The sequence below is a fragment of the Ixodes scapularis genome, unplaced genomic scaffold, assembly GCF_016920785.2.
Source record: "Ixodes scapularis isolate PalLabHiFi unplaced genomic scaffold, ASM1692078v2 PGA_scaffold12__126_contigs__length_90152505, whole genome shotgun sequence".
Taxonomy (NCBI): Eukaryota; Metazoa; Arthropoda; class Arachnida; order Ixodida; family Ixodidae; genus Ixodes; species Ixodes scapularis.
Genome location: NW_024609838.1, coordinates 37,699,262 through 37,771,350, shown reverse-complemented (window position 1 = coordinate 37,771,350; position 72,089 = coordinate 37,699,262). Strand labels below are relative to the sequence as shown.

At 44.7% G+C, this 72,089-nt stretch overlaps 1 protein-coding gene across 1 annotated transcript; it reads right to left on the bottom strand.

The window, feature by feature from the left end:
* Positions 1-14,409: 14,409 nt before the first annotated feature.
* Positions 14,410-53,303, bottom strand: LOC8032287 (inaD-like protein). The gene is made up of 9 exons (XM_029976165.2): positions 53,174-53,303; positions 47,846-47,949; positions 41,056-41,139; positions 38,166-38,292; positions 36,483-36,561; positions 35,128-35,158; positions 32,984-33,103; positions 22,186-22,352; positions 14,410-14,686 (listed from the first exon to the last, which is right to left on the bottom strand). The coding sequence occupies exons 1-9, from the start codon at positions 53,301-53,303 to the stop codon at positions 14,410-14,412; spliced, it is 1,119 nt and encodes a 372-aa protein (XP_029832025.2).
* Positions 53,304-72,089: the final 18,786 nt, after the last annotated feature.

The following is a 72,089-nucleotide window of genomic DNA, read 5'->3' as shown; positions in this document are numbered from 1 at the left end:
CATGTCCATGTTCCATTCGTTCACAGGGGGAATGACCAGCCGTACCGGAGGGACAGCCGATAACACGTCCAAGGTAATCAGCAACAGCACCTGTAGAAACATGACGGGTGAGCGAGGCATCGAAACTGCGGTGCCGGGGCCCGAAGCATCGGTGAAAAGGGCGTGCTATTGTGCGGTTGAATCAGCTGACGTGGACCCTTGTTGCTGGACGACGACCGGCGAAGGGTCCAAACGTGGCGGTGAACTCGGAAGATGTGGCGAACACAAAGGCAAACTGAGTTCCGCAGGCGCACGATCCGTGCGGCCAGACATGTCCATGTTCCATTCGTTCACAGGGGGAATGACCAGCCGTACCGGAGGGACAGCCGATAACACGTCCAAGGTAATCAGCAACAGCACCTGTAGAAACATGACGGGTGAGCGAGGCATCGAAACTGCGGTGCCGGGGCCCGAAGCATCGGTGAAAAGGGCGTGCTTTTGTGTGGTTGAATCAGCTGACGTGGACCCTTGTTGCAGGACGACGAACGGCGAAGGGACCAAACGTGGCAGTGAACTCGGAAGATGTGGCGAACACAAAGGCAAACTGAGTTCCGCAGGCGCACGATCCGTGCGGCCAGACACGTCCACATTCCATTCGTTCACAGGGGGGATGACCAGCCGTACCGGAGGGACAGCCGATAACACGTCCAAGGTAATCAGCAACAGCACCTGTAGAAACATGACGGGTGAGCGAGGCATCGAAACTGCGGTGCCGGGGCCCGAAGCATTGGTGAAAAGGGCGTGCTTTTGTGTGGTTGAATCAGCTGACGTGGACCCTTGTTGCAGGACGACGAACGGCGAAGGGACCAAACGTGGCAGTGAACTCGGAAGATGTGGCGAACACAAAGGCAAACTGAGTTCCGCAGGCGCACGATCCGTGCGGCCAGACACGTCCACATTCCATTCGTTCACAGGGGGGATGACCAGCCGTACCGGAGGGACAGCCGATAACACGTCCAAGGTAATCAGCAACAGCACCTGTAGAAACATGACGGGTGAGCGAGGCATCGAAACTGCGGTGCCGGGGCCCGAAGCATCGGTGAAAAGGGCGTGCTTTTGTGCGGTTGAATCAGCTGACGTGGACCCTTGTTGCTGGACGACAAACGGCGAAGGGTTCAAACGAGGCGGTGAACTCGGAAGATGTGGCGAACACAAAGGCAAACTGAGTTCCGCAGGCGCACGATCCGTGCGGCCAGACATGTCCATGTTCCATTCGTTCACAGGGGGAATGACCAGCCGTACCGGAGGGACAGCCGATAACACGTCCAAGGTAATCAGCAACAGCACCTGTAGAAACATGACGGGTGAGCGAGGCATCGAAACTGCGGTGCCGGGGCCCGAAGCATCGGTGAAAAGGGCGTGCTATTGTGCGGTTGAATCAGCTGACATAAACCCTTGTTGCTGGACGACGAACGGCGAAGTGTCCAAACGTGGCAGTGAACTCGGAAGATGTGGCGAACACAAAGGCAAACTGAGTTCCGCAGGCGCACGATCCGTGCGGCCAGACATGTCCACGTTCCATTCGTTCACAGGGGGAATGACCAGCCGTACCGGAGGGACAGCCGATAACACGTCCAAGGTAATCAGCAACAGCACCTGTAGAAACATGACGGGTGAGCGAGGCATCGAAACTGCGGTGCCGGGGCCCGAAGCATCGGTGAAAAGGGCGTGCTTTTGTGCGGTTGAATCAGCTGACGTGGACCCTTGTTGCTGGACGACGAACGGCGAAGGGTCCAAACGTGGCGGTGAACTCGGAAGATGTGGCGAACACAAAGGCAAACTGAGTTCCGCAGGCGCACGATCCGTGCGGCCAGACATGTCCATGTTCCATTCGTTCACAGGGGGAATGACCAGCCGTACCGGAGGGACAGCCGATAACACGTCCAAGGTAATCAGCAACAGCACCTGTAGAAACATGACGGGTGAGCGAGGCATCGAAACTGCGGTGCCGGGGCCCGAAGCATCGGTGAAAAGGGCGTGCTTTTGTGCGGTTGAATCAGCTGACGTGGACCCTTGTTGCTGGACGACGACCGGCGAAGGGTCCAAACGTGGCGGTGAACTCGGAAGATGTGGCGAACACAAAGGCAAACTGAGTTCCGCAGGCGCACGATCCGTGCGGCCAGACATGTCCATGTTCCATTCGCTCACAGGGGGAATGACCAGCCGTACCGGAGGGACAGCCGATAACACGTCCAAGGTAATCAGCAACAGCAACAGTAGAAACATGACGGGTGAGCGAGGCATCGAAACTGCGGTGCCGGGGCCCGAAGCATCGGTGAAAAGGGCGTGCTTTTGTGCGGTTGAATCAGCTGACGTGGACCCTTGTTGCTGGACGACGAACGGCGAAGGGTCCAAACGTGGCGGTGAACTCGGAAGATGTGGCGAACACAAAGGCAAACTGAGTTCCGCAGGCGCACGATCCGTGCGGCCAGACACGTCCACGTTCCATTCGTTCACAGGGTGGATGACCAGCCGTACCGGAGGGACAGCCGATAACACGTCCAAGGTAATCAGCAACAGCACCTGTAGAAACATGACGGGTGAGCGAGGCATCGAAACTGCGGTGCCGGGGCCCGAAGCATCGGTGAAAAGGGCGTGCTTTTGTGCGGTTGAATCAGCTGACGTGGACCCTTGTTGCTGGACGACGAACGGCGAAGGGTCCAAACGTGGCAGTGAACTCGGAAGATGTGGCGAACACAAAGGCAAACTGAGTTCCGCAGGCGCACGATCCGTGCGGCCAGACATGTCCATGTTCCATTCGTTCACAGGGTGGATGACCAGCCGTACCGGAGGGACAGCCGATAACACGTCCAAGGTAATCAGCAACAGCACCTGTAGAAACATGACGGGTGAGCGAGGCATCGAAACTGCGGTGCCGGGGCCCGAAGCATCGGTGAAAAGGGCGTGCTATTGTGCGGTTGAATCAGCTGACATAAACCCTTGTTGCTGGACGACGAACGGCGAAGTGTCCAAACGTGGCGGTGAACTCGAAAGATGTGGCGAACACAAAGGCAAACTGAGTTCCGCAGGCGCACGATACGTGCGGCCAGACAGGTTCACGTTCCATTCGTTCACAGGGGGAATGACCAGCCGTACCGGAGGGACAGCCTATAAGTCTCTGTTCAAATTTTACTTTACTGATCGCTTCCCTACTCTCGAAAGATGCCCAACCCATATCCCCCTGTACTCCCTCATTTGGTATATTCCCATGTGCCATCAATGCCAACCTACCCCCACTCCTTTGCTGTATCTCTAAACCTGCCTGGATTTACCGCATACCGCATACAGAATACCGCATTCCCAAAATGACCCGTCCTGGCACCACGACTGCCTTCCATACACCCCTAACGACTTCATATCTACTATAGTTCCATAGTGCCCTGTGTTTAATGATAGCTGAATCTCGTCGCCCCTTCTTTATTACAATATCTTCATGGTCTTGTAGATACCGTCTTCCTTCACTTAACCATACTCTCAGATATTTGTACTTTTCTATATGTTCTATCAATGTGTTCTGTATCTCCAGGGGTTCCCCCTTCTCGTCGTTGAAAACTATTATACCCGACTTGTCCCTACTAAATTTTAATCCTAAACTGCCCCCTTCCCTGCTGCAAATACTACTCAGTTCCTGCATTGTCTCACGGCTTTCTGATACGAGTACAATGTCGTGTGTATACATTAACCCTGGCAATACTTGATTTACTTTATGTCCTTCCTCCATGTAAGTCAGGTCAAAACCTAAATTGCACTGTTCTAACCTTTTTCCTATCTCACTGAGGTATATCAGCAGGTTTTCACTTGCACATGCTTGCCCACACCACCTGAGATATGGTGGCAGCAAAAATTCTGCTTGCAATTGTGTCGTAGGTGGCATTAAATCGGCGCCATATTGGAGCACGGTCCCAGCTTGTGCTCAGACTCCCCATGTCGGGCAAGTTATGAGAATCTCGACAAAGTTCGGCTTACCTGCATCGCCCGCACCAGTTTACACTTTGTGCACACCACTTCAATTCATTCACAAACGCCACCTATATATCCAGGTAGGAAGCGTGCTTTATCTTTATTACCGAAGAAGGTGTTCTTCCAGAAGATATAATTCAGGCAGCGGCCCCAAAATTTTTCAAAAGAGCTGGTGAAGAAACCCCCTGTGACTGTAAGATCTGGTAGGCGGTGTAAGTCAGCGAAACATTTAACATTAAGTAATGCAAAATAATTGCGGAGTACACTGGTTTGCATTTCTCTGCACCGGTGTTTGAATAATTATAACCCCTTGATACTGCACAACGTCTGTTACAACTTACTAGTGTAACTACAACAGGCAGGCACAATGAAGCATATAGGCGGTAAGCGCATGTCTTCCAGGTCAAACTGTTGCTGCACGTTGCCATTTTCTTCCTAAAGTCGCAATCGCACTGCCAGTACATCATAAATAACAGTCTGTATACACTGTCTGAGCGGCGTTTCTTCTCTGTATGGCGGTCTTGTCACACTGGTCCAGGGTGTAAGATAGACAGGTGGGGAAACGGCCCATAGAAGCCTACCGCAGCGCCGTGACCGGATTGTGTACTCGTCTGCTTGCGGGTACCCCCGACTTGCGACAGATGGCGCTGCGGCTAGAGGAAAAAAATCGGAATTGGATTTGCGTGGGACTTTATGGGAGACTGCGCAAAATAAACCGAGAGCACGACAGTCTTTCATTAAAAATCCCCGAAAAATACATCTCCGTCAGTTTAGCCGGTCGCCATCGGTCGCCCACTCGGAGTGAGAGTTCGCGGTGCTCCACATAGATGGCGCCACAGAAAAAGGGAAAACCGAGGGGGACACAATGCGGTCACTCATTTGGCTCTCGTTTCCCCGCCTGTCTATCTTGCACCCTGCACTGGTCATACAAAAACTGCTTACGCGGAGAGCAAGTCGTCTGCTTGTTGTGCAGGAGTTAAGGTGACGTCAGAACGACACTGAGCTCTTATTGGCTGATTGAAGAAAATAGTGGGTACAACTCGAGGCATCTGGCATCGAGTTCTACCCACAAGTCTTTCCATCAAAGCCAAACAGAGCTCGGCGTCGTTTTGACGTCACCGCAACTCCTGCACAAGAAGGGGACGCATGCTCTCCGCGGAGATATGCACGAAGCGTACTAATGTGCAAAGCAAATGTGTTTCCAACATGCCCGAGCCGCGTCGGCAGGTCATTTTCTCATGATTTCCGCAGCGAGAACCGTGTCTTTTGCACGAAGTATAGGCAGTCTGACTGTGCCTTTAGGCTTGCATCGTTGGGCCAGCCGACGCTGCAAAGACGGTTGCTGCGTGTAAAAAACAGAAAGTCCGCCTTGCATCCTGGGACTTTATATGCCGTTGCAGCATGATCTGCAGGAGAAAATGTGCCTCCGTGTTTACTGTGTTTAGTTCCCTTCAAATCTGACGATGTCTTTTTCTGTTGTTTTTCTTCGAGGTTTATAGTTTTTTCCAGAGTCGGTATCTTCCAAAGTCAATTCTTAACGCGACAGCTTTAGGCAGCTCCTGTCGCGTAAAAGCCGGCGTCGGTGGCGTGACGCGAAAATCCTGATTGGTTGATAGCGTCATGACGTCGCAGCCACGTGACCTCGCGTGGGTATTTCGAACAACCCACAACACTCCCGTGAAACATCACGTCCCGCGTAGAATGAAAGTGACGAAAAAACATGATATATAATGCGAATTAAAGGTTGCCAGATGTCTGATATGATCTTACTTTATCAAGTAATTAATTTGCTTTAAAGAAACATTTGACGAATTTTAGGCGGGATTCGAACACACGAACTATACTTAGTTTCAGGTTAAGTCCAGATGCAGCTGATGCCACGAGGGCGAGCATGTGGCCCTGAACAGTGCTTGTATACTGCACGAGCGCGCTTGCTTGGCAGGGACGCTGAAAGCCCGGTGCTCGCGCTTGTAGCATCGGCTCCTTAAGCTTAAAGTATAGGCCATGTCCTTTTTGTTTTATACCTTTGTTCGCTAGGCCATATACACCGCACTTTCTGCTCACAGACAGAAAGAACACGAAAAGCGAATGACAAGGCGATGCGAACGAAGCCCGATAACGCTTAAGAAGAAGCTTAAGCGTCCTACAAATTTTTGTTCTCGGAAAAAAAGAAAAGAAGTTGGCGCGCATCGGCGTTGACATTGACGCGGTCTTGGGATTCCCCAACATCCAAGGGACATGCACGTGACCTAAATATATGTAAAAATGTCCAGGTACCGATAGGAAAAAAAAACGAGACGAGGGGTGGTGCTTTCCGAAGAAAGAGCTTCAGTGAAAGTTCAGTGCGTGTTATTTTCCGTCTCAACACGCACACATACACACAAACAAACAAACAAACACATACATAGACCAAATAAAAGCCTTATAGAAAAATATGTTGCCCTAAGGCTCTGGTTTCTTTTTTTTCATCAAAAGCAGCTCGAATTTTGGGCTTTTCTGGTTTTACCTGACTTCTATAAAACAGGCTCGGGATTACTTTCTGGATTATTAATATGTCCTAAAAACACAGAACCTTAGATATAGTGTCAAGTAAGAGCACTTTCTTTACTTGGTGCACTGTATGAAGGTCTCACGAGGTAAACTATGAATGAAAGGAGGCAAGACAGCATTGAACAGGGGACTCGGAACATGTTATTGCTTTTATTGATCACTGTCAATATGAACTTATATATTTGAATCTCGCAATTGGCCACCTATCTTACAGTACTTGATTTGAAATTCACAAGGTGCAAAAACTTTCAAAAATTGCCTCTTCGTTGCCTTTAAAAGCTTTCGACCACTTCGATTCATATACTGGTCAAAGCAGCCCTATTTTGCTGTGGTTTCCCACAGTCTTACATCAAGCGAGTAATTTGAAATCAAATGTGAAATATATAACAATGCAGTCGGTGATTAGTTTCAGTTTAGAAAGTTCCCTCTGTTTGACCGGCTTTGTTGTATTATGGTTAAATGTATATGAGATCTTTAAATTATTTAAAAATAATATTAAATATGAGAAAAGTATAGGGGTATATATTATAATCCTACACCTAAAATCCCGAGAGATGCCCCTACCCTGGAAAGATAACCAACCCTATTTTTGGTTTGATTTGCTATCTTCTTTTAAACACCGAAAGATAGTCCACTCCTAGTAATCGTAGTGTTGGGATCAATGATGACCTTGGCGTACGTGCGTCTAGTTAGCTATACTCCGTGTCACTAGTTGTGTGCAGTGCAGGTGAAGGCAACGCCAGGCGAAGAGAGAAAGGGCGAGCGCTAGGAAGGCGGGACGGAAGAGGGGGGCAAGGGACGTCGAGGAGAGAAAGGGAGAGCATTAGGAACGTTAGAGAGGAAAGGAGGTTCTTCTCTTCCCACAGCATTCCTAGTGCTTGCCCTTTCTCCCCTTGCCTGGCGTAGCCTTCGCCTGTACTGCACGCAACTAGTGACACGGAGTATAGGGCGGGATATAAGGGAACATTGCTGACTGGCAAGTACAGTCCTCTTTTCTGCACTGCCCCTCGCCGCGATGACATGTTTGACAGATACACATGATCTAAAGATAGAATTTTTTAAACTTTTCTTGACAGCACACCGAAAGGTAGCCCACTTCTCATTTTCACCCAATTTTCTCTCGATTTTAGGTGGGCTATCTCTCGGGATATTACGGTAGTCAAGTCAGCCTTGCCTACAGGTCTTGCCACTGCGTCACAGAACAAAATAGTATCTGAAGATGCTTAGGCGTGACCGATTCTTGCTAGTGCTTCTCCTTAAGCGTGTGTGTGATTATTTGAAACAGCCCTTCGAAATATGAGTGTAGGTGTAGTTTGAACAGGAAAACCAGGCTCAGCACATGCAAGAACATTGATACCAGACCGTCAAATCACCAGCGTGAAAATGAGCCCATGACGTTTTTTTTTGTACTACAGAATCACCGTCATTGAATACAACTTCTGTGACCTACACACCCCTTGTAAATGACATCTAAAGCTGTGCAAAGGAAAACAACGTTTTATCAAAACTAGCTTTGTGGACATGTCGGTATTGCAGTGTTTTTGTTTCCATAACGTTGTCAAATTGGAAGCCTGTTTTTGATGCTGACGTCAAACTAAGCCCCTTCGAAGGTATATTTCGTAGTCAGGACTGGATAAGTTTCATAATTAAGCATTGGAATCCCCTGAATGCCACAATTGACATGCAACCTTCAACACGTTACACTATGATTTGCCCATTGATTTCTACAGTATATCTTATGGTGCACGGGTGAGAAATAATTCAGAACCCTACTCTCTATCTGTGCTGTGATGACTCCGGTGAATCTCAGACTGTTGTCATGGTGCGCATAACTTCGATCTTAATCTATGCAATGCTAATCTAAATACAGACGAAACGTTTGGTCCCAGACTTTCACAAAGACGACTAATCGTTTTGTTTTACTGCGTATTTTCCAAGAAATGTGAATACATTGAGCGATTGTGATTTTTTGAACAGATTGGTTTCGATTTGTTTGATTGTAAAAGCTTCTCACACAAATGTTTTATTGAATCTCAAATCCCATACGGCGCCAATGTAAATCATTTGACAACTAGCAACTGCTTCTTGTACCATGATTAGTATCCAGTAAGCTGTAAATCTTTTATTTTTCTGAGTACATCTTTGTATAGATACCAAACGTATTTGATCCGCAAAACCAGCTAATCGGTTCTTTCTGGTTGTTTTTTCAACTAAGATGCACAATGGAGACCCGCCTAACTAAACGTGCACTTAAAAAAAAAAGAAGAAACGTCTGTAAGTTCATTGTTCAACAGAACACGGAGTCATCCAATCATGGCGAACATACATGCTCGTTGTCCCTGCGTACATTGCATTTGATTGGCCTAGTAGCATTCCGAGCTTCGCCATTCGCTGAGATCCTTCTATTGTTCCCTGCGATTGGCTGACTAGGAGGTTATGCAGAAAAGTGAACTCATATTTTTTTTTTTAGAGTGCATAACCTGGAACAGCGCAGAAACAAACACCACTTATTGAGAGCTACGCAACAGTTAGCACAAATGCTTTCTAACCAATTTGAAACAGCACAAAATACCACCGAAGTCTAGACAGTGTTGGCGCCTCACAAATGCATGCGTACATTTGAATCACGCAACCAGGCATTAAGAGAGGATTGCGAAGTCCGCCCTTGTTGCACTGCAATGCTCACACCACTCCATGTCTTTTTTTTTTTTTTTTCCCGAAGGAAGTCCTTCAGAAAACAAAACAAAACGGAAAGCATATAGGGAGCAATGACTGGCGCCACAGCTGTCTGCGCTAAAATCTCTGGGTCCTGGCAAAGTAGCCCTAAGATCACAGCATAGAGTCGCCATTTTGGTTCATGAAATGAGCAGTTTCTCTTTGACCTCTTCATTCTTGGTGAGCCGATTCAAATTCCCCTTGATCGGCAGGTTGCTTTATAACATGTCTTGTATACCGAGATTTAGCTTAGCGTCGTCACCACATGCGGCGTCGGTGCTTGGAGGCATTGAGAAGTAATTTCCCTGTTTCAAAATACGCAAGAAGAACTATAGTTATAAGAGATGTATGGACATAGGCAGGATTGATAACATGATTGGACACACAGTGCCAAGGACGCTTATATTGACGAAGAACGCTTTCAGTACGATGAAGGTCCATAGCGATCTTGGCGCGACCTGTACAAAACAACCCTTTTGAAGGTTCGAAGATTTGAAAGAACCGAAATTACAATTGCCATGGCAACAAAAACTGATCAGCCAATCACCTTGCGAAGTTTCGGACGTCGGTACGTTAATATCTGTTTGTGTCCGGCTAACAGACGGGAAAAACAATGGCGCCACTTTCCCAAGATTCAGTGACTTTAGTCTACGCAACGGTTGAGCGCGTGCTGATGGCAAGCTTCCACATTTCATGTGCAGCGTGTATTCTACACCGTCAATGTGTCTGGCCTGAGCAGCCTATTAATGTGACCTTATTCCGAGCATGCGCTCCAAACAGCGTCAACGTCAACATTTAACAACGTTAGATTGTTCATCTTTTGAGAACCAAACAAACAAACAAGCGTTGAAAAGTCATACTTAGTCTCTGACGTCTTTTTCGCTGTTTCGAAGAAGGGCTGTTTAGTCTACAGACGATTCCAACACTCGCCGTCTGTGTGCTGCCATCTTTGTATACTGGGCTGTGAAACGCGTTCTGATCATGCGCGGTAACGGTCTTCTTCAAAATATCAGACGCCGTGTATCCGTCGACGGCCCAGTGTCTCAGCATTCTTCTCTTGGGTGATTAACGCTGGAAAGGTTGTAGTACTAGGCGAGTAAAGTAGTAGTAGTAATTTCAAAATGCCGACTGTCCGGAATATATGCAAGGAGAGTTTGCCCTCGTGGAAATCAAAGGTCCGGTTTCCCATTCTGTGTTATTTACCCCGAAGAAAGTGTTGACGAATCTTGCTGATACAACAGTCATGGAACATGTGATGTCACCGATCGAGATTACGTATAACGGGATAGGCTTATTATTACAAGAATATGATGTAGAAATGGCAACCGGGCCAGATATTATTTCACCGTTTATAGGGAAAAACTGCTCCGCGGAACTGGGAGAGTATTGGTGTTGTGCTCTTTAAAAAATCCTTAAAGGGGTACTGAAGTCATTTGTGAAAAATATCGCTTTTAATCTTTTATTGTTTAAAAGATGTTAATTTCCGCCCATTCCTAGTTCTATATTACAAAACCGCCTATTCATCTCACGGCAAGAGAAAAACATGTGGACTCTCTTTTTCTCGCGGACTACAGTGTGTGGAACAATGAAAGCCCTACAATACGCGCAGATTTCGAATGATTTTATAATAACTCGTTTCGAAGAGAGTCTGATAGGTACACACTCTGATAAGACTCCTCTTTTTCGCCGCGGGAGAAGCCATCGCTTGCAACTCGCCAACAAGCGCCCTTCGACGACCAGTTCACTCGGAAGGAAATTCTTCCGGAAAAGGGAGTGTCGCGATCTTTGAACACGCTTTTAACGAGCAAATAAGCTACGCACGATTGTGATTTTGGGGTTGTTGGGATGCTTAAAGCGTCTAGCTCGAGTTGTTACCACAAAAGGAAAATCTCAGAATCGACTTCAGTGCCCTTTTAAGAGACAAAAAACTTCCATCCGATTGGAAGATAGCAAATGTGGTACAAGTGCATAAATCAGGATCCAAAAACTGCGGAAAATTACAGGCCGATCACTTTAGGGCGTACAAGCTGAAAGATTATGAAACATGTGATTTATTGTAACTTGATTTCTCACTTAAACATAGACAATTCTCTTATCCGAGTTCAGCACGGACTTTGTTCTGGGACATCCTGCAGCACTATTCTTGTTGACGTTTTTCACGATGTTGACTGTTTTTTTCTAGATTTCAGAAAATCATTGGATCTTGTGAACCACGAATTATTATTTTAAAAACTTAGCCTACTCTCAATTGACAATAATCTATTAGCTTGGCTCCCGGACTACCTGAGCGAGCGAAAGCAATGTGTGGTACTAAATGCTGAAAAATCGTAATATGTAGGTATCACTTCTGGTATCCCCCAGGGTTCTCACTTGGGTCCTGTGCTATTCCTGGTATATATTAATGATATCACCAATATAATTCAATAAATATAAGATCATTTGCAGATGACTGCATTGTTTATAGGGTAATTAGGTATGTGAACAATATCAATCTCTTACAGGCCGATATGGACAAAAAATTCCAAATGGTGCTCCACTCGAAGGATGAATCTAAGCGTTAAGAAGTGTGTGCACATGAGATTTACTAGAAAAATATGTCTCATTTCATCTAACTATACAGTAAATAAAAAAATGACTAAAACTGAATCAAGTGTACAGTACTTGGATGTTATGCTGTCTAGTAATTTAACGTCAAAAGCGCATGGAGATATGATACCCTAAAGGCAGTATGTACGCCTAACTTTATACGACGAAATTTCGGACAGGGATCAATCAAAACGAAGGAAACTTCGCATTTTACTTTTATTGTCCCATGTATGGAGCACGCGTCAATTGTGTGGGACCCCCACTACAATAATCTAATAGACGAACCTGAAAAATTTCAGAAACAGTGTGCTTGATTTGTTTTGAATAATTATCAACTTGGAGTGAGTGTCACCAGTATGATGGGAACCCTCAATTGGGAGTCACTTAGCGAACGAAGAAATATTTTAGGTTAAAATGTCTTGGTAATACATATCACAATCGTCTCCCAATCCGCAGGGACACATTTCTATATATGATCCTTTTTATGTATCGAGAAGAGTAGACAACCCAACAAAATTTTGACCCTACTCTTTTTGTACTGATATTGTTGCCTTTTCGTTTTTTTTTTTCCAAAAAACAATCGAAGAGTGGAACCAATTGCCGAAGGATGTGTTTTTGCCTAATTTGGAAAGTGGTGTTTCATGGTAAATTTGTACTTTCCTGCGTGTGTGTTTGTGTGTGTGTGTGCGTGCGTGTTTGTCTATGTGTGTTTTTCTTATAAATACTTTTAGTATTACGCGAGTTTTGTCTGATATTACTTTTAGTTTTTATTTGTGCTAAATAAAAATAAAGTAATAGTCTTGACAACGAGAAAAGTTCTGTACAGAACGTACCCTACAATAATGCCAAAACGGTAATGAAGGTTTCCTTGTGAATAAATAAATAAAGACAAAATCGATATCATTAAATTAAATAAATTTTACGCCTAGTTAGCGATTTAATGGATTTTCGAGTGTAAGATATATTACGACCAAGGTGCGTTTGGCGTGTCTACTAATCTTGTCGCGCAGTGAATGAAATGAAAGTTTGCTTTATGGTAGAAGACGCAAACAAGGCCAGCGGCGTTGAGCTGTGTGTGTGTGTATGTCTTAGTCAAACAATTGTAACGACTCGTTTTTATCTCACGCTAAGTTAAAACAGAAATAAGACATCCCGGGTTCACGAAGCAGCACACTAGATGGCAGTATAATTGATGATATCGGAACCTGGGCACGAGGTTTTTAATGTATCTTATCAGACAAATGACTAACTCCATCGTGCTCAGGTCATTTTTGTTTACATTGGTTGGAAAGAAGTTTATTGATTAAAGTGTAAATATACTGTATTCTTTGGGAATAATTGAAGTAATACGACCCAGGATTCGGGAGAATTCCTATTTGCACTGTTCTTTCGTGTAGCTGTTTAAAGTGAACGCCTGTTGAAAATTACTTTTTTAAAATAATGTATTTAATCTAACTAACAGATATCGACAACCCTGCCTAAAGTCAAGCGTAGATAGGTTCTCTGAAGTTGCAGCATGTTTTCAACGTAAATTGACGTGTTTCCTGCACCTTTTAAGACCTTAAAAACGCGCTTTCAAGGACAGTTTTACGCAACCACATTACCACAAAAAATCAAACAGGATTGATTTGGTCGAAATATGTCAGAGGTATACCTTAAATTATGCAATCTAGAAATCCGAAGCGTCTACATTCTCACAAATCGCATGAGAGAGTCAATGGCTGCAATATACGCAGAGAATGTCAAGTTATAACAATATCTCCAGGCCTACAAACCATCCTGCGCTGTGACAACGAGCATGATATTTCAGCACGCTGAATGTCAAAAGAGCCTATACTTTTTCTAGGTCGAAATAAACATACTTCAAGCCTCGTCATTCGCCCAGCTTGATTTGTAGATTGCAGCTATGAACGGCGCAAGTTCGTCTGCTTCTTCCGTAGGGGTTGCGGAGACTTCGGAACGCAGCGTTCTGATTGGCTCCGATTGAAAGGATAGTAGGTAGACCTTAACGCATCTATCACTGAGCTCTACCTCCTATTCTTCCAATCACAGCCAATCAGAGCTAGACGTTCTGACGTCGTTGGAACACCTGCGCAGGATGCAGACGAACTTGCTCTCTGCATTGGCTCTCAAATGCCTTGCGAAAAAATAGACGCACAAAATTTCTTAGAAGGTGCTTACTCCATCATCCGGGTTCATCGGAAACAAAGTAAACATGCATAAAAACAAAATCGATTGCAGTTTCGTACGAATATATACACACATATACATATATATATCAACAAAAACCCACAGTGGAGGTGAGCATAAACTTTGCACTGTCATCTCGAAATCCTATGACGAGAGCCTCCCACAACGTTCTTTCTTGTCCACAGAAGTTGTTAAAGAAGGCGTCCCACAGCCATCTCTCCGTACGCATATGTATATCACCCAAACCCACAGTTGGGCAGCCTAAAACTTACACTGTCATCTGGAAATCCTATAACCAGGGCCTCCCACATCACTGTTTTTTGTCCACAGAAGTACTTGAGAAGGCGTCCCACAGCGATCGCCGGCGTCTCAGAAGCTCGTCACCTTGATGCTCGGCAGTAGCGGGTTGTCGGGGCTGACCGCGGTGAACTGCTCTTCCACAGAGTCGGCGCGGACCGCACTGCCACCGCCGCCACCTGGCTTGATGTCCTCGGCGACGATGCTGAGGCGCGACCTCCGTATGGAAGAGCTAGGACTAACGTCTCTGGACCTGGAGGCCGGGCCGCTGGGCGTACTTGTTGCCACGAGCACGGAGGTGACGCAGTTTCCGAAGCTGACCACGTAGCTCTCGTTGTTGAGCGGAAGGCTGCGCCGAAAAATAGGAGGAAAAAGAAATGAAATTGATTTGTAAGATCAAATTATATATCACATGATTCAGACGGCGCAGGTACTAAAGAAATCAGATCATAGAGTTATTATAATGTACGCTAGAGTTTCAAGTGGTGCTAGTGTCTACGCGACTTCCGGCCGATCTCACTAGGAGTTGAGAGACGCCACCGCTGCCGCGGTGCATTCTGGTAACTGTAGTTCTCCCCAGTTTTCCGGTAGCGTCAGTGCGCGTTGTCCGCCCGGCGTTTAGAAATTTTCGGGTGTCCACGAGTCTTTTAATCGGGCGTTTACTCACGGTTCTTAATGGGTGGCTCCACCCGTTTTGTGCCAAGGTGCTACAATAACCACACCAGGCAAAAAGGCATCGGAATTTTTCTTCCCAAATGAAAGCCGCATTCAAAACTATCGTCTAAAAATGATAAAGAGAGCGGGAGAAGAGTGGCAGGAAAAAGCGTTTTGTTTTCACTTGTTTCGTGATGTGCTTCATAATTTATATTCACCCCATTGCACGCTAACTAAAGAGTGTAAGATTAGAGTGTACGAGACTTTGTAGGGCGTGCCAAAGGCGTTCCGTACGTTGGAATCTCCCTGAGCGGTATATCCTTTAGTCTATCTCAATCGGGACCCCCGCACTGCCTTGCGGGTGCCGTTTTTATTACAATTTTTGCTAGATGTACTTTGGTCATCGCAACTGTTATTGCGACGACATGTTTCGAGCACAACTGTGCTTCACAAAATCGGGACTATCACTAAAGAAAGAGCAGCGACTCTCGGTATGTGTAACTTAAAATATAAATAAAAAAATATTTCTTTAAATTTTTTTTTTAAATTTCATTTTTAACAAAACGTGAAAACATTTCACAATGCAATTTAGGAGTACAACACTACCGCCAAAAAAGGTAGCGAACGAACCGGATCCACTATGTGGTGGGCCATTATGCCACAACCTGATTCTGCTGTCGTTACTGATCCATTTTGTATTAACACCAATTGAGACAGCAGAAAAAATCATTCACCATCGGGCAACTCTTGCCGTTCAGAACTTGCGCAAACAAAATAAAACTGAACAGAAGCTGTACACCAAAGCTCATCTCTACCCAAAGTTTTCAGCTATCTCGCATGTTTGGTTCATTCTGACAAATGCGAGTTGTTACGGCGCGTCAGGCATGATGTTTTCGTAGATCGTTTCTTCTTTGTGTGCAGACGTCTCCCCGCAGTTCATCTGTACTCTGTCCCAAAATCTCTCAACCAGAATAAAACGAGTTCTAGAAAAGTATCACTCCCCGAGAGTGCCTATTTAGCTCGCCTTACTTCATTGCCGATTAAAAGTTATGCCCAATTCAGTGCACTACAAAGGTCAGTATTCCACCGTCAGATTTGACGCTGTTCCGCAGCGCTACACCGAGCCGATGGTCCCTCCAATTTTGTGCTCTTTGACATTGAAGTAGATGTTCACTTGTTTCCAAGTTTATTGAGATGTCGGAGCAGCCGGAGTGCTCGAGAGAGTAGTGGCGTCGGTGTTTTTCCCGCGGTCGCAATGGGAAAAACACAGTGGGTTCTCGCGCGTTCACGAAGACGAAGAAGCAGACGACGGCGAAGCAGACGACAAAATTATTCTAAAGCGATAAGAAGACTGAAACTGTTTTTCTGTGCTTGATGACGAACAAAGGCATCACAAACAACACAATCTAATGAAGTACAGACATGCAGGAGAATCCATGGCTTATACCAGGGCTTCCCAAACTATGATGTACGTCCACATCAGCCCTAATCAGCCGGGAAGCCGGAAGCCGATGACTACAAGTAGCATGGCGGCGGCAATACATCCGGAATGCGCGCGCCTGCGCAATTCGCTTGGTGCCATCGGCCTATTGAAGCAGCCAGACAGCAGCCAGTCTACTTTTGCGGTGCTCCTACGTATTCAAATGGAAAAACGCGTGTGCATTTCGTCTCTTCGTCGGAAAATAACACGGATACATTTTGTTATTTCGGTCATCATAGTATGCATCTTTATGATCATTGTAAAAGTGTAAATGTTTTAGTTAGTTACAGTATTTTTCTTTCCCAGTGACCGGTGTTAAACTTCGCTATATTTAGGGCCCGAACCCCTGTTCCATAACAGGGGTGTAAAATGAGCGAGAAATCTAAGCAAAACAACAGTCAAAATTAATGTAAAGTGTGTTCAAGGTTCGCCAGCATTGCGGTGGCGCTTATTTATTCCTAATACGGCCGTCCTGCCAATATATCAAAATCACCACTTTGTGCACCTTTACGAGCGTTTAAACACATTCAAAGCGAAAATTATAAGGTGCGTAGGTTATGAAAGGTGTTTCTTATCTTTTCATTATTCCTTATACCGCACTGCTTATATCGGGCACTGGTTGTCGGGCGTCTCCCTATTTTCCAATATTTGGAACGTGCGGATGATGTTTTGAACGCAGAACAAGCATCTTTGCACATATTCATGAGCAGAAAGAATAAAGCATTACTTATTTACTGCAAATCAAACTATATCACTTGACCTTCAATAAATTTTGATCGTCTACACGCACATAAAGTTACTGATCCAGTGTTATTGCGCACCTTTTGCCGTCTCTCTTGTTTTTCCAGAGGTCCTTCGTTCGTTTGGCGCGTATATCCCCCCACGCTGAAAAGCGCCGACGTTGTGTGCGCGCTGACAGTGTCCGACAGTGCACGTATATAAATGCATGTATGAAGCTGTTTTAGCACTGTGTTTAATGCCGTGAATTCGAATGAACAGAGCCGTAACTAACCAATATTTTCGTCTGCACGACTGAGAATAGTTCCTATCTAGTACATACGAGGTATTTGCCATATCTGCTCGTATAATCAAGCGCAGGGAGAAAATGCACTCACGTTTCCCCATAAAAATGCATTACCGGAAGTCAATTTTCGATTTTTGCCGTGCTTCGATTTGCAACAGCACTCTCGCGCCAGTTGAAGCCCTAGCACACATTATAATAACTCTATGAATCACATCCTATGCGGAGGGCAAGTTCGTCTGCTCCTTGCGCAGGGGGGTAGCGGTGACGTCAGAACGCCGAGCCCTGATTGGCTGATCGAGCCCCCCTATCTGAGCGTCGTCTGCTTCTTTGCAACGTCGTCTGCTCGCAACGTCGTCTGCGTCTGTCTTACGTTTCCTGCGACTTTCGGAAGTGCAGAGGCCAGATTCTCGAAGCGATCTTACGCCAAAAATGTGCGTAAGACAAAACTTAAGAACAAATTCGTATTCACGAAACGAAATTTTCGTAAGTTTTGCGCAGGTTACGGCGAAATCCTACGACAGCTCCGAAGCTGTCTTACGCACTTCTTACGATCAAGTCAGCATGGCCGACTGCGTCGCGGTCGCGACGACCCACGGACGTTTATTTTTCTACGTGAGCTTCTCACGCGTCCTGACTTCAAGCAGCAAAAAAAAAAAAAAAGTAAAAATTACTTGAAACAGAGCACGACGAACAAGAACGCTGGATCCACAGACACCGGGGAAAAGCTCCAACGGCGACGATTCCACCGAACGCGACCAAACGAGCTGGGCAGTTAGGCCTAGCAGGCACTCCGCGACTCGGCGACCGTCTGCCCACGACCGGCTGACGTGCTGAATGGAATATGCCCGCGCGACCCTTGTGAACCCTTCCCGTGTTATAGTTTGATCGCTGAACTCAATTTTAGATTAAGAGGTCAATTTCTTCCTCTTGTTATCTCCTTGTTTCCCGAGGCAACGGTGACTCTCGCCGGTGAAAAAGCGGCGAATCTCCGACAGACGCAGGAAAGGTAAAGCAGCCATCGCTTTGACTAGCAGACGTAAAGCAGGCGACGTTAACTGCGCCAACCCGCCGGCGCCGTTAAAGAGTGAGGGGTCTCGCCGCACACGAATGGAGGTAAAAAGTATTTGGGAGGGAACTTGCGGACACTGAGCAAACAAACCTCGGCGCCCCGGGACACCTCGCCAGTAAGTCCTTTGACTTCCCTCCTTGATGCGCGTCTGCTAGTTGTTAGACGAAAACAACGTACCGCTCGAGTTATTTCGTCTGCCCTCCCTTAAAGGCCAAGTCGAGTTCGCTCCGAAAGTCGCAGGAAAGGTAAGACAGACGCAGACGATGTTGCGAGCAGACGACGTTGCAAAGGAGCAGACGACGCTCAATAGGGGGTCGCGATTAGCCAATCAGGACTCGGCGTTCTGACGTCACCGCTACTTCCTTTCTCATGCGCAGAAGACGAAAATGAGCCCACTTGCGAGGCGTATACCACCTGATTCCAACGGCGTAGATGATCAGTAAGGTCACATCATATACCATATGATTTCGACGGTGCAGATGCCCAGTAACATGACATCATGTACTACATGATTCCGACGATGCGGACGATCAGTAAGATCATATCATCTACACCGTATGAATCCTATTGTGCAATGACACTTTAAATGGATCACATAGATTATTTTTTTTTCTTAAGATTGCGATGCAATTTTAGATACTAATAAAAAAAAAAAAACACTTTCAGCCTCTCCGCTTTGGTGAAGAAGGAAGTCCAGCGAAGCTTTACTATGATGGGAATGATAAAAGGCCGCAGGTCGGCAAGCCAGAGTGGAAAGGCTGGAAAGGTTGCCGCCATCTTTGAGCGACGGCGGCAAACAGACAACCGGCAAGCCTGTTGTCTATTTGCTGCCGCCGCTTATATATGGCGGTAGCTGTCCGGAGTGTTGTGCCGACATTTATTTGCTGGCGGACACAATCCTGGGGAAACTAGCCCTTAACAGCTCCGCTGTAATAAAATTGTTTTGTTTGTGCATCTGCATATACAGATGTCGGAGCCACGGAAAAAACGCCATTATTTGTTGACATGACGCGGTGGAGTAACCTTTAAATCACGCTTGGTGATTGTAAACATACCTAGCTCCACTTATGACTGTCGAAGCTAAGTCTCGAGTCAAAGCGTCGGTGAATTCATAAGGAGGCATCTTCTCGAAGCTGGAAGTAAGCTTGGCGAGCCGCTAGACAGTAGACACAATGAGAGCGAGAGAAAGAGAGAGAACAAACCACAAAGTCGAAGCCACGGGAAAATAACCCGTAAAAGCTGGCTCACACATTTGCGTTTGACTGTCAGATCGACTGCGTTACCACCTTTTGTGACGGCTTATGACAAGACAGTACGCAGGCGCCAGCCCTCGGACATCCCTGAACACTTCTGATCTGCCTACGTTTAGAGCACTATTCTTACACCCTTACCTGGAAATATTTTTTTGAAAATATCATAAAATATAATTTCTCACAATAACGCGTAGATTTTATTTCGCAACTGCGGAAACACCTTCCGTATAGTTATACCCTAATTGAAAGGGTTCTAAGACTACCTAATGGGTGGTGCCAGTCTGCCAGTGTGTCCTCTCGTAACTAAGTCTTCCCTACTGGTCTCCAGCGTAGTCAATCACATTAAAACACAAATATGTGAGCCAGTCTTTTACGCTGGTTCACATATTGCGTTTGGTCACAACCAAGTGCGCTGTGCAGCCTTGGGCTCTTTTACCACGAGAGAACACACTGGCCTGCTGGCGCCATCTATGAGGTAGTCCTGGAACTGCATGTTAACTATTTAAGTGAAAGCTTTTGCAGTATTTGCGAGATAAAATGTACCTTCTACCTATAAAAAATGTTCGTAAATCGTCGTAATTATCCCAAGTGTTCTCGTTTTACTCGATAGATAGCGCCAGCGTGCTCTCTCGTCGCAAGCGATCACAAGGGAACTTAAGACAGACTGGTTTAAACACTTTCGACCAACTATAACCTACTAAAGGCCCGTTCACAGAGTTGCGTTCAGAGCGACCACTACGCTTACGAACGAATGCAACCGGTTAGAACGACGAGTTACCATAGCAACGAAGCGCCAAAACGGTCGTTTCGTTCGTGTTCATTCGCAACGCAAGGTGTTGAGCCGGGCTGAACTTTTTTGTAACGTTCGGGAACAACGGGAGCGACAGACCAATCACAGGTCGAGGAGAGCTCGGTCGAGCGCATTGCATGCCGGTCGTGCCGGGCTCCTTCTATCTGGAAACATGGCGTCGGTGGTGACCGTCGACGTGGACGGCGTGGTGGAAGCTCATCGTTCCCCGTAAAGCGCGCCATCCTTGACTGTGAATTTTCGTCGTGTGTCGTTATGATAACCCAGCACGTACTAGAAGGAAAATCCACCTATTCGTGGCGGCGATTTCGTGGCGGCACTCTCAAGACAGCAGAAACGCCCGTGCCGTCGTGTTTGTTTACTTCGACTACAGTGGTGCTTTCTTAGCATTTGTGTCCTCGATCATCGCCCGGATTTCATTGGTGGCGCATTCCATGCGTGTGCTCAAGTTCAAGGTATTACTGGTGCGTACCGTATAAAGGATGCGAATTTTCACGCGTTTTCATCACCCTTGAAAGGTGATTAGTATTAGCAATCCTGAACGCTCGCAACGTCGATCTGATCACGAAATTATATTTCTACGTTGCTATATCGCTGATAAAATTACATCGTCTTTTATGATCTTAGAAAAGGCGATTGGCAGGATTTGTACTATTGGAAATGTCGTGTATTAAAGTGGTGATCGTGCAAGACGGCGTACTGCATCTTTTCCTTTTTTTAATGCACTACCCTGCAAGCGTATCCTGAAAAAAAAAGAAAAAAGTTTAAGGTCATCGTAGACGGTCTGTCCATTTTCTGTTACGCAAGTGAGTGGCAGCGCGTCCCCTTCTTTTTAGAGGCACCGCTGAAACAGCTGACGGCGGGGGAGAGGCGGTCGCCGTGCTGCCGACCCGCTGCGCTTGTGGCAGTGGTTGCAGGAGTGTACGCGTGACGCAGAACGGTCGTTCAGGTCGCTCTTGTCACAACAGCCGCAGCCGTGGATGACGGGTTTGTTTCAGATGTCTGAACCAGCCTTTACACGGCTATTGTAGGCGCACAGCAAATCTTCGTCACTGTACGCCGTGGCCGAAACTTCCGGCTGCTCGGGTGAGGACCTCGCGCTTGGCAGGAAACCGTCCGCCATGTGTAAGCGTAGCTGGATTGCTTACTATTGGCTAGAAGAAAGAGCTGAAGCTCGTTTCTCATTGGCTGTTGATTCGCATGATTGCATGCGGTTTCATGTGTGTGTAAACGTCGTGCACAGTTGTCGTTGAAGTCGCAGCGGTTGCATTCGTTCGTAAGCATAGTGGTCGCTTCGAACGCAAGTTTGTGAACGGGTCTTGAGACAAGAGGGGTTTTTAAGCCTCTTACGACGGCTTAAAACCAGAAGCGCTGCTGCGGAGTCGGTCTTAAGCCGTCACAATAGTCTTAAAAACTGGTCTTGTCTCAGTCTGTCCTGGACAGTAGTCAAACGGAAGTGTGTGAATGGGCCTTCCCTCGGTTGCAAGTAAATGCGGATGTGTGACGCAGCCGCAAGACACACAGGAGTGCTTCTCGAGACGGTCATCTTTCGTCCCTTACCTTGGCCTCTGTATTTGCAGTTTTTCTTTGTTGTTGCCGGTGTACGAAGACCAGGTGGAGGTCCTGGTACGGAGGGACTGCTGCGCCTTCTTGCGGGCCCAGTCCTGGATGGCGGACGTCAGGCTGGGCACCCGGCCCAATAGGAGCACAATGGCGCCGTCCATGTTCTTCAATATAGCAAGCGTTAAAGAAAATAAGTGGCGTTAAAAGATATGGTGATCAAATATTAGTTTGTCTAATACGAGAATCCTCAGACGTAGTTTTCTAATAACATCAATACTAAAAGTGGCAAGATTGTTGCACAAATATTTACGTTAATAAAATATTAAAACTCTTCCCGGCAACCGGTTTGAGTATAGCAACGCAACACGGATGGCCAACGAGCATATCCTATACACTAGTGTCTACGCTACTAGATAAATTCAGTTTTTGCGATCTGTCCATGGCGTTTATGAACGACCTATACTCGGGTTAGTTTATGATGCCAAGGCCCATCTCAGGAAACGATTGAAGGGCAGACACGCCGAGGATGTCGACCCCGCCAACCTGTGCCTTCGGAGGCATCCGGTGGTGCTCCTCAGACATCTACGTACTGGAAGTGCAATCCCCCTGGCTCTATTCGCGATTCTAGCGACCTATAAAGGGCGCAACTATGGGGCAAATATGGCGGTCTATACAAGACAGGTCGTACCGTATAATGTCCCAGCTCGAACGCACAACGTTTGAGTTTCAACAGGCGAGCATTGGCCACAAAATGGGTAGCCCCGATTTCTATTCAATGCGTTTCGAACCCACGGCGATGTGTTGTCGTAAGCGAGCCTCCAGAGGCTTGACCTTCTTCGGAGAAGCAATGGAAGGACGACGGGGCTGCTGAACGTTGACAAACGCACGATGTCTGGTTCACGCGACAGCGCATATAGACGCTTTGCACACGCGCTGGATTACAGCCGCCATTGCTGATCTCCTGTCTTATTGAGACACCAAGCCACTGAAACGGGCGTTGACGAATTTCCACGAACGCTAGTGCATGGGTCGAAGGACACAATAGGTTCTAAATGGCAATAACCTTGCCTGCTATGGTAATAATAAAGTGAAGTAAGCAGAATAAGAGGAGACAAAAACTGAAGGTCTGTTATGGCGGCACCTATTCGCAGCTGCTCAAAAGTGTCTATGTATACTATGTGCTCATAGCCTGGGCAACGCGCTCATAAGACAGTAACAACAGAGTGACTGGGACAACTGTTTCATCCCACCAACCGCCGACAAAATGTTGTCCCGGAAGCCACAAAAGACGAGCAGAAATCGCCAAAAAACCTCTTCCGTTCAGCTCAGTGTTTTCCCGCTAGGTGCCGTCCTATTTGCTAGAGTTGCATATACAGAGAGGAACTGAGGGAGAGGAGGAGGTGAGAGCGCGCGGCGGGCATCAGAACACGAAGCTCTAATTGGAGTCATTAGTGGGTAGGCGCAAAGTTAGCTGCCTTTGTCTTACTCACCCGAACGCGTTCGAACGCTGATCGCCGGCGTTCGGCGTTCGCGTTCGAACAGCTGCCTTTGCTTCTACTTACTAATCGTTCCAACCAGAGCTTGGTTCTCGGCCATACCCCGCGCGCTCTCATTTCCTCCTCTTCCTCACTTTTTATCCTTATACTCAAGAAATCGAAAGATCGCGTCAACATCGACAGAAACCCTGAATTTGTGCCCCAAACTAGCGGAAGGTCAGCAGTGCCTCGAGCAAATGTCACGTGACGCACATTATGTGGGCCTGCGCCTACTTTCACTTAAAGCGTGACGGCCTTGACACGGACAGCTCCACCGCCGCAAAGGCCCGACACGCTAGACCACTGACTTAAGCCAGGAGGCGACGTCTGCGCCCGACTCACGGCACTGAGGACCGTGGTCCTTGTAGACCAACACGTGTCTCTGAGGTCACGTTTCTGCGGTGGCGCTGCGTTCGGCACAGCGGATATGTATACGGTTCACATTGAGCGAGTCTGGTTCCTGCGCACGCGCTATGCCCACTCCTGATGTGCGAAAATGCTGATTTGTTTGTAAACAGCGTGTTTGTCTATAAGAGACCACGGACCTCAGTCACATCTTCAAATACGTTATCAGCCCCATCTCGTCACCCCCATTGGAACAGACTATATAGTACTCGCCCAGTACACCATCACACATTAAATGTTTAACCGCAATCACCATAGACCTTAACGTCTAGGTGCAAAGACCCCTCCCTCTCGGCTCGCCTCCCATAGTGCAAATCACCTTGCATTGAACGGCTATTGCGAAAAAGTACCGCAGCGTGCAGGAAGGTTGGCGCTTTGATCGACGGAAATTGAGCGTTTGGGTAAGAGAGACGTTTGTCTTTCCGCGGGTTTTCTCCCAGTTGAAACGTTGACGTTGAAACGTGAAACGTTGCCTCGTTCTAAGCAAAGGTGTTGGCGAATTGTTTCATAGTGATCTAACTTGGATTGCACTCAAAACAGGGATTGTAATTAAGTTGCAGTGCGTCATTTTACAGATTTTGGAGATACCTTTTCCGTTGTGCGACAGAAAACTATTAATATTACTAATATTACTACACCCATCTAGTAAAAGTGATTGTTGCTATGCTGTGGGCATGGCTTCCAGACCGGAGTGTGTAATTGGAACCGAGTCCACACCGGAGGCTGTCGCGGCACTTGTGTGCAACACATTCCCGAAGTGCACTGCCAAAATGGTGCGGCTTTGAATATTTAACGCGATAGCTACCTGATGGCAACCACTTTTTATATAAAAAAAGTATAAAACAAAAAAAAAGAGCAAAACACAAGAAACAACGCAGCAGTAAAGCGTTGCGCAAGTTCCACTTATACTGAATTCGCGAAGAGTGAATTTTTAATATAACAAAAATAATTTTCGTTGCAGATACCACAACTTTATCGCGTGTGACCTCATCAACATCGAGTTGGAACGGCGAAACAGGGGAGAAAGCGGAAAGCCCGCGCGACTGCCGGCTGGGCTAGGGCACGGGTGCCCACCTAAACTGGGCGGGATGTGGCGCCGACCTGCGGCGTCCTAGGAAAGCTGGGGAGAAATAATTCTTCGGCTTTCCGAGGGGTGGCGGCACTGGTCCGTCGAGTTCCGAGTTTGAGTATGCGCGGGGTATCCGTCCGTCGAATGTTGAAGATGTAGAAGTTGTGTTACTACCGCGTAGAAAAGGACGAAGTCAGTAAGCACGTGGACAGAGCGCGGTGCAGCCAGAATGCCACAAAACACGAGACTGGGTGACAGCATAGCCACTGCGGATGTAGCATCTGAGCTCGCTGTGCTCCGCCGCGATACAGAGAAGCTGACCACGGCTGAGGCCAACCTTTACAGCGTGAATCTTTCCCAGGTGCAGTGTTGGGAAGTACTTCAAGTACATTGTACTTAAAGTACTACTATAAGTAGGTTTAGGAAACTTATTCTTTGCTTTAAGTACATTCTCTGAGTAAGAGCTTGTATTTTACTTAAAGTATTTTTGTCTTGTACTTTCTGAGCAAAGTACAATTCCCGACTTCGAAGGCCATTCCCCGAATTTGGTTTTGTTAAATTTGTATCACGAGATGATACTTTGTCAACTCCGAAGAAATACTGGGAGGGATTTTCTACTCTTGCCAGAAAAGCGAGCAGACGACGCATCGCTCCATTTGTTGTGGGGGTGGCTTTCCCGTAGCTTTTTGAACTCTCGCTACATCTTGCTTGGTCAGCGCAAGCGTGGAGGTTTAAAATATTAGGACAGCAAAATCAATCATAATGTATCACCTGAGGGAGGTTTGACCTGAGACATGAGAATGTATCACCTGAGACTAATTTTCAAGTCAAAGCAAAAGACAACAGAGGAGAACGTCACAATGTTTTGAGAGATTCTCTTTTGTCTTTTCCTTCTATTTGAAAGTTCCTTAATTTTTTTGCACCCCAATCTCAGGTGTCACATTATGATTAATTATCACCAGCGCGCTTGTACAATCAGTTTTTTTTTTTCATTAAGGAGAGGACACTCCTCTGTGAAAGGATTGCTTGCGGAAGCTGCGGGGCTGGCGTCATGCTCTCTCCTCGTACATTTAGCCCCCTTAGTGCAACAATCCAGTGAAAGGGACGTCAATTTCAGAAGAGGGACTTCTGAATTCGGTTCTATTCCTGAAAATAACTACTCTGTGGCCACTTGACTTTACCAAATGCTCGCCGCTGTTTTTAAAAATAGTCCATGCACCCCTGATTACCCCTGGGCAATGCATACCAGTTAAAAAAATCACTTTATAGGGGAACGAAAGGGCATCATGAAAGATTGTGTTAAAATACTTGTACTTTACTTTGAAAGTACATTGTATTTAAAGTACTTTCCTTCAAGTACGTTGCACCTAGTTTACTTAATACTTTACTTAAAGTACATCACGTCTCATTTATTTCGTACTATACTTGAAGTACCTTTTGGATGTACTTTACCCCACACCGCCCAGGTGGCATCCAGAAATACATCCACCGAGGGTAGCTTTATTTTTTTCTTCTTTGTTTAGTGCTTGGCAGACATTGGAATCTACTTTCAAAATCCGCCACATAAAAAAAAAACAAAAAAAAAAACAGTTAGTTTTGGAAGATGTCATTTTGGATGCCACCTGGGAAAGATTAATGCTGGTAAACTGGGCTACCTCCCGGTTGGAGCAGAACTGCTATAAACGGAACTGTTTCATCAGCATATTATAAAAAAAAAAAATCGATATCATCCGCACCAGCTAGGAGTCGGCTCAGAACCTCTCTCCTCAAAGTCAAGGTGCTGCACCTCTGCGCCAACGGCCACTGCAACCGCTTTCTACATGCGCTGTCTACAGCGTGTTTCACGAAACGCGAACGAAATCATTTTTGCTAAAATTAAGCATCGCATTATAAAATGTGGTTTATGTCGTAAGGTTCCTGCCAAAGCGCTCATTTGTCAGAATTAGTAACGTTCCATATGATTAGTTTATAATTACTTTCAAGTAATTAATTTTTCAATTAGTGAATTGGTAGGTATGGCATATGTTAGGAGCTTGCTCAGGATCACAGAAAACTACTATATCAACTTATTCTAGTAATAGAAGGCTTGTGCAGTATTTTCCGGCGTTCCGAAAACACGCATTATTTGGACGCGTTTCCAGGTTTCGGTCTCCTACCGGAGCGCACCTTTGCGCCGGCGGTGTCGCCGTCCCGTGGCCGAGTCGCGAAACGGAAATAATAGTGTATATTTCCATTAAAAATAAACACTATAAAATGGTAAAGCGGTCGAGAAACAGCTTCAATACGAAGTTCGACGAGCCCAGAGCCCCATCGGTCGTGGTACAAATCACTTTGTGCACGCAGTACACATTACACACAAAAACACATCATTACAGGATTAAGACTAACAATAATTAAGCAGGTATGAAGTCCACATTATATGTTCAAACATAAAAAAAAGAGCGCCACTGCTTAACGGAAAGTAACTCAAGGTTTATATTTCTCTCTATACAGCTGTTGAGAAACTTGGGATCTATATACCTAGTCATTGGTTGTCCATAATTTGATCTGCATTTAAGAACCTTCCAATATTCAATGTGGCGGGTCACGTAAATTATAGTATTTTGTTCTGATCAAGCTATAGTTCTGCTAGAATTAGTTTCATCTCTTTTTTCGTTTTTGATAATGATGATTAGTCTAAAATCGTGTAGGTTATGCATTTTTATTATTCGCAAATTACTGAACATGGTCTCAGTGTGATAATCATAAGGGGCACTTAGATAGCTCTCAATTTTTTTTTTCTGAAGACGGCAAATTTTTTTAAGATTGGTTTTCGTAGTTGTACCCCGGACGAGGCTGCAATAACTTACGCGGGGAAAAACTAACGTATTATTAGCAATTATTTTATCTGCAATTGGAAAGGTTGAGCTGTGGCATTAAGTCAAATCGACAACACGTGACAATTTTAAAACCAAATTAATATGACTGTTTCATGATATAATAACAGAAAAAGCTTACAGAGCGTTTCAAAATTATTTACAATTTTTATAGGACTTGAATTAAATACGATCTGTAGGGTATTATACTTGTTTATTTTTAGGGCGAAAAATAATGGACTTTGTTTTATCAGTGTTAATGCGTAGTCCGTTATCCCTTGTCCATGTCCCTAACCTCAATCAAATAATAATAACAGCATCTACAAGTTCATCGCTGTTCGAGGAGGAAAAAATATGGTGGTGACATAAGCGTATATTCCAAATGTAGCAATAGGGTCCACATTCAACGTATCGTTGATGAGTAGGTTAAAAAGAAGGGGCCCTAATATGCTTCCCTGTGGAACACCTGAACATAAAAGTTTCTGATCAGATGAATTTCCAGATATATTAACAAATTGAAAGCGGTGATTCAAATATAAATTAAGGAGTCATAAAGGTAGACATGGAAAACCATAGTAATCGAGCTTACTAAGTAGAATGTTATATTCGACGAAGTATGCTACACACACCCTCCCCTCCTAGGTGGGAGGCAAAGCGCTAACTGCACACCTCGGCCATGGGGGCAGGACCGATGGCTCAAATATACGCTCCGATGGAAAGCCGAAACCTAGAAACGCATCCAAATTAAGCGTTTTACCAAAACGTCGTATAATGCTGTTCGCAACTATTAAGTTATAGGGGCGCACTGGCGACTATCAAAATGGCTTTCGTCTGGATCATCGTCACAGAAGAGCAGTCCGAGACTGGACCTGCGATGCGTAAGTGATCCTAGTTTTGCTATACACGAGCAGTATTAGAGCCTTACTTTATTTTTTCACGTCAGGAAGGCGTAGGCAAGCACCTTTATTGTGAAGTCGATCATTCAGGAGCTAGGGAGCGCGATTCTTACACCGCTGTACGAGCATCGCTGAAAGTTACGAATACGAGCTGGGAACCAAATGTTCCGGGAATAGTTTTGTAGCGTAAAAAGAGAGGTTAGCACGGCGAAGCGCACGCAGCTGTTGAAGGCAGGGATCTTCGTAAGTTATCGTGCCAAAGGGTGTTGTTCTGAGAACATTCTTGGCTGTGCTACACAAGTTCTTTGTGATCGCATGCACAAGCACGCCTGCAATTTCACCATTGATTGCGATGAGAAGGAAGAGCGAGCATCGATTCTCCGTCAAATTTAATAAATATAGAACAGAGGCCTTTCAGTTGACTCAGCTTGCTTGAAGAAAAAACGGCGAGTCGCGCGAAGCGTTTTGAGTGACCCTCGAGCTTGAAGAACGACAGGACATCAATGGAAGACGAAGAGAGGTCAAGCAAGGTCGCCCTACTATCTTAGTCTTTCTTTGATGTCCAGCCGTTCTTAGAGGTCCCTACCTTCAACAGCTACGCGCGCATCACCGTTCTGCCCTTTCTTTTTACGCTACAAAACTATTCCCGGAACTTCTGGGTCGCGCCTCGTATTTCCAAAATGAGTTGATTCAGTGATCTCGATCATGCTAAAAACCATTACACTTAAAACGACATCTGTGAATTCAATAACTAAAAAGGTAATTACTAGAATATAAATATTAAACGAATTTTACGGATGGTTACTAATATCTCCAAATGGGCTCTTCGGCAGAACATTTTTTAGTGGGACGCGTACTTTTCGGCGGAACAATTTGGCTCACGTTTTGTAAAGCACCCTGCAAATTATGCACTACGTCTTCTACTACTCTTACCACGTGCCGATATTCTTCGTAAAGTATTGTACATGCCCGCCACCATGCCCGTTGTATATATATATATATATATATATATATATATAAGGTTTGCAACTAAGGTTCATTTCCAAATTTTATGAACCTACCTCAATTTATTACTTATAATGTTACCCCCCATCGGGTTTATATTCTCACACCTCTTTTTTATTTTTTTTCAAGGCGCTTCTAATGGAATTGATGGTATGCTCGACACACGATCGACACCTCCGGTCAAATTCGTGAACATACATAGTGCACACGACAAATTAATTCAAATGCATTGCAACGACACTTAAAAAAAGGCGAATGGATACATGAACATTTGAACGAGATTAGTCTCTCTTGCGCACTAACTTTGGTTTTCGGAAAAAAGTCTGGTCTTCTAAATGGCACTACAGGTAACGTCGTCCACTCATTGCTGAGGTCCTGATATCTGCGGCATTGTCAACTTATTTTGTGTGCAGTTCGAAACCAACCGGTTTAACATCGTGCGTCGTGCGTACGTTTCCCGTGTGACCCCGAATATTTGGCAACTGTAGTTTGTTGCAGGTTAAAAATGGCAATACAATCTCCTCCTAGAAAACCCTCCATGTTTTCAACTTTTGCAAAGCAAACGCTAGAGACGAAGCGAGTGGACAGGAGGAAATCACCAATCATAGCGAGCAGAGAGCTTTGGGAAGGGGAATGTCACGCTATTCTTAACTTGCAACAGACCACTGACCTCTGCGGAAATCACAACCGCAAATTCGGGTTCGAGAAAAAAAAATGCACCGTCAAAGTAAATAACTGCGTCATGAAGGTTTCCAGGCTCGTCAAATCTGCAAAGGCCCTCAGAATAAGGTATCAGGTAATTGTAAAACAACAAACGGCGCTCCAGCCGCACATAAAAAAAGGGTTCAACGGCAGCTCCTTGTGAGGACAGCCATTTAATGATCACCGTGTTACACAATTAGGTTATTTTAAAAGCTAGGTTGCGATTTCTAAGAGGTGAACTTTCCTCTCCACTTTTCGCACAAAAATTGCTTCAACGGGTAGCTTCGTTGGTCATGTAACAGCCCATTCCCCTTTTAACGATTAAGTACCGGTGACATGGTTTCAATGTTAGGATGAGGGCTGGTTTATTCACTTCTGTTTGACTGTGACCGGCTACGTTACAACGGCTGGTGAGTGTTCACGACGAGAAAGTACACTGAGACCACACCGGCAGACTTGTGCTATCCATCAATCAGGCCTGGAACACCTCCCATCTGCGTATAACAAGACTGAAGCATTGCAGATTTTAGAGACGAAGTCTATGCACCATCTACAAGAAATTGTCGCAATTATAACATCGTCAGAATTGTTTTGAGCCCACGTTAAAATACTGACGCGTGAGAAAAAAAAAGTAGGACATTTACGGAGATTGAAAGGGTTTCGGGGTCATCCCATAGACGGCACCAGTGTGCCATCTCGTCGTAAGCAGTCACAAGCGGTTGTAACCCAATCGGTCGAGGCTCGTTCACACTCTTGCAACCGAGTACGGCCGAGAAAGACGAGACTTGTTTAAACGTCTTGAAATTTCTTAGGACGAGAAAACACACTGGCACGCTGGCGCCATCTATGTGGTGACCCTGGAACTGCATTTCCTAAGAGTGAAGGTTTTGCGGTATTTCCGAGGTCAAATGTGCGTAATACCTATAAGAAAGGCTCGTTTATAACGTTGTAAACAGTTTTTCGAGCCAAGAAAGAAAGGATATTGCGCGAGAGAAATAGAAAATTTGCCGGACCGCCAAGTTTACATTGCTACCCGATAGATGGCGCCAGTGTGTCCTCTCGTTGTAATAAGACGTCGCAAAAGTGTGAACGGGCCTTCACAGTCAAACGGAAAATCTGTGAACCAGGCTTCAGAAATAGATTGGATTTTCGTCTCCTTTCTGAAAGTCGGCGCTATGAACTAACTCAACCCTCTGACGTCGCCGCACTGCGGGGGCGCTGCTGTCGGCAGTGCGCATGCGCAGACGCTTCGCTTCACCGTAATCTGGTTTATGCGCATGCGTAATTCCCACATCTGATGCGGGGAATCGCTTACTTGCTTGTAAACAGTGTGTTGACCGATAGCCACTGACAGCTTAAGATAGGCAGGGTGTGACGAGTCGCAATGATCGTTTTGTCGCTCCGCAACGAATCCAATTGCGGCTTTATTTGATAAGAACGTCGATAGACAAATTTAAAAAGCAAGGGGCGTAAAAGCATTCAGCAGCACCCTGTTTTTCGTTTTGTTTTTTAAAGCTGGTTCACACAATTGCGACTGCTTACGACTTTCTGCCTTAAAGAGGCACTAAGCCACTTTCTTCGATAGTCTATTTATAGTCATAACTTAATTTATTGGCTCTAAGCTTCCTTAAAAAAACAAAACAAGAAACAATGCAATAATGCGTAGCCGATTTCTATTTTAAAATCGGTATCAAAAATCGATTTCCTCGCAACTATTGCTGACACCAGAAAGCGCCCTTACACAAGAAAGGGCAGGACTTTGCCCTTCCTTGCCAAATGGTGCCAGCTGGTGTCGATCATTGATACCGGCCTTAATGTAGAAATCGGCCGCGCAAAAATGTAATGTTTGCTTTTTAGGAAGCATAGAGCCCATGGATTAGGTTATGACCATAGACAGACTATCTCAGAAGTGGTCTCTTATAACTTAGGACCGCGCGCATTGATACCTTTTAAAATCTCTTACGACGATATAACATACCACAGCCCCACCTACCCGGTAGCTGTGCAACACTTGGTGGTCCCGTAGATTTCCTATTTCTTTTGCGGGTTATTTTTCTGGCTCTTAAACATTTGTTAATGTTATAAACAACCATTTCTCATTGGTAGTACATAAATCTGGTCTTGGAAATACCGCAGAACCTTCGTTCTTGTGACATGCACTTCCAGGGTTACCTCTTAGGCCAGCGTGCCGGTGTGTTCTCTCGTCGTAAGAGATCCCAAGAAGTCGGTCGTAAGCGAACGCAAGTGAGTAAATGGGACTTTCAGCTGTCAGTGAGTACAGCATCTGAATTGAAACCGATCCGACTCTTAATAGGATATCCAACTCACGAGTATCATCTGAGCGACGTCCTTCTGATTGCTGTCCCGCACGTTTTGCCCGTTGATCTCCAGGATCTGGTCCCCTTGCATAATTCTTCTTCCGTGGCGTGCTGCTATGCTCCCTGGTTGCTGAAGTTGACGAAACAATGCAAAGTGCTCTAACTAGGATGTTGACTTTCCGGTTCAAACCGAAAAAACACCGAAAAATATCCGTCAGTATGAAAACAAAAAATCGGCTGAAACTGAAACACGACAATCAATATTCTTTAATGTATAAAATTAAAAGAAGATCAATTTAAATTTAAAGACAACATTTCTTTTTACGTTTTTGGTCTAGGACGACTGTTTTTTTCGAAGCCCTCCTTTATTTTACTAAAGTTTCTAGGTTATATTAGTTTTGTTTAAGCGATAATCAACGTTTTCAGCGTCCGCCCAAAGCAGATCCTTCAAATATATCAATAGCTTAAAAGAAATCAACACCAAAAATCATCTGCCGATTTCCCCCTTCCACCGCAGCGGAAAATTAATGGAACCAACGCCGGAAAATTAATGGGATCTACGGCCTAACGGGATCTACGGTTTGTGATTATAGGTTAGTACCCCATCAATTATTAAGCACTGATATCACTGGACCTCGGTTGTCTATTGGTCTCTTGCGTTGCCCACGGGGCGCTGAGAACAAAGGACTTTTTAGGACTTGTTTTTGGTAGTGCAAACTCCTAGTCTGGAGTCTCAAACTGCCACAGATGTAGAAGCGTGCCTGCTCTGGTGCGGAACGCGATAACGAGAAAAATACAAAGTAACAAAAAAAAAATGCTAACTTAATCGGAGCACAGGTTAAAGCTAAGACGCTAAGGGCGTGATCTAAAAAACGCCGTATCACGCGTTCAAAAAGAAGAAGGACAAAAAAAAACAAAAACTACAACATTCATTCAAATGCTGGGACGTGAATTGTTTTCATGTTATCACCCGGAAATAAGGGACATTTTACAGCTCTAAAGAATAAAATTGCGAAAGAAGACGCTACAAGTAGTGCGAGGTCCAATAAGGTGAGCTTGCACAACCCAAAATGAGGGCGCCACAGTTTGTTCAAAGCTTTAACGCAGGAGGCCTATAAGGAGGGTGCCCAGCCTTCGGAAGCTTGTCATAAACCCCTCTTCTATGCTCGGTTTCACTTGAAGTCCGACCGCGCAGCTGATACTATTCTCTGATAAAGTGAATCATGCAGCGGCAAATGTGCCTCATCACGGCAATAAGGTTGATTGTGGTAAAATCCCTAGTTGCGGCGGGTTAGCGCTCTGTCCTTTCCCATTCTTCTTCCCAACCTTGTGATTGGGCTATTTTGCCTTATAGTAGGCACACCATCAATGCGCTCGTCGTCTTTCTGGGGATCGCTGTCACCGGCTAAGCTAATCACGCAGAGAAACAAAGCGCACGATCGCGGCGCATTCAGAGTGCGTGATTGGTTCAGTCGGTAACAACAAACGCACAAAAATGATGAACGCCGCCATGATGATGCATTTTTTGGCACTGACGGATTGGCTTCACTGAATTGTGACGTCGGGCTGTGGTCGGACTTAAAGTGAAACTAAGCACACGTTTAGTACAATAGATGTGAATTGGGAACTGATGTCGTAACCCTTAGTTTTTCGTCAACAAATCGAGTTGTCATCTAACGGGGTTTTGCGTGAGCTATAATGTAGGGAGTCTGCTGTGTGACAGGGGTTTGAAAACGTGTGCTTTGCTATTCTCGTCGGGACTAGGATGCTGATTTCGGAGAAAAATACAAACGTGGTCAAAAATGTTGCGCGTCTGGGTGCTCACACAGTATATATCTTCAGCGCAGTTTAAGGTTGTGCTCATTCCCGCCTGAAACGAAGTTGCTCGAGGCAAACAGCTAGACAAAACACATGTTCAACACTCTGTGGAACACTGTGTTCCAACACTACAGCATATTTGGCCCGCGTAAAATATCGCTGTACCTCCAAACGAATGTCTTTTTTTTTAAACTAATTTTAGATTATAGCATTTACAGTGAACACCGCACCGGTCAAAATAGCCAGGATTTGGGTTGCAATGACTGATATTCTGCTTACAAAATGGCAAAGAAATGGGGCACTTTGGAAGAAAAACTTGGGAGAAAAAATACTCACAATATAGGTTATGAAGACGCCACGACCATTGCTGCGATGAGATAACGCAAGTATAAAAATGTAAGTAAGTGTGGCAAATATTAAAATATGTAGACGTGAGACGAGATTGTACGGGTATAGGAGTACGGAGTGCGCACGAAATTTATTTACACAGAAGTAATTAAGACATGTTGCGTTTAAACGTCGGTGATGTTCTAAGTCAATTTGAGAAAAGAAATGAGTATAAAATAAAATTAATTTAATATATTTTAAAAATGTTTCTGAATGTGTCCTACGTTTCTTATTCAAGCATTATCGTAAAAAAAAGTAAAATAACCAAACGTACAACATTAAACCCCCGCGTTCTTATAAGCCTCGTCACATTGGCACCAATGAATGGCCTTCAAATTGGACTACACAAAGTGCCCAAATCGCGAGCAAATTCGCCGTTTACCTAAAGGCACTAAAGAATTGTAGAAACTTAGACGAGCTAGATAGGCATCTTTAAAAATTAAAAAAAAACAGTGCAAACATGACGAAGAAGCAGGACAAGATAACATACACAGACATCCCTCCGTCCTTTGTCTTGTTTATATATGTTTTTTAATTTTTAACAAAAACGGTAGGACCTGTGTTTTTTATGTTGTGAGTGACTAAAAGTAGATTTCAAGGCTTACATTAACATACGTCAATAGAAGCGCATGTTTTAAAGCATGTAATGGGCTTTTCAACACGACCCCCCAATGTCAAAAATTTTGTCCGTCCGTCCGTGCAATTTTCGTTAAATTTAGCGGGAAAAGTGGCGTTACGTGACGTCAGGTGATCTATACACTTTGGGGAAATTGACGGCACATGACCTATACGTCAAGTCAGTTTCCCCGCTATATTTAGCGGGAAAACTTACGTCTTGGTGATCCAGACGCCAACCCAGTTTTCCCGCTAAATTTAGCGGGAGATATCGACGTCACGTGACCTGTACAACTGTTTCTACGCTTAGCAGGAAAATATATGTCACGTGACACACCAGTTCTCTTACCCCACCCCTCTGCTCCCTTTTCTATCCTATTTTTTCCCCACCCCTCCCCTTCCAAGCTACACTTCCCAGATAGGTGATGTTGCTCCCAATGTGTTTGACAACATTTTATACACGAAAGGACTTTGAAGGTAAAGGTATCTGCCAATCCTTAACACCCTAATGACCAGCATTCCTGCATGTCACTAGTGAGTTCGGGAGCACAAAGCAGGTAAATTAAGACATAGCTTTGTCACACAGCCGTATGTTGCCGTTTCTTTCTTGTCTGGTGAAAAAAAAAAAAAAAAAAACTGTAATGTAACTGCTTCACGCACGACTGATTTGATACGATGTGGGAACTTACGTTCTCTGGATGAAGCTGATGCCCATTCGGTCCTTGATGCTCGATTTTCGCATTTCCACCGTTACAAACTTTGAAGGTTCTGCAGACAAAAGAGAACATATTTAAACTCATTATAGCGACTTGAACTTCATAATTTAGTATAAAAATGAAAATACAAACCAAAACAATTTTTTTTCCAAATTGTAAACAAAAAAAAGTATGAGAACAGGTGTCCACTAGTGAGGCCCGGCTTACTTTTCTATTGATGGACGAAGCACGTGTTGGTACGGGCCAAGATTAAAGAAGGAACAAACACGTAAGACAAAGGCAACGAAACCAGATTTTCCATGCGGCGAAAGCTTTATCTTCCTTCTCTTCTTTTTTTCTTAAGTAAAAATAAAGAAACTCTAACTCCAAATACTTTCTCACTTGAGTTTATGCGCATGAAAAAATATGGGGTATTTGAAAGTGAAGAACAAAAACTACTGTCTTATTATTAACAACATGTTTGCCATGTACAGTGATGGAACAGTTAAACGAGAAATCTCAAAATGGACAATCGCAAAGTAGAGGTTAGAGCTCGGTAAAATAAGTACTATAACTTAAAGCGAGGTGAGTTCTGGCGCAGTACGCCGAAGGTTGAAGCAAATACAGAAACAAGAAAGAATACGTAAAGTTTGACGTGAATTGTTTCAGCTTGGTTATCAAAATAAAATAAGAGAACAGCCTATAAATAGTTCTTTATGCAGTAAGAAAGTACATTATTTAGTATCGAGAACGTTTCACGCAAGACGAAACTTGCCTCTGCTCTACGCCTATTAGGATGTACTTAAAGTTTTAAGTGTGACCGAGTTAAAATCTAGACGAGAAAGTGGTGACCTAATATTTCTGTTCAAGTGCTCGCATGGGTATTATGACTGCTCAATTATCATATCTCACATCCAGATTAAGGTTTCTGTGAGACATTTTCGCTGCAATCACACATTCGCCATTAATTCCATCTATTGTATGTCCCGGCTGGTTCGCATTCAGAACTTCTTTATTAATCTTGACACACCGTTTTTGACATTATCAATGTTGAACTCTTGTAGTTTAAGAGGAGCATTACACTCTTGTTATAGTGTGTTATTGCTACGATTGTCCTTTTTGAGATTCAGTGCACTATCGTACTGCGCCTAAGGCTGCTGGTAGGCGCAATAAATAAATAAATAGTATAATATAACATATAATAGAGGTGAAGAGGGTCAGGCACGTTAGGAAATAAAGCGTCTGTATCACAGACGTTGAAATTCATAATTTTCAAATCAGAGTACGATTCTTTCAAATAATTCAACGTTAACTAACTGCTTTGTTCACTTCTTTTTGAAAAGTTGAGAGATCTGGAAACAATTAGGAACAATATAAAGCGCGCGCACACATACAAACACACACACTCACAAACAAACAAACAAACAAACAAACAAAAACAAAGGAAACTTTTTTTGCCTCTCGGCAAACTGTATCTTCTGTTTTGTCGTTCGTTTATCTCTTTCGTTCATCTATTCGACACTCTTCTTTTATTTACTCGTTATATTTTAGAATAACCTCGAGTTTGTGAATAGGAAGCTCATTATTACGAACTCCGAAGCTTTTAGGGGACAGTCACTTAGCACATCATCCAAGCAAAAACAGGACGCCCTGTGAAGAAATAACCAGCCGACTCACTTTCATTGGTGGTGAACAGCGTCTGTGGGTTCTCGCGTAGGACCATGAGCCGAACGGGCGACGGGGCTTCTCGTAGTGCGCGCACGGCGTCGGTCGAACACACGTCTCGCAGGGACAGTTCGTTCACCTGGAAACGGGTGAAAGAAGAAACAGAAATTGGCAGCGACCTTCAATTTCCACATTACTGCAATGCGTATGAAATGCACTATTACAATCGGAGTGAAGAACTTTGATTTTCATCAATTTCCCCTCAACATTAAGGAAGGTATCTGGATGCATAGGTGACGTGGAGTAAATTTCCCCTTCTAAATTTTGCAGCGAAACTAAATTGATACATGGCTCGCCTGACGTGAAGTTTGCAGCTAAATTTAGTTGGGAACTTGAGTCGGTGTATTCTCACGTGCAGTCTTGTCACGCGACGTCAATTTCCCTATAAATTTAGCGGGAAAACTGAATTGGTGAACAGGACACGTGATGTAAATTTCTCCGCAAACTTGTGCGGTGAAACTAAATTGGTGTATGGTCTTATGACGTCAGGTAAAGTAGCGTGAATTCTACCGCTAAATTTAGCGGGGAAAATAAACTGGTGTATAGGTCTCGTGACAAAGTTTTCCGCCGACTTTGGCGGCGAAACTTTATCGGTGTAGAGCACGTGACGTCAGGTCAGGTAACATTAACTGACGTCACGTGATCTGAACACCAATGAAGCTTAACTGCTATATTTAATCGGGGTATGCACGGACGGACGGACGGACAAAATTTCGCATTGGGGGTTTCGTTAGAAAGCATTTCACGATTTAATACGTTAATAAAATGTCAAAGAAAAAATGAAAAAAACTATAGACCAGCAGGTTGTTTGCAAACGTTTGCGGGTGCGCAGAAACCAGAGTCGCGTGAAACGTCAGCGCATGCGCCGACAGCAGCGCCACTGCAGCGTTGTGACAGTAGATCCGCGTGTTGGTGTATACGGAGCGCAAGTTCGCCGGCTTCTTGCACAGGGGTTGCAAGGACGTCAGAACTCGCTGAGCTCTGATTGGCTCTAATAGGAAGGATTGCGGGTAATGCTAGCTGTCTTGAGGTGTACCCACTATCCTTCCAATCGGAGCCAATCAGAGCTCGGCGTTCTGACGTCACCGTAACCCCCAGCGCAAGAAGCAGACGAACTTGCGCACCGTACAGTCAATGACAGCTTAACGAACGCCGGGCGTGGCGAGTACAGATCGTCGTATAATCGCTCTACAGCCTATACGATTGGAGCGTCAGCTGATAGAAACGCCAAAGACCGAATCACGAGGCGAGAACAGTGAATATAATAAGGCCATGCCCCGGGTTTCTTAAGTTGTCAAGCAACTACCGTATTTGCCCGAGTAATATAGCCGCGCGGTTTAAGAAGAACGCGATGAGCACGAGCGGACATTCCTTGTAAACTTGATAGTAAGTGCTTCCATAGGCTTCGTATAATTCCCGCTCAAACTTCAGGTAAGTACCACTCGTCAGAACTAGTGATTTCATCGTTCAGGAGAAGTGTGTTTCGGCGTCTCGCCGCAGCGGGGCGCCCGTTACATGACTCTTCTGTCATTCGTTGTTTGCCGCTCCACCTTCTCACTTTCGGCGGCCAAGTCTCCTGGCGATCTGCCAGGCTTTATCAGCATAGAGGAGGCTATGGTTTGGCCAATCGGGCAATGCTTTTGGTAGCGCAGTTCATGGGTACGAACCTTTTCCAGAATGTCAAATTGGAGTCGTAACGACTGGCTTTCTGTTACCTCGCTGATGTCCAGCCGCTAAAATGGTTAGTAACGAATTAACAATACATTTTTTTGACATAACGCTGTTGTGTATATAATACAATAACTTGTCTCGCTACCACAAGGATAAAGTGAAGCGTTACAAATGAGAAAAAGAGAAAGTGTTCAGTAATGGCTGCGTCCATGCACATCTGCTTAAAAGCGTTTATATGTCAAGAACAAAATCAGCGCCACCCTAGGAGCTCTTCTCAACAAGTAGGCCTTCATTTTGGTCACGACTCAACAGAAGGCACAATCGGCTAGTGAGAACTCCGAAAGAGCCTGCTACTATGGTTTTTGCTGACTTTAGAGAGAACTGGGCAAGGTCTACTGAAATCAGAAGCTGCTAGTTTGTATTGACCGTTTTATTCTGGATAGCGCCATTTTGAATGCTGTAGCACTATCTAGAGAGCATCAGGCTCTACAGCCCTGCTGGGTAGTTAGAAGCGTTGCCGAAAGTGGTCTTCGGGCGCCGCTCTCGTGTTGCGTGTGCTAGTTGGGTGCTCCTGTGTCCAGAGTTCTTGGTATCTGACTTGGGGCGCTTAGGCCCATCAGTAACCATAGCTCCTGAGTGATCTTCTATAGCACAAAACGTTGCCGATCTAGCGTATTGATTTGCTAATAAAGATTATTTTGGGGGTTCACAAGCATGTTTGAACCAAGTGTTACACTGGCTTAACGTAGTTCCTTCTTATTTTTTATATAATTAAACAGCACAACAATCGTACATTAAAATAACAGAAGACGCGCATTCAAAGAATGAACCTGTACGGCGCTCTAATGGTGTCGTGTTTGCTCCCCTAGAGAAAAAATGTATAATGTACATAAAATGTTCAAAGACGAAGTAAAATGATATTTGCGCTCTGACGTGACCTATGGGAAACATTTAATGGTGTGCAAGTTAAATGAATGAACCTATGCAGCAAGTAATGGTTAAGGAAAGCCATAGAAAATTATAAATTCTAGAAGATTGTTCGGATAACTCAAATTTTTATACCCGGTACTTGGTTAATACTAATGAGCCACTGATTTTAATTTGACTGGGACTGGCCATGGCTTCAGCCGCGGCGGGCCGCATCGTCAGAGAGAAGATGCCACGAACTTACAGCTAAGATGACGTCACCTTTCTTGAGTCTTCCGTCCTGGTACGCAACGCCATCTCGGTGCACTTCGCTCACGCAGATGGCTTCCTGCAGAATTAAAGCTGCCTCAGCCCCGGTTGGTACATTTGCCAAATCTCTGTAATCAGTGACAGCTTAAGAAACACAAGTCGTGGAGATTCCTGAGTGTTCTACTATCACTTTGCAGCCGATGAAATTCCTAGATTACTCGATCAAAACGTGGAGGAAAGAACAACAACGCAAGAAGAATCAACCTAATGAACCGCGCGCTGCATTTCTGCTGTCAGGGCCTAGAGTGCCGATGTTTCCTCGGTCAGATTGCTTGCATCTTCTTGATCGCGAACAATTGTGAGATTAAATGCTTGCACTGGGGCTTTGTTCTTCAAATTGTGGGCCACTAACTTGGTAGAATGCTATCACTCTAAAAAAAAAGTGGAGCGCCTGCTCTCCCGCGAGGCACTTGGAAGAGCCAATCACTGCAATCTACGAAGAGAGGCCTGAGAATGACAAAACTGATAATATGTTTTAATCTAAAAAAATAAAAAGAGTGTGCGGTGTGGCACCGTTCATGTCGTTTCACTTAAGTCCCTTGATACTTATTTTACAAGTAACGACAACCAATACAAACGACAAAGCACATACCGCTGGAACAAAATGGCGGCAGTCAGTTCAAACCTCTGCTGTGCGCCGCCATTCGCTTCCTGAAACCTGCACCGTCACGCAGTCGGCGCTTCAAAGATTGTCACTACTTGTAGGAAGCTCTTATCTATAGGGATTTTACGTTTCACCGTGTTCAGTGCCACAGCGCAGGTGGTCTTTTGGGGACTAAGCGCATTCGGGAGTTTTAGTGAGTCGTTCTGACTAAAGCCCCTCTTTCCTGGAAAAAGTGGCGCCCTTCAATGTTGTGGAAATGGTCGAGACACGCACCGCGCGCCACTTCTGGGAAGAACATGGCGTCTGAAATCTAGCTCAATGCTGCGCTGTGCCGCTATGATCTTCCAGCTGCCATATCGAGTGGCTCTAATCTTCCCAAGGGCTGGACGTTGCACGTGCCTCGTGCATCGTCGCACCTTGTGCTACTTTTAAGACATGAAGGGGCTTTAGTTCTAAAGCGAATAGTTCGTCCCGGAAGAAATCGTCGACGCCACTGCGTATGAGTGCGCAAATAGGTCGTGACTTCGAAACAAAATTGTTTTTGTGAGTCATTTCGAGGTGATCGATCCGTCCCCGAATGGGTTTGGGAAGTGTCTATCACAACTGTCATGATTTGGGGGATCGGTCGCCGAGTGGGCTAGCGCACACCAGCTCGGAGCACATGGAGCGAAAGCTCGCACCGCAGAACCCAGGATCCTGGGTTCAATCTCCACCCCTGCCAGTTTCGATCTGGATGAGCATCGTACCGGTGTGCGGTCGTGTATCACTACTGCGCGATGCACGTTAAAAACCCCAGGCTAGCGGTTGCACTACGCTGGCTAAATGTCTCATCTACGGATGACAGACTCGTCGCCTGTTGAGGCAGATCAAGTTCTAGGCTGTATAAATATACACATAACCCAAGGTTTTGTCATGATTTCCGGCACCCGAGAAGCGTGAACTAGGAAGACTAAAAACCTTTCAACATGGCTCATGGAGCAAGCTGAGGTTTGGCGAGTGCTGCAAGTCACATATCAAGGAGGTTCAGAAAGGCAGCTGCTGTTTCGTTTTAAAACGACTCGCCAATGCCCTGCTAGTTAAGAAAAATCGATCGAAAGGATTGAGTTCGAATGTCGTAGCTTACACGACAGCGTTTCAGACACCACGCGTTCCGTTGAACACGCCTGTTTCAGAGTTTCGCCAACTTAGACTGCAACACGAGGGTGTACGCAATGAACACCATCGAGCTCGGAAATCAATATATTCAACAATTATATTCTCTTCCAATCCTTGGCATATGGTTCTCGAAGTGCATGTTTGACGGTGTACGGCGTTTGTTCTCAGAGCTCGTAAATCGAAGCTGCTCGTTTTCTGGCGGATTCCACTGGGCGTCTTGGAGCGCGCCGGGATCAGTTGACCAGATCCGGACTGGAGCACACGATCCGAACGGGGTCGCGCCGCCTACGGATCCTCAGTGGAACATGATCACTGCTCCGGGATCGGCGAATGCCTTCCTGTCATTCAACTGACCGGAAATCCCCTTTCCGCGGCCGCCGTGGTCGTTTCGAAGACGTTTTCGCAACCGCGGAGCTAACACGTGTTCCACGCACGAGCGGCAGGAATCGCTTAGGAGCTTCTAGCAAAGATTGCCGGAATGCTCGTAGCGCGGCAAAACCTTCTCCTTCTTGGAAAACGAACCGGCTGTCGAGCCAAGGGGTAAGCAAGCGGCCATTACGAATTCTTCTGAGGCGAGATGGGCGAGATCAGGCGAGATGCCCCGCGAGAAAGGAAGTCACGTGTGTGCGCCGAGGGCTGGCCCGGCTGGCTTCCGGTTGAATGTGCCGAAATCGTCGGAGCGACTTTTCTTGGATCCAGATCGAGATCTGGAGCGGGAGCTAATCCAAAACGACCAGTGGAACACGTCCGTCTCGATCCAGATCGCCAGTGAAATAGGCTCGCTCCAGATAAGTTGATTCCGGCGCGCTCCAAAACGACCAGTGGAATTCCCCATTAGTTTGTCCAATACCTGCCGCCAGCGGTGGCTTTGCATAACTAAAGCTAAACCACAACAACAAGAAGAAACTAAGTAAGGGCCTTCAAAGCGGTAGTTTACGAGTTCCTTGCGTTCATTGCAATACACCGCCCGGGATCTTGGCTCCGTGATGACTGCCGAAATGCCCAACTGGACCGAGTAGAATCACTGGATCTCGGGAAAGTAGCACCATTGCCTTCCCTGCCTGCTAGCCGAACACAGAAAAAAAGACTAACATACAGACAACCAAAACCTCGCAAGGGGATTGTCTAATGACGAAATATGTATTGACACTGTGCACTGCAAGACATAAAAAAAGAAACACCGGGAAACGGGTATACAATAAGTCTCCGCTGCTATGGCAATCACCATTTCGGCCCCTTAAAACCTTCGAAGGTTTGAGAGGGTCGTTCGAATCCAATCTCACCAAGATCACCATGGAATATCATTGTACTGAAGGCGTTGCTCACCAAAACAGGCGTTTTTGCTCTGTGTATGCCAATCAACTTATCAATCACGCCCATCTCCACAGATCTCTTGCACTAACATTGTTCTCCTTGCGCATCTCAAGAATAGAAAATTATTTTTGACTGCATCCAAGCACCGACACCACGCATGGTGGTGGTACGAAGACGTAGGCTTGTTTCGCAGGTGTGTGGACAGCAAAATCACAACGATTTTGCTGTCCAAGAAACGTCTCAATAAAGGAAATTTAGATCGGCTCACCAAAAATGAAGAGGTCAAGAAGAAATTGCAGATTTCATGCGGCAAAATGGCGCTTCTTTCCCACGATCATTTACTTTAGGTGCGAGGTGGCCAAATGGAAGATGGCGAATCTTTTCCAGGAGAGCTTATGACGATGCGTCGCGAATCGTTCGTAGACCAAGATTTTGCTTCAAAACGATGTGCCAGCTTCTTCACTGGACTTCCTTGTGGTGTGCATTAGCACCGCCATGCTCAAGGACTTTTCTTCCTGACTCACGCGGCGCAAACCGTTACGTTTAGGTTGAACTGTCTCCGATTTCCCGCGCAATTTCCTCGAGCATGTGCAGTGTGTGTCGGTGAACCGTTCATGGACGAACCGTTCGCGCCAAAACGATTCACAAAACTCTTTATTATCAGTCCCATCATTCGCCGATCACCCTCCGTAGGTTGCAGCGATCGGCTTCTTCAAGAGCTTTGTGGAAAAGAAGACGCTCCAGATGGCCTTAGTGTATAGTGGCTGATTTGTTCTTCAGCTTGCTTATTTATTAAGGCCGTAATTGGAATGACCACGAAGTGAACTATAAATGCTCGGCGTCTTGTAACGCCCTCCATTCCTTAGGTTGTCAGTGAACAAAATGCTGAGAATATGTTGCTCAGATTGTGGGCGACCGGCCTGATGACTTTATGAGATAACGAGCACCACGGTCTCCTTTGTCAGGTTGCAAGCATCTCCGGCCGGCTAATTTGTCAGATTGCCATAGTGAAAACATTCGCCTCGTGAGATTTCGGGAGTTCCTTGCTGGTACCTTTGTCAGATTCCTAGTAGCGATATATCCTTCGTCCGATTGTGGAAATCATCCGTCAATAATCTTGTCAGGTTTCTGAGATTGTTAGGTGCGAGACTTTATGTTGTCAGACTGCGCGGTCACCCGTGCAGGCTCCGTCAGATTGGCCGGGTTTTGAAGTTGGCAATTGGGGTCCGGAAAAATTTTCGAAGGTTCCCTATACGAAGTGCAAGTTTTTCTGCTTCTTTAGAAGTGGTTGTTGTGTCGTCAGAACGCCGAGCTCTGATTGGCTCTCATTGAAGAATAGTGAGTACTTCTCAAAGCAAGCTGCCTTGAGGTCTACCCATTATACTTCAATCAGCGCTAATCAGATCTCGGTGTTCTGACGTTACTATAACCTTTGCAAAAGATAAAGACGAAATTTCGTGCCGCATTGCCACAATTATGGAGAGTAATACCCCCGTCAAACGTGCTAATTAAGTTCACTTCAACACAGTGCATTTCAACTTTAGCGTCATTTGCCTAATGTGCAGCACGGCTTTGTCTCGAAGAACACACTCGCCTTTAAGCGAGTTTGTTTCTTCTTTTTATCTTATTTATCTTCGCTTGTCATGATCGATCATAATCATCCAATGGGTGTAAGTATTGTCAATTTACGTAACGTTGTCTTGTAACGTGTCTTTATTAAAAAAACTGAATATACTGTGACAGGTAAGCCTTTACTGTAACACTCTAGGTGTACAATATAACTCTACCCCTCGTTCTTGTCATCATTTATGAGTGACACTAATTTACCCCGTGTTGCACCGAAACACTTGAAGTGACATTCGGTGAACTGAAGTGCACTTAGTTGAAGTGCACTAAATTAGCCAGTCTGACAGGGGTATAACCCAGGTTTGTTCCTTACGTTGAGTCATTCTTTTTTGTATCCTAAAATAACAGAGCTTACATGTTTTTAACATAGACAAAATACTTTTCATGAGCTTACACTATAATCTGACCGGCGAGATAGGTTTAGTAGGTTGTAGTGTGTCCATCATAGGAACGTGCTCTATGCGTTCCAAAATGTGATGCCTACAGCCACTGTTATACCGCTTATCATTGTACGAAAAACAGTCTGCAGACGTGTTCGAAGCAAACCCGCTTAATTCGAATATTTATGAAGCAAACCCGCTTAATTCGAATATTTGTGAAGCAAACCCGCTTAATTCGAATATCTGTGAAGCAAACCCGCTTAATTCGAATATCTGTGAAGCAAACACGCTTAATTCGAACATCTATGAAGCAAACCCGCTTAATTCGAATATCTATGAAGCAAACCCGCTTAATTCGAATATTTATGAAGCAACCCCGCTTCATTCGATTATCTGTGAAGCAAACCCGCTTAATTCGAATATCTGTGAAGCAAACCCGCTTAATTCGAATATCTGTGAAGCAAACCCGCTTAATCCGAATATCTGAGAAGCAAACCCGCTTAATTCGAATATTTATGAAGCAAACCCGCTTAATTCAAATATTTATGAAGCAAACCCGCTTAATTCGAATATTTATGAAGCAAACCCGCTTAATTCGAATATATGTGAAGCAACCCCGCTTAATTCGAATATCTGTGAAGCAAACCCGCTTAATTCGAATATCCATGAAGCAAACCCGCGTAATTCAAATATTTATGAAGCAAACCCACTTAATTCGAATATCTATGAAGCAAACCCGCTTAATTCGAACATCTATAAAGTAAACCCGCTTAATTGGAATATTTATGAAGCAAACCCGCTTAATTCGAATATCTATCAAGCAAACCCGCTTAATTCGAATATCTATGAAGCAAACCCGCTTAATTCGAACACCTATGAAGCAAACCCGCTTAATTCGAAAATCTGTGAAGCAAACCCGCTTAATTCAAATATTTATGAAGCAAACCCGCTTAATTCGAATATCTATGAAGCAAACGCGCTTAATTCGTGCCGCCAGTGAATACTTCCTATTAGCAGTATGAATGCTAATTTAGGTTTTTGGGTTTAATTTGAGAGCAGGCTTTGCGCTTGTCCAACAGACCGATCTCACAGCTGGTTGTATTACGCCACCGCTGCTGCCGTGCATCGTGAGAACTATAGCCTTCTTGCACGCGCGACAGCCGCGTTGAGTACCTGCGCAAGCAGAGCACTAGGTGGCAAGAGCTGTGTGGTGAGTTGGCACCGCTTAGTGAGATAGGTATATGTAAGGCATTCACTGGATGCTATATTTGAGGGCGATATTTAAAGCGCACGCTCAGAACGAGCTCACATAAATAGGCTGCTAAGACCGGCAATCTTGATGGTGTAAAATGCACGTTGCAAAGGAAGTGTGGAAGCTCGCCGTCACGCGATTAGCAGTCACGCACACAGTTATGGCCGCCAGTGAATGCTCCCGATTGCTATCGAAAATCTGTCGTATGGTCTATTACTTAATGTACTGCTTGTCTGCTCTAAAGCAAATGACTAATCGATAAAATTCGCGAACAATGCAACTAATGTTTGCACCGTATTTTGCTGTATTGTCGTTATTCCTAATCTATGACCAGACCCACTAAACACCAAATTATCATCAATAGTTTTATGATCTCTCAGAGGAGGTGACTTACCAAGTAAGTATCACTTCCGCCGGTGATACTTATTCCAAGCTCGTTCCGCTCCTTCCTGAGCACAATCGTCGTCTCCACAAAGTCCTGCACCGTGCTCAGAACTGCTGCGAGGACAAACACCAGCGTCAGAAATCGCGATCAAAATACCGCGCCACTAAGGTACTAGTTCCACTTGAGCGACAAGCAGCAACAACCGACACCGATCAACCTCGAGGTCGCGCAGCGTGCCGGCGATGTCATCTTTGGCAAGCTTGCAATATCTCGGTGATCGCAAAGTAAACATGAGTGATTGCAAACCTGCCAAACATACTTTCGCGGGCATGCTGCCCGCAAAGCATGGAAACCCTGCTGGCACAAGGCCTTCGACAAGGCTGCCCGCATGCTAAATCTTCACTGGCCGTCTCCACCGCGAGGCGGCCAAATGTAAACGGCCATGGAACAAAGCTCCACCATTGGTAAACGGCCGGCGCAAAAGCATGCATGGGGGCTTTTGGGTCGCGGCGTGGGATGATGACAAGCAATAATAGACTACGCGTTGTTGAACGTGCGTTGTGTCATTCTCCGAAGCGGGTAGCAACGAGGGAAACCCAACATCCTAAACAGGAAGTACCCTGAAGTAGGGCCTTCTTTCGGCGTACGTTCTGTCAGTTGGCAAACGACAAAAAGCAACATACGCCATAAGCCATAAGAACATCACTACGTGGCATCTGACAGCCCATTGGAAGTGCACTCGACCAGGATCGGATAGCTTTCCACCCTTTCATAGTTTACTTATATCGAAGTGCTCGCTTTGAGTGCCGCAAACCATGTCGGGGAAACGTGATCCTGCTTATTCAGACGTCTCCATCCGCCTCGGTGCGATCATTTGCTGCTGCCATGGCAGGCGAAGACATCTGTCCGAAGTATAGGAAAACGACGCAGAGGGACCTATGTAGTGGATCATCCGAAGGGATCTCCACACCATTAGGTATGACACATTCAATTCGCGCGCACAATCAAAGTAAAAAACACCTAAAAAAAGCTCAGGATCATGACGGATTTGCGGTGCGTGATTGGTTGTTTAACCGGTGATATGCAATACGACGAGCGCAGTGACAATACAATTAACGGCGAGTTGTTTTGGTGGCGCCCTCCTATGGTTCCACCTTGTGACGTCATTACCTTGCGAACAACAAGTTCGATGGTGTATGTAAATAGCATGGTGGAAGCCTGAAATCATTGTGCTCTCAAAGGAACACTGCCAACACCGTCGAAATTAAAGTTTTTTCATTCCTCTTATTTCCGTCGATGGCATACCCTTTCCGACGTCATAGTCAGCTTTTGGGCCAATCATGGAAGGCCGACCACAGCGACGCTTTCGGTCGCGCACGTCGCCAATTTAGGAGCTGATTGATTGGCTCGAACCAGTCGTAGCGTCGGCTACGGTTGGATTTAAAATAAAGCGGAATATAGAGCAGACAACTAAAGAAACGCGGTGCTTGACCTATTATGTAGGGTGTCCAAAGTCACCAGGCTCGATCTAAAATGGACCGTTAAAATGGATGCCTGCAGGCACACATTTTTCGTCAAAGATGTATTTCACAGGTCGGTTTTATCTTGTAAAATTACAAAGCGTAGCTCTCTTTCTGTAAAAAAATAAGGCCAAGAAACTTGGTAGGGTCAATGACGGGTGGCAATGCAGACGACGAAGTCGAGTAGTGGGGCCGGTTTTGCGCTCGTATTGATAGATGGCGCTACCTCTATCCAGACTGCTCGCGACCACAGTGGTTTATTAAAATGAACATAATAATCTTGTAATGTAACTTTGGTTAAAATATAAATCCGGACAATAAAAGCAAAACTTAAAGGAAAACAAAACGCGTTTGCATAACGACGGCGCTTTTGGTGTCAACGGATCTCGTCTGCTTGTCGTCTGCTTTCCTTCGCTGATCGGCTACATTTTCGGACACTGCTCCCGACGCCATCTATCAATACGCGCGCCAAACGAGCCCCACAACTCGACGCGGTCGTCTGCGCCGCCGTATGCCGTCGACCCTGGCAAGTTTTTTGGCGCTGTTTTCCAGAAAGGGAGCTGCGCTTTGTAACTTCACAAGAAAAACCGACCCGTGAAATACACCTTTGACGAAAAGTTACGATTGCTACATGCCGGCGTCAATTTTTGCAATCCCTTTTAGGTCGATCCTTGTGACTTGGGACACCCCATATATTAACGCTTATTTCTTCGCAATTACCGTATTTTCCGGACTATACTCCGGCACCTGAGCCTGGATCACAGGGGCAGATTTGGGGTCAGAAATAAAAGTTGTTGCTAAGATAGTCCGCGCACTCGTTGCATAGTGCACACGCCGTGCGTAGTCCGCACTTATAGTGCTCGGTCCTAACGTCAGGTATCATAACCTTAACAAAATGACTGCTGTATTAGCGCACAGAGAAATTTGAATCATACATAAATCAACATTAATATACTTCGTTATTTATAAAAGCATTCGCGTCTTGTCACAGTGCGCGATCTAGAAGAAAAAAAACAAAAAAAAAACAAACAAATCCTTGTATGGTGCGCACCTGTAGATGGTCAGCATTGGGTAAAATTTAAACTTTTAAACGTGTACCGTCCTTACACTATTTACCGGGAAATGCGGTACTCTTTTGGCATTCTTTGCGGCTAATGCTGCAGCCTGATTGGTGGTCGGGCGATAATGAGATGCTGAAGACTCACAACGCCCTGTGTTTATTAAGTTAAAAAAGGTTCATTAATTCGTTAGAGTGTTGAACGAGGCCACATCAGGTGGACAGACGTATCCCTGTCGGCAGTCGGTTAGTGCGTGCCATTTAGGACGACTGACTCCGGGCTATATTAAGATGATGAGTTGAGGTGCTATACTCAGGTCATTCGCTTGGTACGGACGTTTTTCGAACCCACAAGTTTTAATGTCCAAGAAGAAAACGTAAGCATGCGCACGAAGCGATTCACGTTCTCAGACGTGCTCGGGACGCGTACGATGTAATGCTTGTTTGTGTGGACTGTTCCTTAGCATTGGAGCAGCTTCTGCTGCTTTCAGTGAAAACTTAAAACGCTTGTATCAACGTCTTTCTGTGCTTTAGTAGTCACTGATCTTGCGATATACCGGGTGCGCGTGAGATCAAAAGTGCCCTGTCTTTTCCCGTCTTTCCTGTTTTTCGCAGAAAGCTCAAACTCCGTGAGAATATGACGCTATAGCGGTTGGGGTTGAACGCGGAAGTTTGAGAACATGACGTCCCCCGGATGAAAGGATAATTCAGAAAGACAACATTTCTTTCTGAACCGAGGTCCACTTAAGCCTAATATATTGTCAAAACAAGAACTGACACTGTGAACGTTTGTGGAATTTACAGGTGCAAACAGTCGGTAAGAAAAAAATATTAATTTCTTTCTTTCTAAAATATGTTACTGAAATAGAAGCTACAGTCGCTCACAATGCCATTTATTGTTTTGACATTATTGGGCTTAGGTGATAGCTTTTCACAAGGAAATGTCATTCTTCTCACTTATCTCTTGATTCAGAGAACGTCACGTTCTCAAACTTTCGCGTTCAATCCCAAACCGATAATTTATAAACCCAGTTCGAAAAAAAAAAACTGCAGGGAAAATTGTTTTACAATTTCGATGCTACGTGAAACGTTCTTACTTTAGTTCTAGTAACCTCCAGGCATGCCTTCTCGTGCTGAGCCTTCAGATGTCCCCACTCCTCTACACACATTGACTCCATCCGATTAACTCCACCCACTCCTCTCCACCCCTCTGGCTTTCACCAGGTGAATTTAGCGGGGAAACTGAATTTATGTACAGGTCACGGGCTATAAAGTCGCCTGACATCATTTTACACGCTAAGTGTAGCGGGGAAACTGAATTGGCGTTGAGGTTACGTGACGTCAATTTTCCTGCTAAGTTTAGCAGGAAAACTGAAGTAATATGTGACGTCACGGGCCACGGCTTCACGAAATGCGGCTTTTAGCGAAATTCGGGGCAATTATAGACAAAGAACGTTTTAGGCTTAAACACCAGTTCTTTTTTTTTTTTTTTTTTCAGAAACTCCCTGTTTTTCGATCTGCCGCAAGCTAGAATCACCTGCTGCTCACGCATCTCATTACTGCTGCGCAGTCAATGAGCCTGCGTCATTGGACAAAAAAATCTTCGACGAACCAGTCACCAAAAACCGAACAAAATAAGCCACGCCCCGTGTTCCTTAAGCTGTTGGCGACCATTGGAACATCTGTGAACACCTCACTTTTACATATAAGGTGAGAATCACGTGAAACACGCTTTTGCAACATCCGTATTATAGATGTAGGTATGCTTGTATGTGAATTTGTCCTGGCAGGTGTTTCACATGTATTTACACAAACAAATACACAGACTGAAAAAAAAGTATTAATAATATTACGTTAAATGTAGAAGAAAAAAAAAACACTTGCGCTAAATATAGCGGACACGTTTCCAGCGACAAGTCTAGAGGTGGTTAAACGCCCTATAACACTTTCTGAGTTAAAAAAAGAAAAAAAAAAGAGGAAATCGCCTCTGCTGAAAATGTCGAAATCGAGGGAGGAATTAATAAATTTGAGAACGTGACATACACGCAGGCTCTTAAAATCTGGGTGTGTATCCTTCCTTTCTTTTTTTTTTTCTTTTTTGTTCCTTCTTCTCGGGTTTTCAAAATGTTGAAAGTACACCAGTTCGCCTGAATCTTCTCTGCTATTTCTACCAAAAAAGTTTTTGATTTTGTCCGCAGCGGGTGACGCCCGGAATATCGCGACTAGCCGCTTTCTCTCGGGATTCTCGACACCTGTCACCGTCAGGCGCCTTCGGGTGAGCCGAGAGCAGACGAGACCCTCTTTGTCTGAACCGCTTCTGCGAATAGGAGCTCCGATGCGTGACGGGAAGCCATTGGCGTGCACACTACAACCGAAACAATAGCGCGAAGACCGAAAGCGAAAGCTAGGCACGAACGAAGTTTGACACCTGGCTTTTCCCAATGATGATCCGATCTTCCCGAGGGAAAAAGTCAGACGTATTTTCTTTTTTGGGGTCGAAGCCGTTATTAGGGAGGTTTTGCAGCTGATCTCCCACGGCAGAACAGGCGTCCTCCACATTTAGCACCGCTGCTGTTCTACTAGCTGCAGGATGGCGGCAAGCAACACGAAACTCCTATAGCGTCATCAGACTCGAATAGGAACAACATTTGAGGACGCTGTAAATACACGTTTGTCGGAGACGCCTTCCAGACAGCATAGTTTAAAGTAACACGTGCGAGAGAGATCGCGCATGTAGGGCAGAAGATGGACGGCGCGTACTCCGGGGCAGGAGGGCGTGCCTTGGCGAGAGCCTGTTGAGGTCGCATGGTGGCGCCGCCTCAATGGAGAGCAGCAGGGCCTCGTAGACGGAGTCAGCGTCCGCAAACTTGAGGCTCTCCGTGTCGGCCATGCTGCCGCGCCGGACGCACATTCGGCTGAGAAGGGAGGGAGAGCAGTAAGAACATCATAATAAAGCAGAAAGTTGGGACTCAAACCAGCTGATGCTGGTTGAACAAAATGACGGCAAAAACTAAGAGAGAGAACGCGAGAGAGAGGGAGAGAGAGCAGGAGGAGGAAACGCGAGCGCGTGGGTACGCTAGAAAGCCAAGCTCTCAACGGAATGATTAGAGGATAGAGGCCAAGCTAGAGGCCTTTCTCTTCCCTGCACATGTTCAACGCGTAAAAACGCGAAACGCCGGCGTCGGGCCCTTGGCGTCCGCGTTCTAAAGCGCGCGACGACCGCAGTGGAATAGCCTCCTATATACTCACAAAGCCTGGCAGGTCGTCACGAAAAGCGGCCGCCGAAATGGAAAAGATGGAGCGGCAGGCAACGAATAGGAGCCACGTGACTGGCGCCCCGCTGCGGCGAGACGCCGAAACTCACTTCTGCCGAGCTAACAAGTGTGTTTCGGGTTCTCGCCGCTGCAAAAGCAGTGCGCTGACGTCCAGGTTACCCGAGAAATGGCTCTTTGATGCTCTATGCTACCTGATCCTCGCGCTCCCATTCGGTGACCGGGCCCTCTATGGCTCCGTCGTCGAACTTCCAGGCTTTGTGAATATAGAGGAGGCTATGATTTAATTTACTCATATGTACGCTTCGAACATGGCTGCAGACTGTGTTCGCGTGACAAATGTGGCGTCATACAAGGAAGAAACACACCTCAGACAGTTTCTGCAGACTGTCTTTTGTATGATGTATTAGCAGCAGTGTGACCGCGACTTTAGAATTGCGATAGAAGGTTCATCCCCGGTAACGAAAGAGAAGTGAAATCAATACGTCACTCAATGCAAACGCACCGTTTTCTTTTTTGACGTTATGGAAAAAAGCAACATCTGTTAGCGCCCTTTTGTTACTAGATTGCTGCCTATAACTGCATCGCGACCATTAATGCCAGTCGCCATTGTCCCATTAAACCGCGATCAACACTCCTGATACATCGTACAAAAGATATTCTGTATACACTGTCTGAGGCGTGTTTAATTCCTCGTATGACGGTCAGCTTGGTCATATAAAAACTGACTGCCGACATGCTCGAAGTATACGTATATGTTAAGGAAACCTGATTCGGACTTGCTTGACTTGTGGGCGTTGGTAATTATGTCGTCATTTCTGCAGGAAACAGCGTGTTTTTTGTGCGATGGACTGAGCAGCTCAGTGACTTCAGCCGTTAAGCTGAGCAACTCTTTTTTATTCTTTTTTTATTTCCAGCAACTGCATCTGATCTACAAAGTCTGATTGGCAGAAGATATCCCAAAATGATCAAACAAATAATAGACGAAAAGAAAAGACAGAACCGAGATTTTTTTTTATGGCGTTTTCGTGTCCCCTTTCATTTCATTTTGATGTTCTATTTTTTATTTGGTTTCACATCTCGTCATTCCTATAAATTTATCATTCATATAAATTAGTCATTCCTATAAATTTTGCAAAGTTTTTATATGGCGCTTTGAAGAGCTCTCTGCAGCAATTTGAGAGGTATACGGTCGCCAGCGCGCAGCTTTAAACTGCAGCTCTGCATTTCGCTTTGCAATTGGATAGAAAAAAAAAAGAACATTTACCGCGGTTTTTCCATGTAACAAAACTCAAATAGACCAATATCACCCCCAGTTTGGGCACGCCATTGCTGACGCAGTGCATCTAGGGAACTTGATTCTTTCTGCACATGCCACAAGCTCGCTGGAGCTCTGCGCGTGCAGATCACGAACAGTTTCGTGCTCTGCCAATCAGTGTTGTACGGAACGGCGCTCCAAGGAACGACGTTCCCGGAACGCGTTCCTTTTAGAAGGAACGAAGGAACGCCGCCGTTCCATTTTCCGTCAGTGGAACTGGAACGGGAACTCGTTACATTTTTGCTGGAACGGAAAAAGGAACGGCGTTCCCTTTTTTTCGTCCAGTGGGGTATTTTTTATTTTATTCCTAAGAAAAAAATTTTGAAAAGTATGAAAACAATATAATTACTAAGAGCAGGGTCTCTAACTTTTTTCTTACTTATCTTAAGGTCTATGTTGTTGGGTTTTCGCTTTGTAACAGTTGGGCGCAGGAGAGCTAGTGGACATTGATTCTTTTTTTTTTTTTTTTTTCAGCGCCCAAGACTGCGGTACAAAAAGCAAAACTTTTAGTCAATGGGAAAGTCATAAAAAGAAGGACGTCTCAAACTCAGCTATTTTCTTTGATTACACAAATCCTCGTTCACCTAGTAATCTAAGGCCGACTACAGCCATCACTGAGCTTCCACTAAGAGACCTACAGTTACAACAAAAGAACATGTTACCAGACATAGAACGCACTCTTGTAACCCGAACATTGGTCACTTGAAAGATACACGAAAACTTACCTTTATTCTCTCTCCCCTAGTTTACCACCTTCTAATTGAAAGAACGAATTTAACCTTCAAAAAGAAAGACGTGTAGTTTTCACGATTGACCTTCTAAAAGTCCTACCATCTTCTTCACTTGCTCGTCTTGAGGAAAACAACATCGAGAAGCAACTGTTGTTAAGTTCGAACACGGGACTTTGTTAGATTGAAACGTGTGAGGTTGTTGTAAAACGATCGTGCAATGTGGGGTAGCAGTACATTTGGTTCGTCTGGATCGCCCCCCACAAACGTGAATATGGACATCAAGAAATTACACCTTGTTTCTGCTTGTTTTCTTCTCTTGGGGCCCTAATCTGGACACTTGGCGAAACAGTCTGCGAAAAATCCGGCGGCCGTGATTGGCCGACGCCACACTTGACCTTGGCGGCGGCCAATCATGGTCGCCTAATTTCTCGACGACTTTTTCGCCAAGTGTCCAGATTAGGTCTTCTAGTGTCCTTCCATCGCGGCATTCACATTTGTATGTTGCCATTTAGTGGGATAAAAACATAACTTTGACTTAATTACATATGATGATCAGCAAAATAAAAATGTAACGCGTATGTAACAATACGTTCCATTTTTCTAACTGTAACGGGAACGAGTTTCTTTTCCACAGATGAAACTTGTAACGGAAACGCGTTCCAAAAAACAAAAGGAACGAGGAACGAGGTTTTGTTCCTTTTTTTGAGGAACGTGTACAACACTGCTGCCAATTACCTCCTTTGAACTAAAGTTATGGCGGCTTCACGCACGCGCCGAACGCTTGGTGAGATCGGTCTATTACCCATAGCCCTAAACGCTTCTCAGAAAACAAATTAAAAACAAAAGTACCGCTTATTGCCTGTGGAGCCTTCAAAGATGCTGGTGTGAACCGCGAGGGCAGAGAAATTCCCTGACCATGGATTTTATACCAATTCGTTTTTTTCCGAATTCTGGTGATACGCAGAGCCTACTTGTTTAGTTTTCTTTTAAGCTGCACACAGTCTATGGAGGTTATGAACTTGTTTTTTCATCTACCCTCGTTGACATCTGGGTGCTGTTAATACCACGTTGCAGCACAAAACAAATATTAAAGGAAGCATTAGAAAAGTCGCCATATCAACGAGATACTTACCATGGAACGCAGCTTTCGCTGACCGTATTTACGTATATTCCGAGTAGGACTCGGAAATAAAGAAAAGGGCACACCACGTAAAATAAGCACGCGGCGAAGTAATGAAAGCAGACAATAAAAAGAAAGCTGTGGGAACGCATTGAAGAAAGAAAGGGAGCCAATACATCACGCTTTCACTTATGTCACTCGTCAGACTAAAAACACAAGGTGGCGCAAGTCACCAACCATTTAAATGGGTTCTGCCGCATTCATCCATCTATCCACTCGTTTCTGTCTGAACTCTTTCTTTGTAGGGAAAGAATCGCTTTAGGCCCTCCTCTCAAACAACCCCGACGGATCTAAGGCAATGAATACTCCATCTTCGTCTGCCACGAGTCGACGTATCCACGAGTGGGCATTTATATTGGGGCCCCCGAGTCGCCTGTGTGGCAACTCGGGTTGCTCCCTAAGCTGACAACACGTTGGAAGCTACGTGCTCTTTGGACCAGTCAGGTGTCGATCTATCGCCTCGTGATCACGCTCCCCCGCATTTTCAAGCGCAGAGGGAGAGGTCAGGCAATACCACCTATACTCCCATTAACCCTCACGAACCGCAGTAAAAAAAAGTCCGGCTTCTCGTGGAGCATTACTGAATTACTCCTTTATGTGGTGAATTAAGTCATATATGCTGGTGAATTTTAGATTAGCTGCCGGTTGTTTTATCGAGACGTAAACGTTTATAACGACAAAAGCAGAGATTTTTCCTTCGACAAGCAAAACCTGTAAGAACTACTTTCTGCGGCGCAAGATTAATGCGCAAAACTTCCTATTGTTTTTGTTAATGTGACAACGAGTACAGAATAATACAAGCCTACGAACATCTTCCTCTTCCTCTATGATACGTCGCCACAGTGGGTGTCGCCAAGGTGGCAATCGAGCCCGATCCCCGACGCCGAGCGTTCTTCGACGCGTTGATTGGACACGAGTCACAGCCGAATGCTGACGTCACACTCGTGTCCAATCGGTGTCTTTGCGCTCGTTTTCACTGGGATGACATCAAAATTCAAGTGCACGCGCTATGATTTATTCTAGGTGGCGTTGGGTGAGGAAATGAAAGGGAGGTGGTTGATTGGCCATGGCGAGCGCGTAGCTTTCCTCGCACTGTCAGTTTAGGGCCGAAACCAAGTGGCCAAGTGGACGAGGCGACGCAAGATTAAGAGCGGGCCTGACACTGCCGGTCTGAAGAAGAACGAGGAATGTGCGCAATCTTTTACGAGTCGGGAATTAGGGACGAGGTCGCTGCGCCCTTGCGCAACGTGCAAAAAAAGAAAATGGTCAGCGGAGAAAAAAGAAAGAGAGAGAGAAAAAATCGAATTAAATGAAGAAACACGGGGCGAACCACGGAAAAAAGAAATTACACTGTTTGGTTTTATTGCGAAAATAAATTAGGCCACGAAGAACACTTAGTATTCGCCCGAATGTAGCGCTAGTGGTCCGGGCCAGATGCCAAAATTTCAGAAGTAACTGTTATCTCATTCCAAGGTTATAGTCGATTTTTCGGAAATTTTCAATGGGAAAAATGGTGGCCTGCGAACTCCACGACTGCCTGGGGACAAATGGCGTCAACTATCGGGAATGGACCCCATTTTTACATTAAAAATTTCATAACACCCCTTATAACTTTCGAATAACCAAGTAGTTCCGAATCTTCGGAACCTGGTCCGCAACCGCTTTGCGTAGAGACTGGGCCTTCGGCAATGCGTAGTTTCTTTTGTAGTATCAAATCACCGTAATCCTTTTTTTTTTTTTTGCAAACACGTATTTTTGGAAACGTCCTGTATGAAAGATTGCGTACCAATCTAACGGGCGTCGTAATGAAGTCAGTCATGGCTATCGCCACCCTTATCTAGTATACAGCTGACAAAAGCGACCCGTGTGTCACCCAAACACGGAGTGATCGAGAAAGGTCACGTAGCGGCAAATTCGATCTCCAGGGAAGCCTACCTCAACGGACGGGCGCTTTAGGCCGCTTTTAAACAGCGACAATTAAAAACAAAAGGCCGAGAAACAGAAGTTAGCTCCAATCTGTTGTAAAAGTAATTTTTTTTTATATATACGCAAAGAAACTGAGAAAGAGGAGAGGAGAGCGTGCGGGCACGTCAAAATGCCGAGCACTGATTGAAAGAATTAGCGGGTAGAGGCAAGCAGCGCCTACCCACTATTCTTTAAATCAATGCTCGCTGCTATTATGTCCCGTGCGCCCTCACTTCCTCCTCCCTCTCAGTTTTGTTCTGTATAGTATGCTGTAACAAAATAATTGTCTCCTTTGACACTCACACAGTATCTCTCCTTAATGATGGGGTGTCCTGATGATGAGGGGTTGAGACACGGTGGGGAGACAGACATTTACGTAACGCGTTACTGGTAACGAGTTACTTCTAACTCGTTACTTTTTTCGGTAATGAGATGCGTATTTCACTGTGCGGCCCTCCCCGGCGGCGGATCTATTGGCGCTCACAGGTGGCGCAGGTTCAAGTTCTGCCGCGCCCTACCTCCTATATCATGTTACTGCGAAGGTTGTACACTGATCTGTTGGCAAAGTCGCTCCCGTTGCTTCCTTTACGTCACGTAGACGGAGACGCTAAACGCAGGGTGTTAAAACAGGCACCGCGAAGCATGTTACAGGGTGGCGCACCTCGATCGCTCCGGCTCATGGGAAGTTTTGGGTCGGTTGTACGAAAATGTATTAGGAATTTTCCCTTCAAGACTACCGTCGACCTCTATGCTGTCAATGTGTCTTTTCCTGACAACCCCGTAGCATTTTACGCTTTTTAATAATAAGGAAATTGCGAAGAACGGGTATGTGCACGCCCCATTTATGGCAACCGCGTTTGCGTCAATTTGACCACATTTCTCGCTTCATACCTTATGATGTGTTTGCAGACTTTGTTAGTGATATTATAAACGTTAGTTTCAGAGGGTTTAAAGAACATTAAAGATGGCCTTTTTGTTTAAATGATTTCCAAAATAATGCATTTTTAGTTCAATGCCCCTGCGTGAGCAATTCTTGTAAATTTCTCCAGCTAACCAGGACAACGATATTTCACGCAAGGGTGAAACATATACAGATAAACACACGAGCACAGTTTGAGGACCTTAGATTTTATAGATACGGAGAAAAATCTTTAATCCAGAGTGTTATTGCGCATTGTGCCGTGTTTGCGATTTTTTTCTCAAAATAACTACCCTAATACTCGGTGATTAATACCTTTTGTCAATCATTCCTATGCCTAATTTGTCAGTGAATATTTATCGACTCGTAGCCAGAACAGGTTTTTTGGGGGAAGCCGCCCGAAATGTCAACATCGCGCGATACGCAAAAAGCGCACGTGACTGAGAGGGTGCTTAAAAGTGTTTTTCGCAAAGACAAAATTATTTTTCCGAAAACAAGGATTGGGTTTATTTTTCTGGGCATGAAGCCAGCAAAAATATATTTTTTCATCAAAATTAAAAATGGTCACCGGACGTGGTTGTTCGATCATATCTGAAAACGCGCAGAGGTGTCAGAAGTGCAAGGTAAAACTGATCAACTGAGTAGTCAATCGGTGAGAGCTGTTGGGTTCTATGTACCGACGCCGAATTTTTTTGGCTTATGCTACAGCGTAATGTACACTGTAGCCCATCTATTGTCACGTGTGTATATATCTATAGTATACTATACCAGGCGCGTCTGCGAAGGCTTTCAAACCTCCCTAAAATATGCTGTTCGAGGTAAAAAGAAACTAATCCCGGGAACGAACTACCAGCCTTGGCAAATCTCAAGGATTGCCAAGACCACACTAATTAGCAAAATAACTAACTAGTAGGTACTAAATAAATTTTAAGAAAGTAAAATATAATCATTCTTATGAGAAACTTGCAAAGCATTATTGAAAACTACTAAATCAAACCCTCTAGAATTGATATAGCCTCGGCGATCCACAGTCTATCAAATGCAATACCAAATCCGTCCGAAAATACTGTCCTTTATTCAAGCTCGTTGACAGAATATCTCCTTTTGTAGATTTATTTTTTAGAAGTAACAGTAGAATCTTTCGGAAACTTTGTTCGGTGAAAAGGGAATTAAAGAAGAAAGACGTGATGGTCCATGAAACTGACAAGTATGGAAAATTCTCTCTACTGCCCATGGATAAGTTTCGTGAAAAGTCTGACATAGTGGTTGAGGGCCTGTTCAAGCAGTTTGACGGTAACTTAAAACAGATCAAGAAGGAAGTCGTCCGCATCCTCTGAAACAGTGCATTTTCGTCGCTGGCCTCCAGGTTGGACGTATCTCAAGATACACTTTTGTAATTATATTTTTCTTAAAATATCATAACGTAGAGCTTCCTCTCAAAGTCGTTGTGAATGAGAACGGTACGTGGCAGAAACAGGTTTCATATTTTCTTCAGTGTGCTTCTCGAGTTTTTGAAGTCGGCAATCCCTTAGCCCTGCATTGTTCAGATAACTTAGTTACTCAATTACAGACCTTCCATGGGGAGCAATTCACCATATTCTCGATGGACATAAAAGCACTTTACTACTGATAAGAACCTAAGATTTTACTCCGTCGCGTTAGCCGTTTTGTCGAGGGCAATCTTGTTCGCATTCTGTTGCACTCTAGAATCACCATGTCTGATTTTCTTAAAATGTTTGATTTATATTTGCACGCAACCCTCGTTGGATACGGGGAACGGGATTTCATCCAGAAACAGAGAGTTTGCAGTGGTTCGGAAGTGGCCCTAGTTCTGTCGGAGATTCATCTAAGTTATCTGGACCTTCAGCTGCATGCTCTCCCTAGCGAAGTTCTTAGGCGATATGTAGACGACGTCCTGGTTTGCAGTACTAATTCTACGGTGGCAGCATCACTAGAGAAGGCTGTATGCTACAGTGCTTCAGAGTTGAAGTTTTCTATTGCAAGACCGAGCAATGTTGTGTCTACAATTTTAGAACTCAATTTAAGGAACCCTTCCAGTTTGTGTTATCAATAGAGAAAACCAACATCAAAGCCGCTGCGGACATTCGATTGCCGTCATTAAACAAATGTTAAGGCCGTCATCGTTCGGAATCTTGCCAGTAATGCACCCAAAAAGTCCTGCTCTCATTTGATTGGGTCTTGACTACAACACCCCTTTTACTGTTTTTCAGCGACTGGCTACCCTAAGGTTTTCGCTTGGAAGCTTTTGTTATTCCTCGCTTTATTTATTAATAGGCTCCAGGATATTGTCAAACCAACAACATGCGTTGTACCCCTTCTACGATCGAATTTCGCATAACCTTAAGTCTTTTGCTAACAAGTATGGTGCGAGCCCAGTGTTCAGACAGGACTTTAAGTTGAGTGTAATAACCCCGCTTGTGTCTCCGCGACTGGTTGCACAAAACACTCAAAGAAAAATAAGTTTGTTGCGTGTCGCGAGTAATCGACAATTCTCCGTTTGAGTGTGGCCTATGTTACATAAAATAAACGAAGCACTCTTTGAACGATTGCCTCACCGAGCCTAAACGATGTATCAAGAACATGGATCCGTACTCGGAAGTGTCAAAGCGTGCAGCGGAATGTAAGGATCGTGCACCTTTGTGTCAGTAGACGTTGGTGGTACTTATGAAGAGAAACTAATATAAACACACAGTAAAAAAGTCTATAAATATTATGAATCATAAAAACGCAGTAAAAAAACCTTCCCTATGTTTGGACATAGAACTTAGAATGTTCCTCAAAGTTTGATCGCCTTGTTTTTCAGTCGAGCTACACACTCCGTCATACCGCCACGCTCGTCGGCGAGCGAGCACATGCGTGGCCGAGTGGTTACTGCACTTGACTCTCGTGCGGTAGCCCAGGGTTCGATTCCTGGAAGGGCCGCGTCTTTTATCTATTCTTTCAATTTAGATTTCTGGTAATTTCGAAAACCGTGCTGCTTGTTCTAGGTTAGAATGTTCTACGCGCCGAATCTTCTAGGCCGATCGTTCCAGAAGTCCACGCGTGTACAAAAGGGACATAGCGAGCCGGAGTCAGTCTCGCTCCAGCGCTCGATCCTGCTGCTTCGCCGACATCGATGCCTGCGACGCTAACTTACTTCTATTTCGTTTTGGGCACAAGTTAGCCTAATTAAACGTTTAGTTACTTCAATTGTTCTTCGCCTCATCATTTGTCATTCGTGAAAACACCGTACTTTTTTTTTTTGTGTTCGAAATTATCTTTTTTTCATCTCGGTTCTACCGACCTAGTTTGGGACTTCCTTTGATAAGCGAGAGGCACTCCTCTATTTTAGAGTTAATGTTGTTTTTGCGCTTTTACAAAGGGATAGAGTTTGGAAGAAATGATTCGCTCTCTGTATGTTTCACGTTTCTTATCGGTGCTCACTGCCCTTTCGTGTTTCTGTGGGAAAAGATTTTCTTTCGTTTTTTTTCCTTCTTTCATGTCTGTATTGGTTCTTCAAGGCTATAGTAACACCAACTTTTCTTAGATAAATTCAGCCGTGTTTGAGATATGTGTGTTTGTCCGTCCTTTTTTTTCCCAGTCTCAGGTGTTTTTACTATGTAAAATCAGCTATTTTTAGACAAGTATAAGGTAGGGGCAGCGCCTTATGGCTTTTCGCTAAAAATATCAATTTAAACGCGTTCCTAAGTTTTGGCTTCTTATTTTAGCGCATCTCCGCGCCCGCGGTCCTGCTTCGCTGTGGCCGAGATGGGCAACACCAGAGCCGTATATGTAGAGAGTTTAGTCAATGATAGGTGCGGGCAGAACCAGGGTGTGCACCAGACTCGGAAAGAGGGCTTGGCATGCTCTCTTCACCAACCAGAAGCCGAAAAGAATCCACTAGTGGTGGTAGCGAGAAACAGTTCTGATCAAAGTTCGTAATGGTTTTAATAAGCGCGTAAGAGTGAAGTGTAGTAACTCTTTGTGGTTGAAAATAGGGTGCACGTGTTGTTTTGATCATGATCATGCAGAAAGATGTAAGAAACGAATGCGCCGCTCAACTCTGTTTTGCTCGGACAGAGTGCGACAGCTCGGACGGCAGATTCTCGGCCCTCGGCGCTTGGCGTACGGATTATGTCGACCGTTCCGCTAGTCGCACTCTTCCACCATAATTTTGTATGAGCGTAATTGAAACGTCACGTGTACCATATTTTCAGTCATCGAGAGTTACTCTAATGCAGTTATCAGGTTTGTTTCTCGCGACCACCGCCAGGGTATTATTTCCGGCTTCTGGTTGGTCACATTCGAATTTCGGAAGACGCCCTGGAACACGCCCAGCCCGCTTTTGGCCCATGGCGCCTCCTCATTTGTCTCCTATACTTTCCAACGAATGGCCAAACTCTCTACATATACGGCTCTTGGCAACACACTTGCGCCCTACTTCCCTCCATCCTACGAGGGAGGCAAGGCGGTGGCTTCGCGCCGCGACCACCGTGAAGCAGGTCCGCGGGCCCAGCGATGAGCTTCGATAAGAAATCGAAAGATAGATATGCGTTTAAACTGAGCGGTTTTTAGAACGCCCTAACATGCTGCCCCTGCCTTATATCTTTCTAAAAAAAAACACGTAGATTTAGTGGTTTTCTATGATGCCTAGCAAGGTTCTGTAGTGGAACCATATATATAGTTTCACAATTTCGATATAAAAATTCATTAGTAAAGCTTTATTAATAATCTTGTTAACTCGTATGTTTTTGCAAAACTTTACGTTCACCAAGGCTGGTAGCTTATTTCCACAAAGAGTCTCTTTTTAATTAGAACAGCGTGTGTTTAGGAATTTCGAAGGCTTTCGCAGAAACAAACTCCGAAGCGCTGAAGCATTATAAAAAATACAGCCTTGTATTAAAGAAAACAAAAAAACAACTTGTTTGTGTTATATAACCAGGAAAGGCTGTTATATAAACACAAAATCAAGTTTCAAACCAAGCAAGATTAAACTCAAAATCACTTTTTTTAAAGTCCCCTAGACCAAACCGGCGGTTTATAATGAGCTCACCATAATTTTGGAGAATCGCCGCAGTTAGAGCAAGTTTCCGTGACTCCTCGAAGACGCCCACGTCGTGGTCTTCGTTACGTCCACACCCTCACCTCCGACTCTGCCTGTGAAAACGAAAAGTCGAACAATAAACGAACCGCCACAGAAACATTACAAGAGTACCGGAGTAAATCGCTTTGTTTTTATAAATTATCTCGAATATCAAGGCTCTTGCGCAATGAAAGATGCTGTTTTGTACACTTGGAAACGAGTAATCATCTTTTTGCACTTTGTAGTCGGGGCTTCTTTGTAGGTTGCCGACGCAATCAGCAAATAACACAGTCAGTCTCGGGATACTACCAGTCGGGCCAAACAAACAGAGTAATAATTTAGCAATAAAATAAATAAACATCAGCTATTACGTGAAAGTTGTCTGGGAGACACGGGCAGAAAAAAAAAGACACAACGTCAAGATTTTTTTTTTTCTTTTTTTTTTTTGATGGAAGCATTTATGGCACAGCTCGACTCTTTGGGTTTTTGGGGCTCTCAAAGAGGGTCATCTCATTTGCTGGGTGTTTACAAAATCTGAACTTGTTTCTGCGTACACCCAGGCGGTTTGATTGTGTGCGTACACCATAGCACACAAGGAAATGGCCGCGTATCACTGTAACCTGATTCCCCCTTCCTTGCATCTCGAAGTAAGTTTTTTTCCTCTTTGACTAAAGGCAGTTTGCTTCCGGTCGAACACTTTCAAATCAAGAGTCGGGCGGCCGGCGACTCGAATGCTCTTACGACGATTACAAGGCGTCTCTTGTTGACAGACGTGCCAGTTCTTATATTCAATCAGTTTTAAGTGAGACTATTCAGTGAGTTGTGTATTTGTTTTGAAAGTTGCGGTTCTGGGTTTATACTTGATTATTTGTGCTCGGATCCTACCTTATTCTTTAAAAAGTCGTGCTCTTACAGCCTGCATTATAAGATGTTTGTTTGTGTTTAATTGAAAAGACATGTAATCACGGTGATTCTAGTGAATTACAAATATCGAAATACAATTAGACATGAATAATACAATGGGAGTAGGGACAACCAGCAAGTGAAATGTCCTGAGCGTTGTCCTTGCCGAATTTTCCTTTTTTTCCTGTTCGTTTTACAAATTAAGTCTGGAACTAATTTTGTGACGAGAATAATCCCCGGGGAAGGGGAACAAGATGGACAAAGGACAAACACAAATCTCCAAACACAGCTAAGGGACTGGTGCGCGACCGAAAAAAATCTGCCTGGTCCTGGTAGCGAACCAGGGACCTTTCCATTTCTAGTGGAACGCACCAGTCACTTAGCTGTGTTTGAAGATTTGTGTTTGCCGTTTGTCCCTCTTGTCCCCCTTCTCCAGGAATTATTTTCGTCATTCTTGTCCCGCTCACGTGCACCTTCGCATTGAATTGCATTATCATCACTAATTTCGTACATTTTTATCCATGTTCGGTTTTGGGTTTGTGTTCTTCACGCACGTTATTCACATCCTCAGCTTCTAAGCACGCGCAAGAAATAAACTTTAATCCAATTTGCGTCTTTGTCACGAATCCAATGCGGGCAGAAATTGAGCGAGAGGAGGAGATCCGAGCACGCAGGGACACCAGAGAGCCGAGTTCTGACTGGAATGATTAGTGGGTACGTGCACAGCTACCTTCCTTTGTCTCTACTGACCCGTTGAACGCGTTCGAACGCGAACTTTGAAAGCCGGACGCCTGAGTCAGGCTTTCAACGTTCGCGTGAGTAGAGAAGTGACAAAGTTGGATTTTGTGTGAGTGTTTAAGTTTTCTTCAAAGCTGTGTGCTGTGCGCGAGAAGGGTGCCACTGAGGAACAGAGGAAAATATGGCAAGAAAAGAAGAGACAGCGAAAAGGCCGGTTGTGTAGAGCGGTAGAAGGTGACCTTCAGGAAGATAGGACAGACGCCGTCTTCAAACCTGGCGCTTCGAAAGATCCCCATCGACATGGATTTCCGTTCTTCCCAACGACGGGCACGGAAAGAAGACGGCCGGCCGTGAGTGGTGTAGACGAGAAGTAATGCGGAAAGCAAGTTCGTCTGCTTCTTTTGCAGGTTTTGTGGTGACGTCAGAACGCCGAGCTCCGATTGGTTCTGGATGAAGAGCAGTGGTTAGACCTCAAGGCAGCTCGCTTTGAGGTTTACCCACTATCCTTCAATCAGAACCAATCAGAGCTCGGCGTCGTTCTGACGTCACCGCAACTCCTGCGCAAGAAGCAGACGACTTGCTCTCCTCATTGAGTCACGTATACCTTGAACTCCCGATATCCACGGGCTATGACAGTCACTCTTGCTTCATGTAAATAGCTTTTTCTCTTCATATATATATAAGGGTATTTTCTTATTTTTTCTACGTTTTATTTTACCTTTTCTTATTTTATACTGAATCTCAAAGTGACTCCTGTTTATCCTTACCCATTGTCCTTAATTGAGGAAACGTTTTTACTTTTGGGATCTGCACACGACTTTTCTGTCGTAGATATATGACCGCCGGTTACTGGATAATGACAATGGAACAGTGACAAAGAGAAGATTGCTTTTAACGCACCAAGTGGGCACTATCAGTGAAAAAAGGCGTATAGGATTGGTTAAGAGTTCCGCCATTTTTCAGCGCACCGCGGATGCAATATTGACCAGTGTTCTTGAGAAAACATGCTACATATATCTAAATAATATCATCATCTTCAGCCGGAGTTCGGATCACCATCTTAAAGATATTGAGACTGTCCTGAGGCGACTACAAGAAGCAGGACTGAAATTAAAACCCTCCAAATGTCAATATTCTAAACGTTAAGTGAAATTCCTTAGACACATTTTGTCAACAGAAGGGGTTCGGCCAGATACAGGAAACACACACTGTGATTATAAAATTCAACGACCGACGCCAGTAAAAAAATGTTCGCCGATTTCTCGCTCTCATTTGTTGTTACAGATGTTACATGCCTGATTTTGCGGAAAAGGACAAATCTTTTACTGCGCTCATGTAAAACAAGGTCCCTTTCAACTGGAGCGTAGAAGCTGAAGCGGCCTTTGATGTTCTGAAACATGAACTTACACAGGCTCCTGTGTTGATTTTCCCGGACCTTTCGAAATCGTTTATTTTGAAAACGAACGCTTCTTAGAGGGCACTGGGAGCCATGTTGGCGCAAGAGTTCGAGGAAAACGAGCACCCTATTGGCACATTCCAGCAGGAAGTTCAATCCGGCCGAACATAAATCTGCAGAAACAGAATAAGAATGTTTGACGCTAGTCTAAGCACTCAAGCATTTTCGGTGTCACTTGTACGAAAGAAAGCTCAAGATGATAACCGACTGAAATTGCTGGTGAACGCCCGTGACCCCAATCATCATTTATGACGTTAGAACTTGCGACTGCAGGAGCCTAACGTTGAAGCGGAACATCGGGTGAGAAAAATGAATCAAAACGCTGATTCATTAAACAAAGCTTTAGTCAGGGAAGTAACTCCATACAAACCACATGGCGATGTCGATTGTTTTATCTGTGCACAACCAAATGATAGAAAGTGAATCACGCTCAGAACCAAGTGCGAAGAGCAACCTGATAAAACATCCGGATGCTGTGTTATCGACTCTCGTGGCCTTTTTCGTCGGAGAGACCAGACTTCGTTGAAGCAAGACAGCCTGGTGAAAAAACCGAATTGCTGTCCCCAACTGTCCCCAAATCGCTTAAACATTACGTGATAGAACCATATCATGATACACCTTACCCTGAACACCGAGGGACAAGCAAAACAAGTGAAAGGGTTCGAGAAAAGTACTTTGGCACGGAATGCTGAAGATACAAAACTACTGTGCTCCATGTGTGTCGTGTAGGCGACATAAATCGTCACACAGTAGAAGGCAAGCACCTCTGCAAGTATTTGAAGAAGGTTCAGAACCACTTCAAATGGCAGGAATATATATTGTGGGGTCGTTTCCAAGTATGGCGAAAGAAAATCGCTATTTCTTGGTGTTTGTAGATAATCTTGCCAAATATGCAGAAGTCATCGTAATGCGAGACCAGAACGCCGAAACTGTAGCTAAAAACTTTGTAGAACTTGACAGGTCCTTGCAGTAATTTTACATCAAGATTGTTGTGGGATGTATAACATCTGCTAAGGATACGCAAGCTCCAAACAACAACATATCATCCACAGTGCAACGAAGCAGTTGAGCAACTTAATCATACCTTCGTCTAAATGCTATCCCACTGCGTGTGTGCTTATCAGAAAGACTGGGACCAATAAATTCCATATTGTGCGTTTTCATACAAAACAGTCAATCATAAAAGTACGTTTCAGACGCCTTTCTACTTACTAACTAGATGTGACGCTAATTTGCCGGATTTGAGCCACCACCCGTCAATTACGATACACCGCAGAATTACAGCAAAGAGTTAGGTAACATGCTTACAATGGGTCATGATACAGCACAAGAGAAATCATCCAAATCTGTTAGACACAGAAAGGGTCTGTACGATCGAAATTCCCGAGGATCAATATACAACGTAGGCGATGTCATATTCATTGAAGTAGTTGCCGTTAAATGAGGAATCTCTAATAAGCTGCTTCCTAAGTGGCAAAGCCCGTACCACGTGATTGAAAAGTTATCCGATGTTGTGTATCGTGTCAAAGTGGTCCACGTGAATAGGACAAGAAAAATTGCGGCAGGTGAAACACGAATCCCGAAGTTATCAGACAACCACTAGAAACGCCTTCAAGATGAGTGATATCCTTTCTAATTCAAAACGCCATATTTCACTCCGCGGGGACCTGCCGAAAACCAAGGGCCAACTGTCGGGTACCTAATGTGAGGAGCTGATCACACCGGGGGCTTTAGAAGAATGTAAGATATCGCGGAGAAGGGCAACCAGTGTGCAGCAAACAATGCCCTCAGAATCTTCAGTTGGCACAAAACTAAAAGTGTGAGAGATAAGGCGTGCGAAAAGAAGAAGAAAGGAAAAAAACAAAAACAAAAACAAAAAAACGACGTATCCTTATTTTTTCATTTTCGCCTAATTCCCCTTCCTTTTGCACGTCTTATCTCTCACTCTTTTAGTTTTGTGCCAATATTTACGTACCGGCTGCACCCCACTCCACCTCCAGTTGAACACGTGGAGGAGCTACCAATGGCAACCAAGGAATCTTTTGGAATGTCCCATTCTTATGCCCTCCGCAGTCGAGGACCTGTGTGAGCAGAGTTCTCTTACACTGTCAAATATTTATCCGTGAATGTTTTAGTTTTTTTTAGCTGTTATAGTGTTGAGCTTCTACTGCGGAAGTTGGTTTATTACTGAACCTAACTGAATATTTAGGTGATTAACTGAAAGAGCAAGGGAAATTGTTGTTTCTGGAACAGTAAAAACACATTTAAAACCTTTCTAGACGAAAAAGTTTGTTTATTGTCAAAGTTCAGTTTTTTTTGGAAGTATTTCAGTTTTCATCAAAGCCTGTGTGTTGTTTTCAATTAAATTTGATATGCTGTAGCTATTCAGGAATGAAGAAACACGAAAGCAAAAATTCCAGACAATCTTTTGGTGCAACCTTATCCTTTACTTTTCGTTCTCAGACCGAGGAAAAAAAAACACGAGCTCCCTTGTTCTTTTTTTATCTCCCGATTGCAACAGTAGCAAAAAATGTTCATACCACTAAATGAACCTCACCTTTGCAAAATACTTCTGTTTTCTTAAAAACGAAATCGCGTCTGAAAGGGATTGGAACTACGACTTTCCAAATTGTGCGTAGGCGCAACTTTAAAAGCCATAGGAATAAAAAATAAAAATTTTTACAAAGTAATTATTTATTCAACGATAAGGAAAGAGAGACATTTAAGACAAACAGACAAGACAGGCTTTCGACTTTCAACAAAACGTTTACTAGTAAACGTTTTGTTGAAAGTCGAAAGCCTGTCTTGTCTGTTTGTCTTAAATGTCCCTCTTTCCTTATCGTGAATTAATAACCAACACGCTCAACCATCTACATAATTATTTATGTATAAAGCACATCAACAGGAATACCCGGATCAATTAAACTGGTTCGTAAGTTCATATTTCAAATAAAATAAGATGATAAACTTGGTCTTTGCGCAGCTTTTTCATATTTAGGCATTTTTCGGCGATTTTGTTTTAACATACTAGGTCTTTAGGTCGAGACCTTTTGTACATAGCATTTAATGCTTTATCCAGTTTTAACAATATAATCAACGTAAATGTTTTCGCATTGCAAATTGAAATTTTCGAAATAAAAAAAAGTCATAATTGTCCAGTTTGTGCGTGGCAAAAAAAAATATATATATATTTTTACATTTTTATTTATAAAGCACAGGAAACCGGTATGTTAGGATCCGCAAAAAAACATGTTGCAATATATTGTTTAAAGTTCGAAGAATAAACGTTTTTCTAGGTCTACGTTGCTGTCATTTGCTGTTGGAGGCTTCTTGTCTCAGTGATCAGTGGTGCTCGAACACCGCATCCACAGTTCCCGAAAATGGTCGCATTATCTCTTAGACACCATAAAGCATAAAAAAAAAGGTATGGCTGATATTGCTTATGAAGATTTAACTTTTCGGCGTATTCTGCCCTTAGGGTGTTGTGCTTGATTGTTTGCGCTGCACTGCCCTACTTTCCCAGGGTATTAATGTGGGTAGCATGTTTAAAAAAAAATATTCGAATAATTTATCTGGATACCGCTACACTCCGTTTTTAATTACGATGTATTATAGCTGATTTACCGTATCAAGTGACAATGAGTCCCTGCGCCCTTCTCAATGGTCACGTGACACGCAGTCGACGTTACATTGACTTACATCTGAGAGGGAAAGTGTGGGAGACAACCGCTGCGAAACATCAAACTGATATGTCCTTTCTTCGTAGGAAAAAAATGCATAAAATATATTAAATCGTTTCATTCATACGGTATGGGATATGATTCATACCAGTCATGATTTTGTTTTAATAAAGTAACGCTGTTCATTTCGCATACGACGCTAAAGAAACACTTTTATGTAATGTTACACACTAACTTTGAGGAAAGAAAACTGTTCACCCAAAGAAGCAGTGTGTCAGTGTGATCCTGAAGACGCAAGTACTTCTAATGCTTCGATTCATTGTTATGAATTGTCGTATACCTTAAGAAACCTGGAACGTCTGCTTTCCCACAAGCACTCGGCAGAGCCAATGGCTTCTCTCTACGAAATGAGCTCGGCCTATGACGAGGCT

Bases quoted from the DNA above. Each gene is read 5' to 3' on its own strand.
- LOC8032287 (XM_029976165.2), bottom strand. From the start codon at position 53,303: ATGGCCGACACGGAGAGCCTCAAGTTTGCGGACGCTGACTCCGTCTAC. The intron at 41,140-47,845 runs GTAAGTCACCTC...TTAATTCTGCAG, and splicing joins GCGGAAGTGATACTTACTTG to GAAGCCATCTGCGTGAGCGA. The intron at 35,159-36,482 runs GTAAGTTCCCAC...ATCTCATCGCAG, and splicing joins ATCAGCTTCATCCAGAGAAC to CAATGGTCGTGGCGTCTTCA.